This window comes from Papaver somniferum, unplaced genomic scaffold (assembly GCF_003573695.1).
Source record: "Papaver somniferum cultivar HN1 unplaced genomic scaffold, ASM357369v1 unplaced-scaffold_132, whole genome shotgun sequence".
Classification (NCBI taxonomy): domain Eukaryota; kingdom Viridiplantae; phylum Streptophyta; class Magnoliopsida; order Ranunculales; family Papaveraceae; genus Papaver; species Papaver somniferum.
In genome coordinates this window covers 19,810,564-19,882,652 of record NW_020622381.1, presented here as the reverse complement: position 1 = coordinate 19,882,652, position 72,089 = coordinate 19,810,564, and the positions used below count along the sequence as shown (strand labels likewise).

General features: G+C 35.4%; 2 protein-coding genes and 2 long non-coding RNA genes across 4 annotated transcripts; 2 read left to right on the top strand and 2 right to left on the bottom strand.

Annotated features, from left to right (window-relative positions):
- The first annotated feature begins 8,377 nt into the window (after window positions 1-8,377).
- LOC113333334 lies at window positions 8,378-11,498 on the top strand. Its single transcript, XR_003351938.1, has 2 exons — window positions 8,378-8,573; window positions 11,136-11,498. It is a non-coding gene; the product is annotated as an uncharacterized LOC113333334 (long non-coding RNA).
- A 24,221-nt stretch (window positions 11,499-35,719) lies between these two features.
- On the bottom strand, window positions 35,720-37,793 carry LOC113332742. The gene is made up of 2 exons (XR_003351704.1): window positions 37,108-37,793; window positions 35,720-36,528 (listed from the first exon to the last, which is right to left on the bottom strand). It is a non-coding gene; the product is annotated as an uncharacterized LOC113332742 (long non-coding RNA).
- Window positions 37,794-38,553: 760 nt separating this feature from the next.
- Window positions 38,554-40,957, top strand: LOC113332885 (vicilin-like antimicrobial peptides 2-2). Its single transcript, XM_026579386.1, has 6 exons — window positions 38,554-39,031; window positions 39,351-39,526; window positions 39,642-39,722; window positions 39,817-40,086; window positions 40,175-40,487; window positions 40,616-40,957. Exons 1-6 carry the CDS (start codon window positions 38,554-38,556, stop codon window positions 40,798-40,800), a joined length of 1,503 nt encoding a protein of 500 aa, XP_026435171.1. The 3' UTR covers window positions 40,801-40,957.
- LOC113333375 (50S ribosomal protein L24-like) lies at window positions 40,294-43,366 on the bottom strand. The gene is made up of 6 exons (XM_026579886.1): window positions 43,256-43,366; window positions 43,070-43,165; window positions 42,282-42,385; window positions 42,000-42,136; window positions 41,502-41,724; window positions 40,294-40,429 (listed from the first exon to the last, which is right to left on the bottom strand). Exons 1-5 carry the CDS (start codon window positions 43,313-43,315, stop codon window positions 41,642-41,644), a joined length of 480 nt encoding a protein of 159 aa, XP_026435671.1. The 5' UTR covers window positions 43,316-43,366; the 3' UTR covers window positions 40,294-40,429; window positions 41,502-41,641.
- Window positions 43,367-72,089: the final 28,723 nt, after the last annotated feature.

Here is a 72,089-nt window from a genome sequence, read left to right as displayed (position 1 = left end):
CATGGATGAGGAACCCAATGCTGATAATACACATGTATGGTTGTAGACGTTGTTTAATGTCCGTTTTGTATCATAAATTCACCAAAAGGTTGGATTTTTGTATCTAGTTCGGCGCAACAGGGTTAGGTTCGGCAGATATAATGTATGTCGAACCTTGATAAATAAGAACAGTTCGGTTTGTGCGATTGAAATATTTATACGCCGAACTGTCATTCAGTTATTTTCGCGCCAAATAAGCCGATTCTATGTATGACAAGTAGTTCGGCTTTATAAGTCAAACACGAATGAGCCGAACTTTGATCTCGGCTTTCAAATAGTATTGCGGGTTAGGCGAACCTAATCTAAAACCTGTGTGATTTTGTTGTAGATTGTTCCTGAAATGGAAACTACGGAGGATCAACCACCGCCTGTTGATGTCATTCATGAAGATACTAAAGATCACTTCCAAACTGACTTATTAGGTAACATAATTTATGTTTTTATTAATTTTCAAGTATGTTGTATTCAAAATCATTAATAAAACTTGATTTTTGTACCCGTGGATATGTAGACGTGGAAAACTAAAGAAGAAGCTGTTAAATGGGCTGAGGAACATGGTTGGAAAATCAATTGTGTCCTAGTTAAAGGTAGACAAAGCCGAAAGGAGCGGGTTGAGATGATTTGTGAGAGAGGCGGGAAGAAAGTAAGCAAGAAGAAAAAAGGTGCGGTGTATATTGGGAAGACTGAGAAAAAATATAAGACTAAAACAAGGAAGATAAATTGTCCCTTCAAGATCGTCTTCAATTGGAACATAAATGAAAGAGTTTTCGCAATGAATAAAGATATGGATTGCCGTCATAACCAGCCACGTCCAAAGGATTTTCATGGACATTATAGAGCCGGAAGACTCAAAGCTCATGAACATGCGGAGGTAGATAAAATGACACGATCACGTATGCCACCCTCTAAAATTCTTAGCAAGTTGAAGGTGGATGATAAGAATAACAAGACTACGTTGCAAGGTAGGTTGGTGATGCAACAATTATTGTGGTTGGCGCAAAAGAAGAACCATGCTTTCCAAAAGAAATTGGATGAATTTGGCCATGTGACTCACCTTTTTATTGCCCATCCGGAATGCGTAAAGTTGGCGTTATGCTTCCCATAAGTTCTCATATTAGATTGAACTTACAAGACCAATAAGTATGAGATTCCCTTGATGAACGTTGTTGGTCATACGTCAACCAAGTCACCTTTCACCGTTGCTTTTTGTTTTTTTCATGATGAGTTGAAAGAAAGCTATGTTTGGGCATTGGAACAAGTGAAATTAATCTTCCGGGAGGATGCTCTTCCAAAGGTCATGGTAACCGACCAAGAGGCGGCATTGATGTTTGCTATAAGGAAGGTATTTCCGAACGCGCAAAACTTTCTTTGTACCTTTCATGTATGGAATAATGTTAGGAAGAAATGCCAAGGGATAATTCAACCGCTCAAGTTGAAAGAGCTAGAGAAGATTGTTAAATTATCGGATGGAGAACGAGAAGTGAAGAAGAAAGAATTCAAGAAAGCATATGAGGTTAATGAAAGGATGTGGGCATGTTTCTCCAATGAATGGGATGTTTTGACTTGGTCAATCACTGAAGAAGCCTATGAAGAAAATGTTGCAAAACTCATTGCGAATTGGGGCGTCAAATACCCGGAAATCATTATATATTTACGCAAGCAATTCTTGGATACCAACAAACATAGATTTGTTAGTGCGTTTAAAAACCACCACAAGCACTTCGACAACCAAGCTAAAAGTATGGTAGAGTCGGCTCACTATCGTTTGAAGAGGAATCTATTTGGGTGCGTGGACACGTTCGTCACGGTGTTTAACGCAATGGAAGATTATTTCATGAGTGATGTTATAAGAATTAAAACGTTATTCGAAAAAAGTCTAATGATAAGTGGCTCCGGGGACTAACCCATAGGATCTCTCATTTGTGCATTGAACTTATAATGAAGGAAGTGGATTTGATGGACAAAATGGATGCTAACTCCCAAGAAGAGTGTGTTTGTAAAATGAGGTAAATCATGGGACTTCCGTGTCGGCATGATCTACTTGGGTATAAGGATTGTCTTATACCTTTTGAGGATATTGATCCTCATTGGAAACAATTGAGTTGTGATCCTATGCCCGACGAGGACGATGATGTAGATATTTGGGACAACCTTATGGGAAAAGGTTGGCCGAAATGTATCGTGGGATGTTACGACCTCAAAAACAAATCTTATGGCACAACATGATGCCAATCCTCTATCCTCACACCCAGCAAGGTATACAAGAAACGGAAAAGGGGCCACAAAAATGTAGGCCACCATCGAAAGAAACCCGAAAAGAGCAAAGAGCAAAAGTGTATGCTCTTTCCAAAACAAGGGGTCCTACCACAAGGGATCCATCCAGGATCGAGTACCATGATGCAAAGAACGAAGATGAGAAGAAGGCAATAGAGAAGCTAGACAAGATGGATGAAGTGAAACTCTCAAAGAAACGTGGTCGACCGAGTAAGGATAAAGGTGAAACAAGTAACAAAGAAGTTAAGAATAGTGGTTGTCTATGTCCCCCACATTGGAAGGAGACGTCAAGATTAAGGGTAAGATGTTTCCATCTCAACAAAAGGAAACAACAAAGACCACTCTGGTGCCCAAGAAAAAGGAGAAAAAAACCATATATGCGAAAGGGAAAATGAAAGGTCTTAAAAGAGATAGTTTGGGAAAGTATTTGAGACCTTCTAATATGATTTACAAGAACTACTTGGAGAACCTACCCGAAGCCATTCATGAGTTTATCATATCCATGGACGATGTCGAAGAGGATGGAAATTGTGGTTTCCATGTCACTGCGGAACAACTATGACCTTTTAAAGATGGGAACGGTCCGGTTGTCCAAGGGGACGAAGTAAATTATATTCAGCAAATATTGTTACAAACACTACGCCGAAACAAGAACTTCTACAAGTCAATGATGCGAGGCGGAGGAGACCACGGGTCGCACATGAGTTCATTAGTTTTGAACGGCGTTTACATGGGGATGCCGTCATCACAAGTGACCATTGGATGCAAATGCCGATATGTAGGTTTTTAATCGCAGAGACCTTTAACTGTGTTGTTCATTCTTTTCTGAGGGCTGGAAGTTGTTACACCTACGCGCCGCCAACAAAACCTTGCCATGAGAGTGTGAAAGATAGAAGACTTGTTATTGCATTTGTTCAAGGATGCCATTATATCGGTCTTAAGCTTAGACCCGGTTGCCCAATACCTCCACTGTGTAATTTAGCCTTTGGACTCTTTTTAAAGAAAATTACTCGATGGATTGGTGTGCAAATTACGCTACGGAGATGGAGCTTTGGAGAAGTTTGCATCCACCGCTTCCACACGGACTAATATGTCTAACGGATGATGAGGATGAAGATGATGAAGAAGATGTTTTTGAAGATGACGAAGAAGATGTTGTAAGGTTAGGCTCACCCTAGTACTTAATCTAATACATATGGTGGATATATATAATTTTTTTGCATTTTGGTTTCATTGGATACCTAGGTTGATATGAGATTATGAATGCTATATAATGTATCCTAAAGCGCATCTTATGAATTGAATATATTTTGTGGTTTTTTAAATTTTTTGTTGGTGCAAATATTTAAAGAAAGAGAACCGCTAGTGTATGGGTCGGCTAACCCGTAAAAATATATTTGAGCCGATCCTGCCAAGTTTAAACAAAATATTAAACAACTGACATGGTTCGGCTTAATGATGACGATAGTTGTGAGCCGAACTAGCATGATACCCATTTTCGCGACATACAGTAAAATGTTCGGCTGATTAGGGAATAATAGTAATAAGCCGATCCTGTGTGGGCTTCCCAAGTGTCAGGGTTCGGCTTAAAGATGATGCTTTTTGTGCGCCGAACTAGCATGATGCACATTTTCGCAACATACAGAGTAATGTTCGGCTGATTCGTAATATTATATAATAAGTCGATCCTAAGAAGATTTCATAAATGTTATGGTTCGACTTACCTTAAATTTATCTAAACAGCCGAACCATATTAGATGAGCATAAAACTTTTAAAGTATTCAGGTTCGGCTGATTTAGTTTATTACTATTAATAGCCGAACCTCAAACTGAGATTATTAAATTACCTAATTTGTTTGAAATCATAAAATCACCATTACAAATTAACCATTACAAAATCACTAATCATTACAAAATCATTAACCATTACAAGATTCTAATAACCAAAATGAGTTATGAGAAACTTCCTAAGGATGTGGTAGTGATCTTGGTATTTGAAATTTTTTCCTTTCCATTTTCGCCATTCCTCTAGAGCTCGAACAACAATGTCATCATTTGTTTCACCTTTAAGCCGATATTGATTGACAATTCGTACCATAGCTATGAAGTCCCCAACTTTATTTTTAATTGTTTCGATTCGACAAAACAATGATGTCGTATCCCGGTTGTTAGGATTACCTGTTTCATTGGTGAAGGTTTCATGAATTCTGACCAAGTAGTACATACTCATTACACCCTTTACCCGTCGCTCAGCACCCTTCTCCGGATAGTACGTTACGTAATGTTTGCAAAGACACAGATCTTCTTCTAGAGTATACTTAGGACTAGAGGTTGCCATTTTGTGCTTTGTTAATGAGATACCATATGTGGGTATATATATGTTTGATGGATTGTACTATTTGTAACGGCTATTTTTTCAAATATTATTTAAATCTATAAGGTTCGGCTTATATGTCTTTCAAATTACAAGCCGAACCCGACTAAACGTACCAACCCCAACGACTAGTTTTTTTGAATTTGAAAAACATTATAAGGTTCGGCAGACACACAATTTCATTTAAAAGCCGAACCCGTAAATATTTCGACCATCTAGTGTATCTCGGTGCAAAGGTCTCTTATAAATCTCGGAGTTCTTCTTTTCAGCCATCTGTAACATATTCCGAGCTCGTATCTTCTTCCTCCATGGCGTATATCCCAAAGGCTTTGAATTCTAGCTTCCTAAATAAAAAGGAATGAGAAGTTAGTTTAAGCCGAACAGGATTCCTTGGATAATTATCGAGTGCCAACATATTGGTTCGACTCTAAACTAAATTGGAACTTTGTGCCGAACTTATTACTAAGAGAGCTGTCGAATGTCACCAAATTAGTTCGGCTAATAAGCGTTAAACACTTATAAGCCGATCTTTCTACTTTGACAACTTTCTCTTGTCAGAAACGGGTTCGGCTAATACGTATTACATGTTTATAAGCCGAACCTTATACTGTAACTTACGTATCGCAGTGCACTCAAAGCATAACATTTCACTTAAACATAAAAGCATAACATTGTAGTTAAACATCTAAACATTGTACCGAAAACCAAACACATAACATTGTTTTCTTCAAGTAAATAACATTGTGCTAAATTCAAACATTACTTAAAAACCAAACCATAAAAACCTAGTGTACCTCAATTTGAACATAATCATTTATTGAGCACGACCGCATCTTCCACCACCATGACATTTTTTACCACCACTTCCACTCGCACCTTCACCTTTGTTGATTACTCCATCCCAACACATATATTCTTGCTCTTCCACCGTCATCTCCACATTGCAACCAATTTTCTTCTTCATAGTCTTCAACACGTCGTTACCCCCAGCCACCTAATAAAATTTAGTTACAACATATAATCAACAACATACAAAAATATTGAAAAAACCTTTAAAAGTATGCACTCAATATACCATAGTTCGGTAAGACTTCGAAACATCTTCAACCATGCCCTTTGTGTTCTTCCCCGTCTTCGGCTCCACTTCCTTTTGTGTTCGCTTTCCCCTCTTACCATCTACCAAAGCTTAACTTTTCCTATTAATGATTAAGGGATGTGAAATTTGGTTATACCAATCTATATAAGCCGGGTCAACTTCACAAGGAGCTTCACGCAACTCTTCTAAGTCAACCCAACTTAATATGTTCTCTTCCAATTTATCCCAACAAGCAGTGGTAGGATCGGGATCATATTCGGCATTCCATGAACTTTTCGTACTCTTTGTTCCCTTAGAACCCTTGGGAAACAACTTGAACTTTGATTCCTCTAGCACCGAAATCGTTTGGATAAATCCATATTGACGGAGTACTCGACGGGGATCAAACAATGTAAAACCTTCAGGATAAAACAACGGCCCATAGTACATCCCCAATGGCATATCTTCATCCTCAACAACTTCATCATCTTCTTCATCCTTTTTGTATGGTTGAAATACAACTTGTTCAGCAGTCAAAGAGTCTAACTTTTCTCTCAAAGCTATCAAGATTTCCTTTTTATTCCTCTTCTTATTTTCCTTGAAACTCCATTTGGCCGAGGTAGGGAATGTATCTACCCACTTGTCATCTTCCGTGGAAAAATTCAATTCCAGAAAATGGTCATATATCCATACCTAAAGGAACAATATTAAAAAAAAAATCCCAAAACTTATTTATTAGGATCAGTAGTATTGGTTCATGGAGGTTGTCAACTTTGGAAAACAGAAGCAAGTTCGGCTTATGTTCAAAACACAGTTAAAGCCGAACCTAATAAGCAAGTTCGGCTTAGTAAATTAAAACCTAAATAGCCGAACCTCTTGAAAAGTAGGTTCGGCTTAAACAAAAACGATAATTTAAGCCTAGTTTTGTCTTGAAACTGGAACTACAATGTGTAAACTTACTTGAAGCATTGTGAAATAACCTCCAATGTTTGTACTTGTTAACCTAGAGGCAGTTCCAAGTTGCTCGAATAGGAAAGAAAGGGCTGCGGTTCCCTAAGAGTACCTGTGGCATCTTTTCAGATCCCTTAACAATTGAAGGTATTGAGCATTACACTTGTTTCCACTGTTATCGGGAAATATAACACTTCCTAAAGTATACAACAAATAGGCGATAACAGTGCGCCTAGCTGTGACCTCATCCATAACCAAGTCTCCGTTTGAAATTTTCTCTTTTGTGTCTCCAAAATATTTTTTCAAAGCGGTGAACTTGATTTTCTTCAACTTCTTTGTGCTAGAATCCACAAACTTCACCTCTTTAGCAGCGCAGGCAAACTCCAATTCTGTCTTGTCTTTTGGCCAACCAAGAGTTTCCTCAGCCAGTACATACAACTCATCCCAAGTCATTTCATTAAGCACTGAGTTCACATTTTTCCCCTTCATTCTAAGACCACTAATCTTCTGTGCATTATCAGGAGTAATTTACATCTCGCCAAAGGGGAGATGAAATGTATAAGTCTCCGGAAAAAATTTCTCACAAAAGGCTGAGTTTGTAACTGCATCAAATTCCTCTTGTGCATAGAAAATAGCAGACCATAAATCAGAGCCTTGTACTAAAGCCACCACCTCATGAGCCTCTTTGAAAATATCCCAATATGCGGCGCTTTGGTGTCTAAGTACGCGGACTGCATCCCTGTGATCCGGAGTCTCGTAAATTCTTCGCCCATGACTCCTTGTAGCCAATCAACACTCTTCCACCATCTACCGGGAGACCATGGGGCAAACCATCCCTGCGAGGACGTATCACATTATACGGATGAGGAATGTGCTTACCTGTCTCCCTTGATGTAACACTTTCTTTTGTTCTTGTTCTTGTTCTAGTTCTTCTTCTTCTTGACCTTCCTCACCAACATCTTCATCATTGTCATCCTCTTGTTCTACGGGCATAGAGCAAGTCGTGTCAATTACCCTTTTCCCTACATGTAAGTTTTTTGTGCCACCACCTCGAGGTTTGGGAGTTTTTGAGTTAGAAGGAGGCACTTCCATTGTTCTCCTTTTAAGCTTGGCTTTGAATTTTCCCGGATGGGCGCTAAAATGGATAACAAACCTTAATTAGTTTTCCAAATTAAATAAATATGATTCTACTACACAATGTGATAAGTCACCTATAAGTGGACAAGTTTACAGGAAGCTATTGGACATACACAGTGTAAAGTTCGGCACTTAGATATTTATCAATATGAGTCGAACAATGTGTAAAGACCCTCAATCTATTCAACGCTATTTGACTGGTCTAGATGTGATCAAAAGACGTTTTAGCCGCTAATAACTCGATTAGTTTAACACAAACGTTAATTATTAGAAATTCATATAACAAAGATCTAGGTACGAAACTAGTATCATTGAATAGGTATTGAAAAGTTATGCGAAATGGGCTACTCGAACGTGTCATTCGGATGCCGGACAGAAACGATACGAGACTCGGTAGATGGAGTAGAATTAGTCAAGTCATAGTTGACCGTCGCCATAGACCGACCTGTGCTGCCCTTATCAATCGAGTGGGTATATCGGTGAAATTCCTTGGTCTTATCCCCTCAAACCAAATCTAACAAAACCCATTCTTTCTCTTTATTTTTCTTCTTCTTTCTTCTTCTTCTTCTCTGGTTTTATTCTTCTCCTCTCTGTTGATTTCAATCTCAGAGATTTGAGATTCTTCTGTTAGAGAATTTATCGTAGACCTAGTTTACTTGATGATATGAAGAAGGAGGTGATGTTATTGAAGCCGAGTGAGTTCTGGAAACAACAGAGCTTTGGGTAAGTTAAATTAAGGTTTTGTAATTGATCGAAATTTCTTTATGAAATTATTTTCTTTTGATCGACTATAGAGTGGGTTTGTTGATAATTGAGGTGTAGATAAATTTATGAAGTTTAATTTCGATTTCATAAAAAGTTAGGGTTTTTGTTCTTCCCTAGAAATTAGGGTTCTTGTGAATTAGGGTGCTTGGATCAGAATCAGTAGATGAAGAAGATGAATATGATGAGTTAATAGTGACAGTTGAAGAGTGATAGAAGAATAGAGAATTCAGAGAAACTGTTGTTGTTGTGATTGAAGTTACAGGGGAGATGAACCAGATTCTAGGATAGTTAGTAACTGATTGAGAATGAATTTGAGAATGTGTTTCAAGTAGATTTTAAGTATTGTGAGATGTTATTGTTGATGCAGTTATAGAGATAGTGGTGCTGAGTTAGTGAAGCTGATGGTGTTGTGTTTGGAACTGGAATTCTTGTTAGTGGTTTAGAATTATAGTTGCGACAAGAAGACTGTTTCTACTAAACTGGTGCTGCTAGTTGTGTTGGAAGTTGCAGATGGTTGGGTTGTGTTGGTTGAGTTAACTGTATTACAGTTACAGATGGTAGGGGAAGTTGTTAGTTTCTAAATTTGAGTTACCAGACTGCTGACTTGAGAAGAATGGAAATGAAGCTGAGACTCTGGTGGTAATAGGGTGTAACTGTTGTTGATGAAATTCAAGTTGCAGGTGGAGGACATGAATGATCTTTTGGTGTTCTATTAGCAGAAATTAAGCAGGTGTTTAGTATTGCAAGTGTTGATGAATTTCAGATGGGTTTGGAGTTGTGCTTTTGAAGTGCAGATGCTGTTTCAGAGTAATTGATAACGTTGGAGTTTAGGGTATTAGAACTTATAATGGTAATGATGTTTGTATGTTGCGGGGAATAGATTGAGTTGTAATGAAGTGACAAGGGTTATGGTTGCACAAATTGAGTTAAGATGTTAGATGAATGTTAGGCTAAAGAATGGAATTGGTGTTTGGAGTTGCAGGTGATGTTTGGATTAACATAAAATACAGATAGGGATGTAAAGTGAAATGAGTCTTGTTGGCTGGATATGAGTGTATGTTTTTGTCTAAGAGATTGAAATGGATAACAACTGCATGTACAAGTGGGTTATGCCCAGATTATGAAGCTATGTATAGATGTGAAGAATATGTTATCTAGAGCTAGGAATCAGAGTGTAGTGTTTGATGAAAACAAGACTTTGGAGATGGAAGTTAGTTTGTAATTTAGAGAATTGTGTATAGTTATAATGTTGTAAAGACTGTGTGTTTGTATTTGTTTTTGATTGTGCTTTATATTTTATGTTTGTGCAATAGTTTGTGGCATGAGCTTATGGATCAGGCTTGTGTTTGAAACTTGTTAGTCATCCTAGTCAGTTTGTCTGACTGACTCTGTTCTTAGTTGTCTCAGGATCTCTAACTGAGTTGAATCAGTTGACTCATTGAACCTTGACTTGTTAACTTTGACCTGACCCTGACCTTCATCTTGACCTTGACAGGACGTGGACTGTTAGTTTGACCGTTAGTGACCGTCATTTGACTTAGATGGACTAGGCCTTAAGTAAATGGGACGAAATTAGTTGACTTGGGCTTAAATCTAGTTTTCCTACTTTGATGAGTTGGACCACTTGAGGTCTGAATTAGCATTTGATTCATTCTACAAATTTGTAGATATTCATAAGACATATCTAATGAACTATAGAACCAACCTAGTTGAATTAGTAGACCTTTATTTGTACTAAAGGTAGACAATGAAAAGGTGTAGAATCATTAATGGATTTAGAACCGCTAGATAGTTCACTTAGCCTATAACTAGAGTATTGTATGGAAGTGTGTTATGAGCCTTCTATGAGCCTTTTGGCTAATCTTTAGAATGCTTGTGTGATTAATAATTAGTCGTTATTAACAACGATCGATTCAAAGGACGATCCAGTGGATTATGGATCTCAAGGTATGCGAGGCTTGTCATCAAAAGAGGTGGGAATCGATAACGAACTCTCTTGTATTCATTATTGTTTTACAAATATATATACCTTATGAAATGCATGCATATCTTTGTTACTATATGATAGTGTATGCATGTATTATATGTGTGTAATACAAACTAGTTTTCCTTTAGATTTTCGGATGGGATTGGATCTTTAGAAACAACTGATATCTGTGTTTTGGGAGTATTTACTTATTTTCAAAAGTGATTTTTTCCATTGACTGGGAAGTGGTTACAATCTTTACTTATTGTTAGCATGAAAGGGAAAAGGTTTCCTTTTGATTGGTGTGTGATGTGGTTGCCCAAAAGTTATATCTATGCGCTAAAGGAGTGAAAATTGCTGCCAACTAATAAACTATATAGGTGTGTACTCGTGTCACCGAATATTACTTTCCCAATTTCTGTACGGGCAACGCATGTCTCATACATGCATGTTTACTGTTCTTTTAAAATACTTTCAAAATCTATTATATTATGTTTTGGTATTTAGAGAGAATGATGTTGAGAATCTTATATAAGATTGTTGGATTTATGCAGGGATGGTAAAGGGGGCTCTCCACTGTGTAAGCACTTCGATCGGATATAATATTGTTACCATTAGATCTCTTTAGATCTTGATATGTAGAGTGCGCGTAGAATAAGGTACTGGTAAGGTACATATAGTTTATGACTTGAGGACGGAAACCTCATGGGCGCTTTAATGATCATTGAAGAATCTGCAACAGTCATGCCTTGCTACTCCGAAGGAAGACGTCGCTCAACTATTATTTATGTTGTGAATATATGCTGGTTTAATGGTTGGTAGAATTTTATATTTTCAGTACATTTACTATCTTAATATGTTTTATTCTGTTTTCCGTTTTTCTAACGGTTTTCAGTAAAACCCGCATTGTCTTTAAATCATTCTAGTGATTATTTGAAAGTTAGTTGTTATTTCTACGGGACACCACTTTTAGGGATGCTGTGCTCACCCATTCCCACTTTCAGTTTCAGAGACAGATCAAGTTGTGCACGTGGCGATGAAAGCTTTGAGGGTTTGGTTTCGTTAGTTGGTTAGCTTCCGCTATGTTTATTTTGTGTTTATATTCTATTTGTAAACCAACGCACTATTGAATATGTATCATGTGAGAGGAGTTCTTGTATTAATTTCATATAGGGTTTTAGATTCAGGTTAATCTTTGTTTAGAACTTTTACCTTAGTGTTTTGAATAGATGTTTTAGATCGTTAGTGCCTCATTCTATAGTTAATCTCTTGGATTAGTCAGTTGTTAGCTTTGGGGGTGCTACAGACTTGGTATCAGAGCTCACTATTAGATCTTACATGGGCGACAATAGGGTTAGCTAGTGAAAGATAATGAACTAGATTAGTTTAGAACTGGGTTGGGTTTGTGAGATAAATCTTAATCACTAAAAACAACCAAGAACTAAAAGATTTTTGTATTGAATTGATTGATTGATTTTTATAACATGTTGATTGCTTATTCCTTGTTTTGTGTGTATATATCTATGAAGTAAAAATTGTAGGCTTAAACCAATTGTGGTATAAGTTATAAATTTAAATAGATAACTAGAAATTAGTTATTCTCAATTAAATGATACTTAAATAATCTAGCACTGGAGAATAGTGAGGTTTGAAATTCTGGTGTGTTTGTGTTGTCTTTGTTCGTAGGAAACCATCGTCGGGTCTTGCTAACCTGGACAGGCCAACTACAAGCTTGGATTACCATTCATATTAGGAAGACTTACTTCTATTAGTGAACTGATATATCCCAAATTTTATTTAGAAGCTGATAGGATACCTTTTCTCATAATTAGAACATTTTCATCTATCGAAGTAGATATGAAGTTAACTGGTAAGAGTAGCTAAGACAATAGTTCGACCATTAGTATTAATAATAATAAATGACAATAAGATCACTAATACTTATAATAAAAGTAATATCAACACTTATCTAATACTATTGTATTGAACTTTATCTAACTAAAAATCCTATTAGTAAGTATATAATGGCAAAAGTAATAATTAGGATCAAGTAGTTACGCAAAATTATTATTAATTATCTACGGTTAGATTTTGTAAATTAAATAAAATTATAAATACCTTCTTGTGTTTTCAAACCAGATAGTTAATGTAAAACTTATTAGATTAGACCTAAGAACGTGGGGACATACAACGTAAAATAAAAAGACTAGAATTACTAGTAATCTTATACCCAAAATTAACTTTAGTTTAATAACTGATTTAATTGATCATTAAAAATTAAACAAACATACATGAGGAATTAGTAATAATATTTGGATGTTTAGTGCGACAATAGACTTGAAGAAAACAAATTCGTAAATTAATAGGATACTTTACATTAAAGACTATTAGAATACATTATATTTTTATGCAGACTCAAATTGAAATAATATTAAGTTACCAACGCTAATATTTAATAAGATAGGTATAGTATATAGACTCGATATGATTAGGCAAAATCAATTATAGTCATACTTAGAAAATTAAGACTTAGTGTACCAACGGGACTATTAACAAACTAATAACGATAATAATAAAGATATAGAAAATAGTAGCACTGCTGATAATAATATTTCAATAATTTTGTTAATAGCAAATTTATAGTAGATAATAATATTTGGAAAATTTATATATAGTATAACAGTAAGTTAAAATATCAGATATTATAGATTTAAGTGAAAACAAATTTGGATTAGCTATATGAATAAAAATGTATAACAAATATAGAACTACATTAAATTAATAAATTACTAAATATTAACTTATAAATTTTAGCGTGGAGAACTTAGACATACTTATATGTTAGAAATTAATTCAGTATAGTGAGCTTAGAGACAATCTTATTATGAAATAGAAAATTAGTGATTGGAACTTAGAACTACAAATTATAGATTTTAGTTGTAGAAACCCAAATAGGCTTGTGTTTCTTTCCTTGATGTTTTGACTCATTTAAAATGAGTTATTTTCTTTCAATGCGTTTGTAAGTATGGGCAATACTTATATTTGGTTGAGATATAATTTTTCTCTATAAGGTTGGGAGTTTTGCGGAAAAGAAGTGTGCTTCGATTTTCGAGGACGAAAATGATACAAGGTGGGGAGAATGTAAAGACCCTCAAGCTCGTCAACGCTATTTGACTGGTCTAGATGTGATCAAGAGACGTTTTAGATGCTAATAACTCGATTAGTTTAACACGAACGTTAATTAATAGAAATAAATTTAACAACGATATAGGTACGAAACTAGTATCATTGAATAGGTCTCGAAAAGTTATGCGAAATGGGCTACTCGAACGTGTCATTCGGATACCGGACGGAAAAGATACGAGACTCGATAGATGGAGTAGAATTAGTCAAGTCATAGTTGACCGTCACCATAGACCGACCTGGGTTGCCCTTATCAATCGATTGGGTGTATCGGTGAAATTCCTTGGTCTTATCCCCTCAAACCAAATCGAAAAAAATTCATTCTTTCTCTTTTCTTTCTCTTTATTTTTGGTTTTCCCTATTTTCCACCCTCATTTTTCCTATTTCCCATCTCTTCACAATTTTTAAAACTATTTTACTTTTTAAATATGGTTTTTCCTATGTACCATCCATAAAAGTCAAATTATTAGCTATGAATTTATGGCCACAATTATTACCATTTTTATTTGTCTTCTTCTTTAATCTTCCATTTCCAATAAGCAAAATCATTAAAATCATCGATCCCAATTACACACTCTAGGTCAGATTTATATTGATTCATTTAATCTACCTACAGAGGATCATATCTTAAGATAATTTTGCGTCAAAGAAGCACAATAAGGATGACGATTAAGGATTAACAGCCTCTTGGTTACTCACAGACATCATTTACGTGCTTAATTGTAAACAAACAATGCACAGAGGAAGCATATGGGACAAAACCAATCACTTTTTATTTATTAATCATCCAATCAACAATCCTTTGGAGTTAGTTGACCTCATTTAAATCCATCTCATGTTTCCCCGTGAATAAAACCAAGAAAGATTTTTGCAAAGGTGATAACTTCACTAAAGGAACAATGCACTTGCAAAGAGAAAATGTTTATGAAAAATCTTGAAGGTGTTGGTGGATTGTGTAGGCCGTAACTGGGAGGAAGACTCGGTGGTCGATGGTGGAGATGGAGTGCAAGGTTTTTGTGCTTAGATGTAAGGTGATTTGTGTTGGTCTTAAATAAAAAGTCATGAGTTAGTATTTAGGATAAATATGAATTTACGTGGATGGAAAATAGGAAAAGTGAGGATGGGATTTTATATGGATGGGAAATAGGAAAAATGGGGATGGGAAATAGGGAAAACCTTATTTATCTTCTTCTTCTTCTTTCTTCTTCTTCTTCTCTGGTTTTCTTCTTCTCCTCTCTGTTGATTTCAATCTCAGAGATTTGAGATTCTTTTGTTAGAGAATTTATCGTAGACCTAGTTGCTTGACGATATGAAGAAGGAGGTGATGTTATTGAAGCCGAGTGAGTTCTGGAAACAATAGAGCTTTGGGTAAGTTAAATTAGGGTTTTGTAATTGATTGAAATTTCTTTATGAAATTGTTTTCTTTTGATCGACTATAGAGTGGGTTTGCTGATAATTGAGGTGTAGATGAATTTATGAAGTTTAATTTCGATTTCATAGAAAGTTAGGGTTTTTGTTCTTCCCTAAATCAACCAGAAGTTAGGGTTCTTGTGAATTAGGGTGCTTGGATCGGAATTAGTAGATGAAGAAGATGAATATGATGAGTTAATAGTGACAGTTGAAGAGTGATAGAAGAATAGAGAATTCAGAGAAACTGTTGTTGTTGTGATTGAAGTTACAGGGGAGATGAACCAGATTCTAGGATAGTTAGTAACTGATTGAGAATGAATTTGAGAATGTGTCGCAAGTAGATTTTAAGTACTGTGAGATGTTATTGTTGATGCAGTTATAGAGATAGTGGTGTTGAGTTAGTGAAGCTGATGGTGTTGTGTTTGGAACTGGAATTGTTGTTAGTGGTTTAGAATTATAGTTGCGACAAGAAGACTGTTTCTACTAAACTGGTGCTGCTAGTTGTGTTGGAAGTTGCAGATGGCTGGGTTGTGTTGGTTGAGTTAACTGTATTACAGTTACAGATGGCAAGGGAAGTTGTTAGTTTCTAAATTTGAGTTACCAGACTGCTGACTTGAGAAGAATGGAAATGAAGCTGAGACTCTGGTGGTAATAGGGTGTAACTGTTGTTGATGAAATTCAAGTTGCAGGTGGAGGACATGAATGATCTTTTGGTGTTCTATTAGCAGAAATTAAGCAGGTGTTTAGTATTGCAAGTGTTGATGAATTTCAGATGGGTTTGGAGTTGTGCTTTTGAAGTGAAGATGTTGTTTCAGAGTAATTGATGACGTTGGAGTTTAGGGTATTAGAACTTATAATGGTAATGATATTTGTATGTTGTGGGGAATAGATTGGGTTGTAATGAAGTGACAAGGGTTATGGTTGCACAAATTGAGTTAAGATGTTAGATGAATGTTAGGCTAAAGAATGGAATTGGTGTTTGGAGTTGTAGGTGATGTTTGGATTAACATAAAATACAGATGGGGCTGTAAAGTGAAATGAGTCTTGTTGGCTGGATATGAGTGTATGTTTTTGTCTAAGAGATTGAAATGGATAACAACTGCATGTACAAGTGGGTTATGCCCAGATTATGAAGCTATGTATAGATGTGAAGAATATGTTATCTAGAGCTAGGAATCAGAGTGTAGTGTTTGATGAAAACAAGACTTTGGAGATGGAAGTTAGTTTGTAATTTAGAGAATTGTGTAAAGTTAGAATGTTGTAAAGATTGTGTGTTTGTATTTGTGTTTGATTGTGCTTTATATTTTATGTTTGTGCAATAGTTTGTGGCATGAGCTTATGGCTCAGGCTTGTGTTTGAAACCTGTTAGTCATCCTAGTCAGTTTGGCTGACTGACTCTGTTCTTAATTGTCTCAGGATCTCTAACTGAGTTGAATCAATTGACTCATTGAACCTTGACTTGTTGACTTTGACCTGACCCTGACCTTGAGCTTGACCTTGACAGGACGTGAACTGTTAGTTTGACCGTCAGTTGACTTAGATGGACCAGGCCTTAAGTAAATGGGCCGAAATTAGTTGACTTGGGCTTAAATCTAGTTTTCCTACTTTGATGAGTTGGACCACTTGAGGTCTGAATTAGCATTTGATTCCTTCTACAAAGTTGTATATATTCATAAGACATATCAAATGAACTATAGAACCAACCTAGTTGAATTAGTAGACCTTTATCTGTACTAAAGGTAGACAATGAAAAGGTGTAGAATCATTTATGGGCTTAGAACCGCTAGATAGTTCACTTAGCCTATAACTAGAGTATTGTATGGAAGTGTGTTATGAGCCTTGTATGAGCCTTTTGGCTAATATTTAGAATGCTTGTGTGATTAACAGTTAGTCGTTATTAACAACGGTCGATTCAAAGGACGAACCAGTGGATTATGGATCTCAAGGTATGTGAGGCTTGTCATCAAAAGAGGTGGGAATTGATAACGAACTCTCTTGTATTCATTATTGTTTTACAAATCTATACCTTATGAAATGCATGCATATCTTTGTTACTATATGATAGTGTATGCATGTATTATATGTGTGTAATACAAACTAGTTTTCCTTTACATTTTGGGATGGGATTGGATCTTTAGAAACAACTGATATCTGTGTTTTGGGAGTATTTACTTATTTTCAAAAGTGATTTTTTCCATTGACTGGGAAGTGGTTACAATCTTTACTTATTGTTAGCATGAAAGGGAAAAGGTTTCCTTTTTATAGTTGTGTGATGTGGTTGCACAAAACTTATATCTATATTTATGCGCTAAAGGAGTGAAAAAAATTTCCAACTAATAAACTATCTAGGTGTGTACTCGTGTCACCGAATATTACTTTCCCTATTTCTGTACGGGCAACGCATGTCTCATAGATGCATGTTTACTGTTCTTTTAAAATACCTTCAAAAGCTATTATATTATATTTTGGTATTTAGAGAATGATGTTGAGAATCTTATATTAGATTGTTGGATTTACGCGGGGGCGGTAAAGGGGGCTCTCCACTGTGTAAGCACTTCGATCGGATATAATGTTATTACCATTAGATCTCTTTAGATACTTGATATGTAGAGTGCGTGTAGAATAAGGTACTGGTAAGATACATATAGTTTATGACTTGAGGACGGAAACCTCATGGGCGCTTTAATGATCATTGAAAAATCCGCAACAGTCATGCCTTGATACTCCGAAGGAAGACGTCGCTCAACTATTATTTATGTTGTGAATGTGTGTCGGTTTAATGGTTGGTAGAACTTTATATTTTCAGTACAATTTACTATCTTAATATGTTTTATTCTGTTTTCCGTTTTTCTAACGGTTTTCAGTAAAACCCGCATTGTCTTTAAATCATTCTAGTGATTACTTGAAAGTTAGTTGTTATTTCTACGGGGCACCCATTTTAGAGATGATGTGCTCACCCATTCCCACTTTCAGTTTCAGAGACAGATCAAGTTGTGCACGTGGCGATGAAAGCTTTGAGGGGTTGGTTTCGTTAGTTGGTTAGCTTCCGCTATGTTTATTTTGTGTTTATATTCTATTTGTAAACCAACGCACTATTGAATATGTATCATCTGAGAGGTGTTCTTGTATTAATTTCAGAGAGGGTTTTAGATTCGGGTTAATCTTTGTTTAGAACTTTTCTCTTAGTGTTTTAAATAGATGTTTTAGATCGTTAGTGCCTCATTTTATAGTTAATCTGTTGGATTAGTCAGCTGCTAGCTTAGGGGGCGCTACACAATGTGCCCAACAGAGTAAGATGGATTATTAGCCATACACAGAGTGAAGTTCGGCACATTCGATATGTATCAAAATGAGCCGAACAATGTGTTCAACAGTGTTATCCATGGTCATAGCAAAGTTCGGCACATTCGATATTTATCACAATGAGCCGAACAATGTACCCAACAGTGTTAGATCGGTTATCAAATAATGGTATTCAAGTTCGGCTGATTAGAAAAAAAAAATATTATAATCCGAACTTAGAGGTTCGGCTCATTCAATATTCAAAACATAACAAGTTTTCAGCCGAACTGTTCTTCGTCTGTTGAAAAAAATTAAGTTCGGCTGCTAAATTTCAGCCGAAAACTACTCTGGAACTACCAAAACCTAGACGAACCATCGATTACATGTCATAAATCAACGAAATACGCAAAAACAAGCAATGGGTTTGTGGGAAATACCTTTCTAAGTGCAATTTTAAGGAATCAGAGTCTATTTCTCGCTCTCCAACACCAATCGATCCACTATCCTCTTCATCTCCATCTTTTCTAAAAACCCTAGATTGAGATGCTACAAAAGCAACACCAGGATTCGGCATCGTATTTCTAGGGCATCGCTTAACACGAGGTGTCATGTATGTGTTTAATCGAGAACTTAATCGAACAAAGAAATTTTAAGAATTATCAGAAATTTTGGTGAAGAAGATGAGAAGAAGAGGGAGAGAGAAGGGTTTTTGGTTTTTAAAACTTTTTTTTAAGTAACCGTTTTATGATTAATGAGTGAGTTAATTAGTGGATAATGGTTAATTAGTGGGACGGTAGTTAATTAGGGGATGGGTTAATTAGTGGGAAAGTTTTAGGATTAGAATTTAATTAACTGGAAGGGTAGTAATGTAATTTAAATTATGTAAGGGTATTACAGTAACTTTAGCACCACTAGGACACCCCTTACCATTTTTCATTGGATGGAATATCAAGTCTGTATGCCCCAAAATTATCATGTATGCCCCAAATGATGGTTCATTCTTTGATGTGCAAGTTTATTTGTGGGCTCTTATATTATCAATATCATAAGGAAGCTTATTGCCTTCGATAGCCCACATATGGAAAGAGAAAAATGCCAGTGTCTTCAAAAAGCAGAGCATTTCTACTGATGATGTGAGTTGGTTGATTTGGTTGATCGTCCAGGATGTGATACTTAACTAGCTTAGTTGTTCATAAGATTGTTGTAGATGATAGTCCTTGGTCTAGGAGTTCCTGGAATGTTCCTTCTCATTCCATCATCGTAAAGTGGAACTTAAATGTACATGGCTAAGACTTGATGGTGATATTATGATGGTAAATATTGATGGGTCTTTGAGGGATACCATGGGGATATGACCGGTCGGTCAAGCGGTCTAGTAATGAAGCGCAATATTGGCGTGTTATTTGAAACTTGGCATTGATCAGAAATGCATAGTGCATTCAAATTTGCAGGCTAGGCTAAGGCATGAGCCAAGTAGGGTTTAGACATGGACAAAGACGCAGGATTACATTAATAGGTGGCAAAAGAGTTTGTCACATAGCATGTGTGCATGAGGCATGCAGGGATGCAATCAAGACTTTCATAAGCACACTTGCATCATTTGGGGAGTGATGCACAACAATGATAGCATTACTTTGGCTGGGACAAGTTATCATAGTGCAGCAAGGATAGAGACATGTGCCAGGCACAGGGCCTTGACGGTTAAGAGTTGGTTGCACAGAGTTGGTGTTTGCTTTATGCTTTCTAAGGCTAGGAACTGCCTCTATGGATTTATGTTAGGAGTTAGGCAAGTTGACATGGTTTTCCAACTTCTAGTAAAGCAAATCTGTAATTGTTAGTCAGTTATTTGTATATAGATTTTGTAAGGCTATAAAATCCTGATCTTATGAAGGTTTGGGTGTCCGGAACAAGTAGAGTTTGTGTAACCTTAAGTGTGCAGTAATAATAAGGCTTCATCCAAGATTATAGCTAAGTTTTGTAGGTGCATTTGTCCCTTTGTTTGGTTTACTGTTTTACGCATCAAGTAGAGTGTGTATGCCGATTTGGTAGCTTGAGTGATTGTGAGCAGAACCTTTGTTTAGTATGGGCTGAATCAAGTTTTAGTCAAGAAAAAGTGAAATTGGCTAAGTGTGAATAGGTTGAGACTGTGTTGTGGAGCGTAGTGCCATTGTTAAGGTTGACTGTTGCATTTAGATAGTTTGAACCTGTGATAATTAGGGTATCAGAGCCCTGGTTAAGGTCTCTCTGTTCACGTTGGAATATAGAAGGCTAGTTGAAGTTGTTGTTGTTCTTGAATACGATTGTGAATTGTATTTGAAGTGAAGGATCCACACTAAGAGTACAAAGCCTAGAAAGGATGGGACGCAGATCAGGTCAAAGGTTAGCATTAGAGGTATGTGAACCCTACACCCAAAAATCATTACTTGATGATCAGACACAGAGGATTTCCTCGAAACAACTTGATAAGGGTGAAACGATTTGTTCTACATATCATAATTTCACTAGGGCACCGGGTACGCTGCAAGTGCTGATGAGATATAACACGATACTAGCAAGGCTCAGCATGATGTGGATATGGTCCAACATCGGAACATTAGTCGCTTACTAGGGAGTAAGGCACACACCAAGAAAAAAATGTCTATGAACTGATGTACATTGATGTGAATATCAATGGAGAGTGGGTATTAGCGATGGTTGATACCACTGCCATGGTTTTTAAAAGTGTATGCTTCGCTTGAAAAAAAATCAGAAACGCTCTAGAGCGCACCTGTGAAGCGTTCTGCCTATGAAGCGTGTAGTCAATGATTTTGACCAAAGTAGGAAGCGCAAAATGGTAAAACTTCAATAAATAATGTTCTAAAAAATTAAAAAGGATAGTGGGATTCAAACCTACCACCTCATGTGTGGTATGTGAATGCTCAAGCAATGTTTTACATGGTTATTTAGTATAATATTTGACTATATTTTATATTTATAAATATTTTCATACCTATTTATAGTATATCAAATATTATACTTTACGATTTACCGCCAACCATGAAGCGCCGCTTCACGCTTCAACCTACGCATCGCTTCTCAAAAATAGAAAACGAGTCATGCCCCGCTTCACGCTTTCAATACCTTGACCACTGATACTAAGTCCTCTATTCATCCAGACGCTGGCTTAGCATTGAAATTAACAGTCACTAGCGCGGCTAGTACCATCAAGGATGTTAACTCAGAACCACAAACCAGTCGAGGGAAAGTTCGCAATATAGATGTTCAAATTGGAAAATTAAAAGGAAAACTAGTTTTGCTAGTGATAGTCATGGATGATTATTACCTTATATTGGGCATGTATATTTTTTTTTTGTGCGGCGAAGGCATCACCACTTCCTTATAAAGATGGGATATTGATTCAACACTCTCAATACACATGCTTTGTCCTTAGGGTGAGACAAAATGATGATCCAGACAAGACACTTAAGCCATGTTTATCTGCGATTCAGGTGAAAGAATGTTTATTTAAATGCTTAACTACTTTCCTAGACTTGTTGGTTGAGATCAAACCAGGAAAGGCAGTAGAAGTTGGAGGTGGGATAGCCGAGGTCTTAGAAGATTTTGCAGACACGATGCCTGCATAACTGCCTAAGACGCTACCGCCACGGCGTAGGATCGATCATATGATTGAGTTGGTACTAGGGGTAAGGCTATTGGCATGTGATTCACAGGTTAATGATGATGAATTAGTTGTTACAACCCTTGGGGTCTTTCTTCGAATATGACTCATTCGGCACTTCTATTCGAGTTAGATCGATACCAGTTAAGTTTTAAGAACTACATAATCTTCTTCTAACCGAAGAGATTATTATTCAAGGAAAGGACAACTTTACTCAATCTGATGATGTTTCTAAAGTTCTTTTCTCTCAAGAACTCAACACTTATTTTACTGATAGTTGTAATTTCTTTGGTCATGGTTTTAATCCTACCTTTTCGCCTCAGTACAAATCAAACTATTCTTCACTAGACAGATTTGTTTGTTAAATATATAATAAGCTTAGTCATTCTGCTAATGAATGATATTGTCAATGAACAACGTATGCATTTTTCCATATAAGGTTCTCAAATTCTTCATAATCACGCTTTTCACCTCAATAAAATTCTTCACATACATACTGCTTCCCATTACCCCATATTTGTGCACAATTTTTTGATGGATAATAACTACTCTCAAATCTTTTATTCTGAAACTTCAATTGATGTTTAGCACTGCCGACTTTGATCGGCACCCATCTTTTTCTTCTTATAATAAGCTATGCAAAGATCTGAGTTTGCATGAAGTTGATTTTAAATCTTTATTTTGAAAAGGTTTTCAATGAACTATGAGTTATAAGCAATCCTTCAAACTATCTACATCTATTTCTACTCAACCCCTTGAGCTATTACATATGTATGTATGGGGTCCTGCACCAATATCTTCTTTCTATGGTTATAAATATTATGTTATCATTGTAGATGTTTACAAATTTATGTCGGATTTATCCATTCTCCTCTGTGTTTGATATTAGAGCTATTTTCATTCATTTTAACTCGCATGTGTAGAGAAAACTCTTGCATATTCAATTCAATCGATTCGTACTGACGATGGTGCTGACTTCATTCATAAAGAATTGGGTATTTTTCTTGATAAATCAGGAACTACTTATGAGTTCTCTCGTCAAGAACAAAATGTTGTAGCAACTTCCATGCACTTATATCTTATTGCAATCATAAAATGCCTCCTTCTTCGATTTAGAATGTCTGACTCTTATTAGTTTGAAGCACACTCTAGAGCCAATTATATTATCAACAGATTACCATCAGTGTCAATTGGTTTCTTATTTCCATTTCAGAAAACTTTCAACGATGTTCCAGATTATAACTTCCAACAACTGTAACTATTCATGTTGCTTCTAATACACCATCCATTCCCCGTTGTTCTCCTGCGGCTCGACCTCCATCTTACAGTATATCTACAAGATTCAATGATGGTATATGTAAGTCTCGGGATATTTTTGTTACTACAGTGCTAAAGAATAGATCCAGGCTCTCTTTGTGGCTTCTTTTTTTGGATTTTTTTCGTGACAAGCTGAAGGTACAGCTCTACCCCCATCATCTGGCGGGACGATGATAGAGATATACTATCTATGTGTCATGTGTTTTATCTACATTATTTATCGGTGTTCTTTACATTGGTCGATTATTATTCATAAGTTGGGCTCATAAATTTGTCCTTATATTGTAACCATTCATTTAAAGTTAATGAATAACTTTACATATCTTCTAATAATCTGCCACCTTTGCTTCTAAAGTTTGCAGTGATATGTGTAAGTTAACTAAATCAGTCTGTTACCGAAACTTATCGTTTTCAAGATAGTTTAGAATTATCATTTTCATTGTTTAGAAGGAAAGGCTTATTAGCAGGCTCATCCCCTAAAATTCGAAATTCTAGTCCATTCATCCCTATTTTGTCGTCCAATCTAATGCCCCAAAAGAAAGGCACGGTGGGACTTTCTTGTGGAAGGATGAGGGGTGTAATAGCCTTACAGTTTCACTTACACTCTTTGTGCATTATGTCCTTGCGTCTTAATATTTTCTCATTGGTCCAGGTTTAAGATGGTCATCGACACAAGGTATCAGGTAGTCCACCTCTCTTTTTATTTATTTCTCTCTTTCGACTTGTAATAAATAAATGTGTCATTCTCTATTTTAGAAACATATATGTTTCTTTCAATATAACATGTTGTTCATTAGTAATATGGTATCATGCAGGTTTAGCTTCTGCACAGAATCATCATTAATGGTGATCATTTCTTATTTTATTCAAGTTTTATTTTATATTACGTCTTTTTCTTTTTGTAGTTGCAGGAAATCTTACACTACACCCCTCATATGATTTCATTGTTGATCAACTCATTTTTAGGTTTACACTCTTAATTTTATTGATAAATCTTTGGATGTTCTTACAAGAAAGATAAAGAAATCAAGAATGATCTCTTCTCTAGAATTTCTCTCTCCTATTTACTTGTTTCTTACTTAGAAAGATCTCTCTCCCTCTCTTTACAACTCGAACGACTATTTATAAGAAAATACATAGTGGATGACAGCTAATTTGTCCTTTATTTTCGGATATGATTTGCGATATTCTCGCAACCTTACAATTGTTAATTTCGCAAACTCTCTAATATTCACAGGATTATCACATCTTTCTCGTGATCTTAGATGACGTCATTTATTCTATCATTTCTGAAACTGTTCTGCGACGCTGTTATGCTGTGCCATTGATAATTTCGCCGAAACATTATCATTGCGAGATTCTGATCCTACATCTTGCCTCTTCTCATATCTTCTCTGCAAAGTATGGAATGATATGAGAAATGCCGCAGCTGCTCATCTTTTCATATTCTGTATTTATCACACGTATTCTTTCGTCCATTTGTTTCTTGACACGTCTTCTGTAACCGCAACTTTTCAACCGCTCACGTCTCTTCGTCTTAATGGTGTTTATTTCTTCGATTAAAAAAAAGTTTCCTTTATATATTCATCTTACTCTTCTTTTTATTTTTCTTTCTACTTTCTCTTCTATTTTTATTCTCTCGTCTCTGCAATTTTGTTATTCTTCTGCAAGTTCTGCTGTTGTAACTTCTTCTTCCTTCAATCCTTTTACTTTACATACATTCCCATACTCTATATTAAAACATGGCTCCAAGTGGTCATAGATATGAGAAGAATTTACAAGATTTCCAAAAAGATCTTGTTGATAAAGGTTTCACACTCTCCACCATTCCTGGTGAGAATGCCAAATAAATTCTTTCTGTCAAGCTTTTCTCTGATCAATATTGTGATGATCAATCAATCATAATTTCGCTAGGTCAGATTCTCGCAGGTCTCCCCATTCCTCTTTATAACCCAGATCTTCCTTTATTTTATGAAATTCTCGCTCATTCGGGATTTTCGCGAGCCATCTTCCAACTGAGTGGGGACTGCATCCGTCTGATGCTAGAGTTCGCTAATCGTGGTGCTGGTAAAGGATCTCTATACTCCAAAGAACTTAGATATCCTAAGTTCGCAAACCTAGAGATAGTTGCTGAGAAGTATACAGTGGTGAATTTCTTTGAGAACTATGAACTTATCTCCATGAAGAAAGAGAATACTCGCTGGGGTATTCGTTTAAAAAGGAAAGATAATATTGATGAATCAAAAGTTTTCATGCAAGATATTGACTGGCATTCTGGTAAAAACACAACTCCTCGCCAATCTAAAGATGATAAATGGTGCGTTTTTCCTCTAATGCTAAAGGGACCCTACATTGCTGGGTCAAATATTCTTTCTGCGAATCTCGCTGCTTATCAACCTTGGATTTTCTCTTGGCCCGAAAAGGAGAAAGAGGTATGTTTTTCCCCTTTAAATCATTTTATATTTCTTTATTGATTTTTTTCTATTTTGTTCTCTAACTCTTGCGACATTTCGCAGATCCAAAAACTGAAAGATAGTTATAACAGGACTGGGAAATCTAGTATTCTGTTAGCTCTTCGCTCATACACAGATGAGGTAAGAAATTTTTTCTTATGATTTTAAATAGTACTGTTACTTCCATGCTTCTATTTCTTATTCTTATCTGTGTGTGAAGATTATTGCTGAAGTAGAAGAATCTGCTGATGCTGCGAAGATTGGTGATAAAGGTAAAGGTGCTCTTCGCAGAGAAAAATCAACTGGTCCTCCTCCAAAGAAAAGGAAAGTTTGTTCTTCTTCCCCTTCAACTATTCCTCCTCATGAAAATTATGAAAGTGATAAGGGTGATAAGGACAACGATGATATTGTTGCAAGTGAAGATTCTCCACCTGAATCTTCTATGGCTAAGTTATCTGGCCTCTTTTCTGATTCTCTACACGGAATGGGAGATATCCAATTCGCAGATACCTGCAAAGTTCTTGCTACTCTTTGCGATGTTCCTTTACTGGATGGTGATATCTCTCTTCGTGGAGTTTCCAGATCAGTGACTCCCGATTTTTTGCATTCTCTCAATAGTCTGGTATATCTTTATCCTTTTACTTCTTCCTTGTTATAATTCAAAATTTATTTCTATATTAATATTTTTTATATTTTTTCGTAGGCTGGAAAAGCTTCTTTTGTTGTTGCCTCAGATCTAGAGAGAAGACGTGAAAATCTTGAAAAGAAGAATCTTCAATTTCGCAAAAAGAATGAAGAATTGGAAGCTGAAGTTAAAGTTCTTCGCGAGAAGAATAGACAATTGGAAATTGATTCTTCCTCATATAAAAACAAAATTTCTAGTCTTCAGCAAGCTAATAATCATCTTTACGTTATGTTACTTTTCTCTTGTCTCTTTATTCATTCATCCTGTTGTTTTATCTTATTTACATGATCCTTTTTGCAGACATTTATGGTCTTTCTGATGAAGCTACTCTTCTTCGCTCATTTCCTAATGCCTTGGACAATGATACCCTTCTTGAACGTCTTAACAATTTCTTAAATAACTTCTCAAATGATAGAATTTCATCTCTTTCTCTAAATGAACTTAGATCTAAATTTCGCCTCATAGAAATTAATCATAGATCCAGTTTAGGCTTAGCCAACAGATTTAAGCGTCTCCTTATTGATTCCAAAGAGAAAACCAATGAGTTAAGAACCAAAATTAGCGGTCTCATAGATGATAAAGATCGTATCTCTGATCAAGGTGCGAAGGATTTGGCGAAATTTCAAGAGGCTCTCCTTGAAGTTCAACTTGAGCGAGATGAAGCTAACCGCAAGAATATTGAACTCTGTGAAAGGAAAAATCAAATTCGTTCTCGTCTTCTCATAAGTAGTGAGGATGAATTTATTTGGGCTGCAAAAATTTTAGATGATGCTAGAAAAGATTTAGGCGTAAATGTTAGTCTCTAAGCTGAACATACAGCCTTGATTAGAGATATGATTTCTGACAGAGAAGGTTGCTAATTACTCTTCTATACTAATCTTTTGCTTCTTATGAATTTTCATCAAGTTAATAATTGATTGTCTTTTGTTCGCAGATTCTGAAACTAAATATCGTGAAAAGATTGGAGAACTTGAAGCTGAAAAGGATGAACTCGCAAAGAATCTTTCTTATCGCAACGACAAGTATTCTAGATTAAAGAATCAAATCAAGATCACTGTTGCGAATTTTAAGAATGACGCTATGCATTTTCGCAACCAAACCATCCAAATAGTTTGTGATGATCATAATATCCCACATTCTGATTATCCTTGTCTTTTAGAAGAAATCCCACAGAATACTCCCAGTTTGATTATCTCTGATAGCGAAGCTGACGATGAAGAATCTGATAGTGATGGAAGCTCTGATGGTGATGAAGATTCTGATGCAGATGAAGAAGGAAACAAATCTGATGAAGATAATGAAGGATTAACCAAGAAATATTCTTTACTTCTTTCTTTGATTCTTTGTAATACTTGTACATTTATTTCTTCTTTCTGTATATTTGTGTTTCTTTCATTTTGACCTGCATAAATTAAAACAATTCTTCTTTGCAATACATTTAATTAATATAATCATTATCCCTGCTTCTAGCGCCATTATGTAGTTGCAGGAAATCCTACACTACACCCCTCATATGATTTCATTGTTGATCAACTCATTTTTAGGTTTACACTCTTAATTTTATTGATAAATCTGTGGATGTTCTTACAAGAAAGATAAAGAAATTAAGAATGATCTCTGCTCTGGACTTTCTCTCTCCTATTTACTTGTTTCTTACTTAAAAAGATCTCTCTCCCTCTCTTTACAACTCGAACGACTATTTATAAGAAAATACATAGTGGATGACAGCTAATCTGTCCTTTATTTTCGGATATGATTTGTGATATTCTCGCAACCTTACAATTGTTAATTTCGCAAACTCTCTAATCTTCGCAGGATTATCACATCCTTCTCGTGATCTTAGATGACGTCATTTATTCTATCATTTCTGAAACTGTTCTGCGACGTTGTTATGCTGTGTCATTGATAATTTCGCTGAAACATTATCATTGCGAGATTCTGATCCTACACTTTTGTTTGATCAAATTTTTTAAATAGATCCTCTATTTCTTTCTTCAATTTCATTAAGAATCTTTATGAATCATGAATTTCTCATATCATTCATATCAAGCTAAGGGAAGATAATTATCACCGCTTAATTGGGGGCCCGAAAAATAATTAAGGGCCTCATACTACAGGACAAAAAAGGTCATCAAAACCTAATTGGGGTACCTCTTATCCAAAAAAAAAATTAATGGCTAAACTGCCCCTAAATGATTAGTGTTAATAATTAGTGTAGTTAGATTAAGTGCTCTAAGTGGTTGATCCATAGATACTATGCCAGAACTCAGAGAAAGAGTCGTCAGGGTCGAGGGATGTATACCCCAACGACTCCGGAAAATCGTCAATTAATTAACGACTCAAACCTGTAACTTTTTGAGGTTATGAAAAATCGTCATGGTACTATGATAAATCCTGACGACTCTAACAAGGGTCATCATCCAAAAATTTTACACGTAAACGACTCTCAAATTCCAAATGACGACTCCATGTTAACTAGTAACGACCCTCAAATATGACGACTCTCTAAAACTTAATTTGACGACTCTATGATAAACTTTCTCTGTTTATAGTGCCGGTGGAGGAAAGCATTAGCTTTAGATGAATTTGATAACACCAACAATATTTGATAATAATCCTTTACTAGAACCATCTCCTGTCCACATTTTATTAGTATTCTATTCACTCATTCGTGTGTATATCAACACTGCTTAAGTGCTTATCAGTTATCACAGCTTTTCAAGCACCAACTCAATCTATCTTTAAACACTCTCTAGAAATTCTACTCTTCTCACAAAATCAACAAAAAGGGTTACTAAAAACAATCTGAGAAGATGCCTTGTATTGCTTTTGGGGTAGTTCGTAAAGGATGAATAATTTTTAAGAATCGTTAGTTTTTGGAAAGGGGTCGTCATATGTTTCTATATTACTGTAACGACTCTAATCTAGAGAAGAAAAATAATATTAGAATTAGGGTCGTTATCTCCCTCCTCACATATCCTAACGAGTTTTCATAGTCTCTATATGCATATGAAAAATCGTTAGGTTTTAGAATTTTAGGGTTGACGACCCTTTAACTGCAACTGATTTTTTTCTTTTCTTTGTGTCGTTAATTTAAGAGAAGATAGTTGAGGGAGAGGGAGAGGAGAGGAGAAAGGACTCCAGTTTTCTTGTTAAAAGATGGAAATGAAATGGAGACTTAAGGTTTAGGGTGAATAGTTATTATTAGTTAAGGGCAAAATAGTATTTTCATTACATTTTAGAATCCCCTAAAATAAATGGAGTGGGTATAAATTTGGTGAGGCCCCTGATTATTTATTGAGGCCACCAATTAAGCGGTGATAATTATCTTACCTGGAAACATTTAATTCTTCCACTTCTAAAACAAAAAATTCAAAGTTCTTGATTTTCATGATGGTTTCCTTCCATGTCCCATAATTATCTTACTAGAGGAATTAAAATAATATTGTTGTTAATCCTGGTTATACTGCTCAGAATGTTGATGATATAACTTTGACTCTTTGGCCACAATCGTTTATTTCTAATACTATCGTTGCTTATGTTGTTGGTGTTGAATCTTTTCAAGAGTTGTTGAAGAGTATTGAATCAAGATTTGCAAAAAGTTCTTCAACTTACTCGATTCAGCTTCTTCTCAAACTTCAATCACCAAAACTTGATCAGGTACTATTTTTATCTATTGGATTGAAATCGAGAAAATCTGATGAACTATTGGTGTTGGATTTAAAATAGTTGATAATAAGTTAGTTGTTAGTATTCCCAAGGGTCTTGGTTCTGATTACAGTTATTTGTTTACCTTAATTAGAATTTGTAAACCTTTTTTTCTTCTAACAAAAGAAAAAAATTGCACAATCTTTTACTCAGTGTAAAAATAGTTGTTAATTCTAAGCAGAAAGATCTCTTATCTGAAGCTATTAGTAAGGCTTTTGGCAATACTAGATAAACTTATGCACAATCTAGAGTTATAGGGTCGTGCATATTTACAGTATTCTTTCACTCAACAATTTATAGGATCTTATCAACCTATTTCTAGAGGATACTATCAGTTTTAGATTTATATTGTCCCAAAGTTTTCACCAACTCTTGGTTCTAAGCAGCAACCTACATCTTTTCCTACTTTTTTTTTATATAATATATATGTCAGATATGCAATAAGGTTGGAAACACTTACTTAGCCTATGAAAATGTTATTATTCCTCATAGTAAGTGCGATTCTTGTTACTGCAAATATTATGGGGAAAATCCCTGGTATGTTAAAACTGGTGCAAACAATCGTATTACTTCTGATGAATCTGAGTTGCAAATTGCTTCTCCTTATGATGTTTCTAAGGTGATTCAATTAGCTAATGGTAAAGGTATGGCAATCACCCATACTGGTTTTGATTGTAATTACAATAAATGTGCATCAGTTTTGATTCAATTGGTTTTTGTGTTAGAAATCTTTCATCTGGAAATATCATTTTTCAAGAGCTACATAATGATAGATTAAATCCTCTTTAGTTTTTATATCTTTTGCAGAATAATGCTTTGTCAAGTAGTACAACATCAGCCTCTACACGGTATAGAAAATTAGATCATCCCTCATTTTGGGTCTCAAAAAGAGTGTCATTTACTAACTTTGTCATATGTTTGTTATATCTCCTTTATCTTGCAATAAATGTTAGTTGGGTACATATATTTCATATAATGTTTTTTACTTTGTCATATCAAAGAGCAAATTCTTCACTGGAATTGCTTCACGTGGACTCATGGGGTCCTAGTCCCATAATATTTACTAGTGGATTCAAATGCCATGTGATTATAGTGGATGATTTTTCAAAATTTTGTTGGATTTATATGTTGCACAAAAAAATTGAATTTAGAGTTATCTTCTTTCATTTCAAAACTTTCGCTGAAAGTTAATTGCATTGTTATATTATTACAATCAGAACTAAAGGTGGTAGAAAAAAACCTTAAATAATGAACTTGATATTTTTCATCAGCTCACAACATTTACCATGAAATTTCATGCCCACACACCCTGAAAAAAATGGGTTAGTTGAGTCCAAACACAGGAGCTTAGTGTTAGAACATTTCTCATTCAGTCTGAATTATCAAAAAATTTCTGGGTGGACTCTTTTCAATCAATAAATTATGTGATTAATAGACTTCCTCTTAGAAGTCTAGGATTCATTTTCCCATATGAAAAGTTAAGGTCCCTAATTACAACTTTCCTTTTGGGTCTTGTTTCACATGGTTAATACCATATACTTCACAAATCACATCCAAGGAGTATTCACTTGTATATGTAGCTTTTTCCATGAAGGTTACAAGTGCTTGGATTCAAAGAATGGTATGTTGTATGTCTCTAGACATGTTGTGTTTAATGAAGCACACTATCCATTAAAAGTTCTTACATTCACCACTTTTGATGATACTTTTACTGCACAGGTATCTGCTGACAAGCCAATTATATCTTCATTTGTTACTAATATCTGACAGTATTTCAAATGCACAAGTTTTTCTGACAAGTAAATCGTGTTTATATATTCCACTGCATCTGAAATACTCTCCATTGCACCAATATATTCTAACACTTTGCCAATTCCTTCTTCTGAAGTTTCTGATACATCTAAAAAAAATTCCTCTTGTTTAACTGCTCCTACTATTCCTAATATTCATGTTTCTACTTCACATAGCATGATCGCCAAGAGAAAATAAGGTATTTTTAAACCTAAAATTTATTCTACTAAACATGTCTTATCTACCATTCCACCTCCTACGCCAACTTGCTTCTCCAAGCTGCATAAACATCATAATGGAGATATTCTAAGGTTCTAGAGTATAATACTTTGCGAAATGCAGGAACTTGTTCTTTAATGCCTCCCTTTTGTTTATATAATTGTGTTGGTATTTAAAGTAAAGTAGAATGTTGATGTAACCATTAATAGATACAAGTCCATACTGGTTTCTAAGGGTTTTCATCAGCAATAGGGTATTGGCTATTTTGAAACTTTTAGCAATGTGGACAAACCAATTACAATTAGACTGGTTCTTTCATTAGCAGTGAATTTTGGTAGGAATGTCAGGCAGGTAGATGTGTCAACAATGTATTCTTGCATGGTGGCTAAACCAACTACAATTAGATTGGTTCTTTCAGACAGTCGTATATGTGTGATTTTTTTCATCTCAAGGGACACATGAATTTTCTTCTCAGGCAGCACATAATCATCCTCTTGGTGAATATTCTTCTCAGGCAGCACATAATCATCCTCTTGGGTAAATTTTTGGTTCAATCGATTGAACATCGGCCTCTCAGTGTGTCACAATTGCTCTTTCACGATCCAAAAACACTCTTTCACTTAATCTCTCACTCGGTTTGAAAGTAAAATAGTGTTTTTTGCACCGTGGAAGAGCAATAATAACACACTGACATGCTGATGTTCAGTCGTTGCAACCAAAAATTCACCCAATAAGTTGATCATGTTCCGTTTGGAATGAGAAAGTTCACAAGTGGTTAATGATCAGCCTCTTGGTTGTGATTTTTGGTCTTGGGTGTCATATTTTTGGCCGTGTCACTTGAACGGCATATGTTCAGCATCTTAGTCTCCACTGTGACACGTTCCTTCATATGAAAAAGTGTATGAAAGACTTTGGCTGAATGATGAGTGTTCTCATTCCATAGTAGCACCTAATTTCGTTTTTTCTTTTTTCTTTTTTTAATTTATCAAACTCCTTGACTTTGAATGAGCGTTCTCATTCCATATACCTTTCTCTAAGCCATGTAATGTTCATGTTTCTCATTCATCTCAACTGTCAAAGCATGATGGTACTAGTTATTCTGATCTTTGTGATCATATAGCTCATTAGTCGGAGCTTAGTCAATACTTGACGTAGACAAAGCCTGAAATTGGATATTTGTACTCTCATAGATATACACTTTACAGATGCTAAGAATTCTTAGATACACTATAGGTACTCCTCATCATGTTTGATATTCTTCAAAATTTTGTTGGTAATTCATGAGTTTAGAGATGTTGATTGGGCATGCAGGCTCTATCGACACTAAAAGGTCTTTGCACCTTTTCTTTTATATTAACCCTATTTGATGGTGTAGAGACAAAATGGAGTTGCTAGGAGCTCCATTGAGGCAGAGAACAAGAATATGGCTAACACTGTTGCTGGGCTTGTTTGGGTCTGTCAATTACTCAAGGATGTTCATCTTTTTCTAGCTATACTCCACCTATTATCTCATGTGATAGCATCATTGCTATCTCACTCTCTTCAAATCATGTTTTTCTCAACAAAATGAAGCCTTTGGTTGTTGATTACTAATTTTTCAAGGAATTAGCATGAAACATATAATCGCATGTTACATATTTGTCAACTGTTGATCAGGCAACTGCTATTTAAAAGGACTTCTTGGTTCCATATTTGCTTTTCTTAAAAACAAGTCGAATGTTACTTCTCTTGCAAGAAACTTGTGTTTGATGGTAATAGCATTATACAATTTCGCTTACACCTTTTATACACTCTGTCTATGTGATTAGTTTTTCCTTAGGCCAAGCACAATGGTAAGCCATTTCCCTTAGTTATCCCCTGTTTGTAGGGAAATTCATCCACTATATGGTCTCCCGTGTAGCTTAAGTGTGGGGATATCCTTAAAAGTGGATCACATCTGATCCCGCTTGTAGAGAAGGAAAATCACATGGATACTCAGTTTCCGTGTAAAAATCTACTGAGTTTCGGTATGATTTTCAACGGACATTGAATATTTGTTTCTGGTTTTCACAGTTTTACCCTAAAAATTCTCTTTTTCACTATTTTGATTTACTAAAACTCTTTTTTTTTTACCTATTATATCTCTTTTTTTTCTCTTAATTATCTTTTAACCTATCCAAATATTCCATGGTAAAAAAATTTAGAGAGGAAAAAAATGGAAACTGAGCGTTTTGTACTATTTACACGGAAACTCGGTTCCCGTGTAGTGTAGTTAAGACATGACATAACACCATAGTGAGGTTTTCTTGAGAAATTTTCCCTTAGCTTTAAATAAGCTGTAGCTAAGAGATAAGGATGACAATTGTGCTTGTCTCTATGGGTCCAGGTATAAGTGTATCATTGACACAGAATGTCAAGTAATCCTCCTTTCTGTTTGTTTCTTTATTTCTACGTTTAATAAATAAATGTATCATTCTCTACTTCTGTAACAGATTCATTCCTTTTGATACAAACATTACATTCAATACTATATAAGGTGAGGGTTGAATTGAGAGAAACTTAGGCGCATGCTAAAAAAAAAAAAAAAATTATTGTCAGGTCCACAATTAATTTTAGGTACGGTGACACCCAAAATTATCAAAAATTACTCAGAATCAATACATAACTCGTTACGCATACTATTTTTTCAAGGATAACTCTTTATGCATATTATTTTTCAGAGGTATAATTGACAACGCAACTTGGACATAACATATCTAAAAAACCGCGCGTTGAAATTTTACAAATTTTATATCGTTGGAAATATTTTAAAGAGAGCTACGCAACGAGTACAAACAACAATATCAAATTTTTGTTTTTCACGAAAAAATCGGAGGTGATCATCATTTTAGGCAAAATTTTCGAAAATTTGATACATAACCATTATGCAGCTACCAAAAGAGATGCATAACACATTCTGCAGACGCATAACGAATTATGCAACCATTTTCTCGACTGCATAATAAATTATGCATCTGCATAACAAAGTTATGCATCTATAACAAGTTATGTAGCCATTGTTTTGGTTGATTTTAGTGCGTAAATAAAAAATTGATGCATAAATGCATTATGCATCCATATTTACGGTTGCATATCAGGTTATGCATCTGTTTTCTCGATGCATAAAAGATTGTGCAACAATTTTCTCAATGCAGAATGCATTATGCAGCCATATTTTCGGATGTATAACAGGTTATGCATCCATTTTCACGACTGCATAACATGTTATGTAGACATTATTGTAGGCGCGTGACAAGTTATGCAACCTTATTTTTGTTGGTTTCAATACTAACAAAAAAATAGCTGCATAACGTGTTATGCAACCGTTTTCTGGACTGCATAACAAGTAATACAACAAATTTTGTAGATGCATAATAGGTTATGCCTCCATTTTCACAACTGCATAACATGTTATGCAACATAAAATTATTCTTTCCCAAAGGTTAATAGACAAGGTCAATAGGATTTACATTAGCTTTATATGAAACAGATTCAAATATGGACTGACACATGAATTCTAAGATTCATAATGTTTAATACACTTCCTCCCAATGGATGACCGTATTGCAGCTTATAAGCCTACTGTCAGTGTGTGGCCATTCCAGTTCCAAGATAGAGATGCTTTCAACAAATCTCGACCAACAACCAATCTCAAAGCCTAAAACCAATTCGATTCACACAAATCTTAAACCCCGTCATCCAAGAAGAGCAAACTCCTCTTAAAAACGGAAATGAACACCATGACGCAATTTATTCACTATGAAGTCACCACAACACGAAGCTCATCGTGAGACAAAACCAGTCATTGACGCAAGCATGGCCCAATGGCAGATGAACCCATCACCACAATAATGAAGATGTATCTTGGCGTCCAGATGGAGAGCTCATAACAACCAAATACTTGGTATTAGTACTTATTCTCAAAGCATAAATTAATAGAACAAAACATGAAGCCTGGACCAGAGGTGAGCAAAAGTTGAACATAGCATGCACGTCGCAGAACTATGAGACAAGTATCTTCGGACCAGTCTCAATGATGGAGACGCCTAACCAATTCATCGCCTTAATAACTACTCACCTCAGAGTAAGCATGATAACCACCGGCGTATGGACGGAGGGACTAGAAGTTACAATAAGTAGTTTGCTTAACCAATACTACAGTTGTAAAGGCGTAAAGCTCAGTTAAACAAGTGAAGACAGGTCCGCATCAATCTGGGAATGAACTGAAATGTGTTCATTGGCCACAAAAAACAAAAGCTGCTATGAATCTTAAAATTATTGGTGCACAGATTGATTAATGAAATAAATTGAAAGAATAAGTAGCAACAAAATTTAGCATGTCTATAGACACTAAAACACTGACAAGGAAGATTAAGGTTTTCTATCATTTTACTAAACCATGTGTGTTTAGAGAGGAGCTCATAGACCATATCCTCTTTTACAGAAGCTCATCAGAAATGACGCAAAAAATGAAGCAAGCAATTTCACTCGCAGTTTAAGTAAAGAACGTTCAAGACTGATCACCAATGCAATTCTTCACTTGGTGTAGTTTAATTTGACCTGAGGTTATATCAAGCAACCAAGATATGTATGTATTCTTAAATTGTATAATAATTAACAACATTTATAAGTGGAAGTAATCTGAAATGAAAATTTAGAATAGTAAACAATGTTCAGAAAGAAGTTTGTCTACCAACTGAAATGCATATGCTTCGAAGTGATTTTATTATATTAAGATCAGCATAAACTACCCTGAATCAAAGATTGAATAATCCATGAAATATGTTTCGAACTAAAATTACCTGAAATCCCCATATCTAGTATCCAATTTCCATTACAAAATCCTCCTTTCTCTTTAGAGATTCAACACGTTCTGATCTCTGTATTACGAAATCACACTCCAACTCCATTAACCTAGAATAACCCAGAAAACCCTACCTTCAAAATTCCTTGAAATTCTTCAAGTTCTCTCTTCCTCTCGGAATTGACGATCAAGAAAAATCAATCGAAAACGAGTTGGGAGATATTCTAATTGAACGAATTGAGAGAAATTTTAGTGAAACGATGAAACAAGAAAAAGAAAATGATGAAAGATCTCGATCTCTCTGTTGCAGAGAGAAAATTTAATTGAAGAGTCACTTTCCAAATATCTCATCTCTCTCTCTAAGGACTGCGTATCTCCGACATTAGAAAGAAAATCCACAAAACTTAATTTCTTAAAAAGGGGTCTCCTAATAATTTTTCACGGAGGAATGGGTGCGAGAATGAAGTTTTTATCGGTGGGTTTGACAATGTAAAAAAAACTGAGAAATGGGTGTGGTAGTAGTTCTCACTTGAATTTACGACTACTCTCAACTCCTCAATGAGACAACGAAGAATTCTTATATTTTAGGCCACATATGATTTTCAGAGTTTTAACAAAAAAAATCTTCTCCAATGGAAACTTTAAAGATAAATGTGAGGATGATGTGCCAGGTAGTTATTCTCACATCCTCTAATCCATCCTCTGGTTTTAGAGGTTTCCTTAGAGGATGTGAACATCCTAGTCATCAAAATCATAGGTTAAGGAGTTAAATATTTAGGTTTCAAATCAATGGTTTAAAATGTTTTCAACTAATATATTTGATTTATGGTTGGAGATGGATTTTTTTTCACATCCTTAAATTAGAGAAATTTTATTCTCACGTTCATTAAAAAACTAGTACACATAGGATGCACACCAAGTTACCATTGGAGATGCTCTTACCGGGCATTTCTCCCGAAAAAATACCCAGTGAGAGAGTGGAGGGGCCAATATCAGCCCATTATCTGATAAAACGGTTGTGCTCCCATCATTGAATTCTCACTCTAGATTTCTCTTAGAAGAGCGCAGAATTGTTCAATAAAGAAAACAAAACGAGTGAAACTACTTTCCGCCACATCGATTGATCATCTGTTCAAATGTTGGTGATATCCTGCAGCATTTTGGCCATCGTTTTCTTTTTACCTCATCTCATCGTTAATATCACCATCTTGGCGCTTAGCAATTCAATTTTGTTGTTTTCTGCGCATCAATATCCATATTCCATGCTGATAGAGTGTCTACACGAAAGCATACTGCATGTTTTGACACTTAATTTGCTCAGCTTACACTCGTCAAATCTGCATGCAAACATCCCCACCAAACTTTCAACATGTATATTTGAACTCGGCCCTTTATCGCTGTATAAATTCTCAATGCCCTCATTCAAGCAGCAGCAACAACAACCATGGCGATGATGAAAATCAAAAGCTATACTTTGATTCTCTTCTCATTAATCTCTATATTTCTTCTATCTGCAACTCTTTCTTTGTGTCATCATGATCATAATTTAAGGCAATGTAGAGAGCGTTGTGAACAAAAACAAAAATACCAACAACAGCGTTGCCTTAGAGATTGTCAAGAAAAGTATGGAGGAACAGGATGGGAATCAACAGAAGAAGAAACAGAAAGAAGTCATGAACATAACAAACGTTGGGAAGAAGAGCAACAACAACAGAATAATCCTTATTTCTTCGAAGAAGAAAGTTTTAAGGAATGGTTTAGAACACAAGATGGGTATTTCAGTGTTTCACAAAAGTTTTCTGAAAAATCAAAGCTACTTCGAGCGTTTGATAATTATCGTTTATCATTCTTTGAAGCTAATCCTCATACTTTCTTAGTCCCTAGCCACATTGATGCTGAATATATCTTTTATGTTGTGAAAGGTTTGTGACGTTTGTCCATGACTCCTATGGTTGATAGTTAGGTCTTTAATACCTCATTTAATTTATACTTTTTTTGTTTCAAGAGTTGCATAATCATCTTTGAGTCAGTGATAATCATCTTTCTCTTGGATCTGAGTCGCATAAACTTTGCCCTTGTCATGCATATTACATCCTATTTTGCCTACTCTTCATTAAGTTAGAATTTCAGATCTCAGTTAACAGCAACGTAGCTTAAGCTTTTAAGGGTTAAACTGCACTAGATTGAATCTTCTTGGATATCTGATGTTAAATTTTGACTCTGAAATCTAAATATCTATAGGGAAAGGAACAATAAGTTTGGTGAATCAAGAAAGTAGAGAGACATACAATCTCGAACGTGGAGACGTATTGAGGGTTCCAGCAGGGACCATACTCAACGTAATAAATAGGGACAATGAACAGAAGCTTCAGTTTGCTGAATTTGCTCAATCCATCTCCATTCCAAGCAAACCCAGGGTAATCCTTCAATCTTCATTTCCATGCTTATCTTTTATGGTTCCTGATATCTGGTAAAAATTTGGTAATAGGCTTTCTGCTTCAGCCATTCATTATGTTTTTTGCCTGTTTGCAGGATTACATTGGAATGGGAGGGCAGAATCCAGAATCATTTTTCAATAGCTTTAGTGGTGAAGTACTTGAAGCTGCTTTCAATGTATGTTTTGTTCACAATTTCTATGTCAAATGTAGGGTTTATTAGTTAATGCATCACATGAAAATGATACACATGTTTTTGAATTTGTTTGAAGACACCAAGGGATCAATTAAAGAGGTTGTTTGGACAACAAAAGAAAGGAATGATGTTCCAAGCATCAGAAGAACAAATTAAGGCAATCAGTAAACACGCATCAGAGAGTCACCAGAAGAGGAAAGGAAAATCATCAAGAGGACCCTTTAACCTATTGCAGAAGTCTCCTTTACATTCTAACGAACATGGAAAGCTATTTCAAATAGATGGAAATGACTACAATCAACTTCAAGATCTCGATATGTCCGTTACCTTCAAAAACATCACCAAGGTAATATCTTTTTTCACGAAACCATAACTTCTAACTGATGCTCATTATAATTGTGACTAATAATATAGTGGATACGTTAACATTATAGGGTGGAATGATGGCACCATTTTACAATTCAAAATCAAGTAGATTTGTGATGATAGTCAAGGGTCATGGTTACTTTGAAATGGCTTGTCCACATCTCTCTGAAACCCAACAAAGAGGACAGAGGACGCAAGCACAGGAAGAAACAGAGCAAGAAGACGTACATTACCAAAGGATCAGTGCACAACTTCGCCCAAAAACAGCATTTATAATCCCGGCAGGTCATCCTACCACCATTGTTGCATCCAAAAACGAAAACCTACAGATGGTTGTATTTGGAGTCAATGTCCGTGACAATCAGAAAAACTTCCTTGCAGGTAATTAGTATTAAAAGTAACCCATTTGATTAACTTATTAGCGACAAATAGATTTACTAGTTGTTCTAATTCGAACTTACAGTAAAAGAATTGTTTGTAAAATTACTTTCACTTGAATATTGTTGAAGGGAGGGAGAACGTTATGAACCAGATGAGTAGAGAGGCTAAGGAATTAGGGTTCAACATGCAAGCAAAAGAGGTGGAAGAAATCTTTAACAACCAGAAAGAATCTTTCTTTCTACCAGGGCCTCAGCAACAGCAACAAAAACATGATGTTCCTTTGAACTCCATCTATGATTTTCCTGCCTTCTAATTAGCACTACTAGTGTATGCATGTGTGTGAAAGAGAGAGAGAGAATGTAACTATATGTATCCATGTATGTGAACTAAATCTGAGAAGCCGTGTATGTAAGATAATGAACAAGAGGCTGTTCGTCATCTAAATAAATAAGTCTGGAGTATCTTTTAGGTTCTACACTTCTATATGTACCAAGAATTTTGAGTTGCATGCATCAGATTTGGTTTTTAATTAAAGCCAACTGGTTTGTCAAAGATATTTCTACACATTAAGATGTTTACCATATGACAGCTAGTGGCATTTCAAAAAGCTTACACACTTTAGTAGAGGATAATCAAGCCAGTGGCGGTAGAGGATATTCATGCCAAAGTTGAGAAGAAAAGAAAAAGGAAGCCAAAGTTGAGAAAAAAAGAAAAAGGAAGCACACCACATTAACACAGAAAGGTTTAAAAAAAATAATAAATAAAAACATTAACAAAAAAAGCACACCTCACTAAACACAAAAAGGTCCAGATCTATAAATTCACAGAGCAGAGCTAAAAAAAAATGCAAGTCACAGATGACAGTAAAATCCGAACGTATAAAACTGGCAGTAAACCTTGTAGCTAATATTTGTATTTGAGAACACAAAAGGAAAGGTCATTCAAAGATCAACTCAAGCCCCTAATCAGTCTATAAACACACAGCAGTAGATATTCAGCTTGGATATGGCTTACCTCTTCTTCAACAGTTATGAATTATTGACTTCAACAGCTAATGGAGATTGATCTTCTGTTCTCCAAAATCATCACAGTGTGGCTTATCCGTCAAAAATCTTTATGTGCTCTTCATCGGGATGAAGAAATGAATGAACACTCTAAAGGCTAGGCATCCCCCTGCCAGTCTTCGCATCATAAGTTTTTTCCAGAACTTGTTCCATTGGTGTATCTTTCGCACCGGCTGCAAAAGAAATCTAGACCATTAACATCAAAACCTTCCGACTCCCAGATAAAGATGATGTGAAGAGGTGATATAACTAATATTTTTCTCCTATTTTACTGGAGTTTTTGTGAAGATGTAAAATGAAACCAGATTCGTGCTAAACTGAGTAATTAATGGATTCTTGGGTGAAGCAACTTATAAGCACAACTACATCCAAAAGGAGAATATTAACAGATGCTGCAGAGTAAACCTAAGTATACATTTCTAAAGATGAAAGTGACAACGGTAAGTACCAATTGTGGGTCTAGGGGTGGTCCTTATCTTTAGGATCTCCGGACGAGGAATAATGGAGCCAGAAGCTCCTATACCTCGAGACACTCTTACTTTTGTACCATCTTCTAAGTATTTGACTCCAACCTTACAAGGCTTCCTGCACCAGTAACATAAACCAATCAGAATTTTATCCGAAATTGAAAAGGCACAGAGGAAAACTAAAGCTGAAACTAAAACATAAATTCAGTGCTCATAATAATCGGTAAGATGCAGGTAAATGCTCTGCAGTATCGGCATCTTACCCTGTAACAGGATCGACAACTTGGACATTCGAAACATGAAGAGGAGCTTCAACAGTAAAAATTCCACCTTCATGACCTTGACCTTGCTTGATATGTTTCTTTACCTGTAGTAGACAAAAGATAAATAGTACTGAGTACTCATTTTCTCCATAGTAGTGTGGAAGAAGACCATAAAACAGCCTACATTGCTGAGGAAAACAAATAGGTGAGTTGAATTTGCATAATCAGGAATTGCATGGACATTCGTATAACACAAATATTGAGGCACGAACCATGTGTGCATAATAAGAATCGGTGAACCCAGTGAAGGAAGAAAGCGAGACACAACCAAATAAGTTGTAAATGGATACAATTAGCACCTATTATGAGGGATTAGATCCAATAAAAAAAATCTGTGTTCACCTTCATATAAAACAACAAACCTGACAGCTGCATACACAAAGAATTAAATAGCAGTGTAGTTTATGTGACACGATAAGTTCCACGCAAATCTGGACCACTCTAAATTGGGTATCTAAATGTGTCAAAACAACAAGATTCAAGTGTTGATGTGATGGTAAAAATGTACTAAGATACTGTACTCTCATTCAGTAACACAACAAAGAATTTCTTTCCAATGTGACATACATTTTCCCCTACAAGGCCACCAGCTCCACCGTCATTTTTTTTTTTTGTGCAAGAACTCCACTGTCAAGCTAAACCTATATCATCATGACATCACATACTTCAAAACTAACAGAAAATCTGAACTGACGAGCACCTCAGAAATTAAGAAGAAATATTTTCACCAGATTCTTCCCTTCCACAATAACACGATTCTGAGTGCGGACAACACGCTTGACGACTCCAGTCTCACCCTTATCTTTGCCCCTAATAATCATCACCTGTGTAGAGGTGTTAAAAGATGAGAAGAGCAAAGGAGAAACAAGTAATTGAAGAGGACAATGAACCTAGGATAATCAGTGTGTTGTTACATTGTCGCCTCTGAGACCCTTCCAGTTTTGTACAAGCTTCTGCGCTGCTTTCCAACCCATCTCAGCTCTTGGATAAGAGATCAATCAAAACTACTCTTTAATCACCTCACAGGTTCTAGCACCAAAAACATAAAATTTAGTCCTGCTCCTCCCAATATTACATGTTATAGAAAAGACTAATAAAGGGAATAAACATCTAAAGTGTTCCATTTCTCTAGATTTGAATTTAGGGTTTTATGCGTTTTACATCCAGATGATTAAGCAATCAATTAGATTACTAAGATTCAAATACGTGGACGAGAATATGATTTGCACATTCCATAAAGAAAAAGAAAAAAGTTTTGCACAGTGTCAAAGAGACATGCCTGGAAGCCCGATTGCTAGATTTTTCAAGAAAAAATGCAGCAGGGGTTTAAGGAATTTGATGTATTTGTTGGTGGGACCCCATGCGAGAGTGATATGGGGGATCCTAAGGACTAAAATGTAATTTTAAAATGAGTCTAAATGCGTGCACCACTGCACCCTATGAAATTCAAAATACATTTAAGATCACTGATTGCAGGGATTAACGTTTAGTCCCATTTTTTTTGCTAGGCTTTAGACTCTCCAGTCTAGCTCTATCAAGCACCCGGAGATCCAAATTTACGTAATTTAAAACAAGTTACTCCTTTCACGAACGTCGAACGGTTCAGTTTAAGATGTTTTTCTTTTATGTCAAAAATACCCCACAACTAAATGATTTTCTTTTTCAGTTTCTTCGTTTTCTACACTGAAAGAGCTCCCCATTTACTGCGTTTGAAGATGACGTCACATCTAATTCCATTTTTTCCCAATTTATCTTCTATCATCGATTTCGATCTCTGTCAACTCTCCATCAACTGCTGGTGAAGATGATTGTTGTCAGAATCATCTCGTTTTTGTTTTTTTAATTTATCTCGTATCATCGATCTCCTTTGCATCCTCTACGATAAAGAATATATCACTCACGTAAATAAACCTAAACGTTTCGTCCTCATATCTCTGATTTTTTTTTCCGATTTTTCCTTTTTTTTAAAAAAAAAAAACTTGGAAGTTTTTGGTTAGGATCAACCGGAATAGGAGATGGTATCGGAGATAAAGAAATCAGCAAGAGTATCACAAAGAAATTTGTTTACTAAAGATGGATTTTTGAACCAATTGAAGTTCAAAAGAGTCTTTGGATTTTTTTCCCCCGGTGCGGCTACGATGTGGTCGAGCCACATACTTGAAGTATGTGACGCATATTTATATGATGACACGCTTTATAAAGTGTATTTTCTTTCTCCAAAACAGTTTTAACTTCCTACTTTTTCTCGAAAAAGTAAAGCAATTACGAGGATTTAGAGGGGGCAGGTTTTTAATTTGAGTACATGTCAAAAAATTAAGAGGGGTCACACACAAAATGTATGTGGCCCGACCACATCTTAATCAGATGTTTTTTTCCCAGTGAGATTCGATTTTTATATCTTAATTCTTAGCACTTCATATCCTTGAATTATTTGAAAAAACTGCCATCATATCTTTTCAATATATTGATATGATCTCAATATTGATTTATTTACATAATCGAATGATTAACGGACAAAAAGAATTTAAAAAATAATAATCTGAGTTATGGTTTGCAATCCACGTTAGACATCCACAAGTTAGTACACCTTAGGCGCATTCTTTCTCAAAATAATACTTTGCTTTTTAATCTTCATCACATATTTTCCTTGCTTTGAATTTTGATTCTAGGGAGAAACAGTTGCTTGCGTCGTATGTATTTAATTGTAAAATATGGGATCCTTCCAAGGATACATATCTTTCTTCAAATTCTTCCGCTTATGATCTACAAAGGAAAACTGTTTGTACAGCTGCATTGAGGTAGCGTCTTGAATAATCTGGTCATCCATGTATAGTTGTTGCAAGTGGTACCTAGGGAATCACTCTGCAAGTCTTGACAGGCTTACAACGAGTATCAAGACCATTGTTCATATATCTCTTTGGGGATTTCTACCCAAAGTATTTTCTCTCAAGAATTTGATCTTTCCTTGTGCTGTTGCAAGTAGGATCTAGAGGAGAAGGTGGACTGATGCGAGAATTTTCATAGATAGACAAATCTCTATTGATTCTGTTAATGATATTGTCTTAAGATCTTCTCATTCTAAGGATTTCAATATCATATACATCAGCCTGATTATCAGAATAAATTGTAGTATTTTTCGGAACCCACTTCTAATTAACTTTCTTGGCAGAAATTGTCTCCTTCCTTTTTTTTTCTGGAAATTTTCAGTAGGTAAAATGTGAACCGAGATTGTTTCGACATGAGTGGGGTAGAACCTTTTTCCAGAAGTGATCATCAACTCTATTGACTAGGAAACTTGAGTTTATATTATCCTTTTGGGGTATGATCTATCTTTCTACTGAGGAATAATCTTTCAGTATTTTAAAACAAAATGCTTCTTTCAACACTCTTACAAGAGTATCTTGAAGTAACATAACTTTATTGTTAAGTGATTGAAAGCTATATTTCTTCTGATATTTTGCACGGAAATGGTTCAAAGTTCCTTTTGAATTAGATTTCGTTTGATCATTAGTAGCAGTAAAATAAGGTTTTTCATTCTCTTCCGACTTGATGTTCTTAGGCAGATAACCTTCATCATGATCGATTTCAGATGTGATCAAACAAGACTTGTTATCACGATCTGTAAAAGTCGAGCAAGGACTTTTGGTTTCTTCATCAGAAGAAATTATAACAGATTCATTAGTCAGAGTCTTAGAATGAAATCTTCGTTCTTGAATTAGTGTTTTATCAAGAATTTATACATCCATATTCTCTTTGGAAAGAGTATCAAGTTCTATGTCTTTATCTCTGACTTTTTGTCCGAGAAGATTAGATTTTGTCTTTAATATCAGTTTTTCAGAAGACAGACGTCTAATAGGCTTTAGAAGTTTTACCAACTCTTTTTCAGCATCTCCTTTGACATCAGAGTCAGACATAACAAATATGTTATTGATCATCTTAGTTCCTAGATCATGAGTCAAGGATGTAGCAACATTTTCAACTTTTGAGTATTCGCAATCTTGCAATACTCTAACTAAATTAGTTATTTGATTTTAATCTTATAGGTTGGATCACACCAAACACATATTGGTAGATCTTTTCATGTTTTCCTGCTCTGATACCAATTGAAATGACAAGGGTATCCAAGTACACTGCAATCTTTTCGTTTCAACCTATAAGTCAGATACTAAGTGTGATCGTCTATGGACAAAGTCGAGACAATACGACAACAAGGTATTCACTTTACAATAGTTACGGTACAAGACCGATTGATTATAGGATCAATATCAAGTGATTAGGATTATTAATTTTAATTATAATAAAAAGTTATAATTGCGGAAACTAAAATTAAATCACACAATAAGATTTTCTTAACGAGGAAACCGCAAAGGCAGAAAACCCCCGGGACCTAGTCCAGTTTTGAATATTCTCATAATTCAGTCGTTATACAAAGAACAAAGCCAACTTCGTATAGTTGAGACCAAGTAATCTACACATAGTTACTTAGTTCGCTCAATATCCATGTGTCTACGACCGTCTGGTCACGCATGTGAATCCCAAGAAAGAACTAGTTAAGTGATAAGTACGGATACTAATATGAAAATGGTGTATTGTATTTTTAGAAATTACTTAGCTTAAACAGAAAGCAGGGTTAACTTTATTCTTAAGCTAGTAGTTTTGTAGAATGTTCAACCTTGAGTTTAGTAAGTTGCATGGAGGGTGAAAGGGGATCAGGAAGCGACTTTGGAAGTCCTCTTTAGGGATCAAAATGTCTGAAAGTATTTTTACTTCTTAGTAGAGAAAATGATATTTAGATTTAGATTTCGGCGTTAAGTTAATATTTATTCGAAAGTTATGGAGAAAAGTTTACCAGAATTTTCTTGAAATTTTTTATTGGAATCTGAGGATTGAATTCTAGTTCGTGCTAATAAATTTCGATTTGTGATACCTTTTGTGAGTAATTACAAGTTTGAAAAAGCGAGGGTCTAACAACCACACCCAATATTTCGCTTAGCAATCTGTATGGACAACTCCAATATAATCCCAAGAGAATCAACTAGACAGTCAGACTCAATCAATGGAAATATATCCAAGAGTTTGTATCTCGATTTCTCAATTCAATCCGCAATCAAACAAATAGGAATTTGCGAGCCCAGTTGAATAAGAGAAATAACTTGGAAGGTATCACAAACCAATATCCAAGTGTCAATCAATTCAATCAACAACCCAAAGGCCGGATTCAAGAACTGATTGAACTTAACGCACAACCTGTGATATTTTTATTATATAACAAAATATAATGCGAAAAAGAAACAACACAGACACCAGAATTTTGTTAACGAGGAACCCGCAAATGCAGAAAAACCCCGGGACCTAGTCCAAATTTGAACACCACTCTGTATTAAGCCGCTACAGACACTAGCCTACTGCAAGTCAACTTCGGACTGAAATGTAGTTGAGCCCTAATCAATCTCACACTGATCAAGGTACAGTCGCGTACCTTACGCCTCTTGAACCACGTCTGATTCTGCGCACTTGATTCCCTTAGCTGATCTCACCCACAACTAAGAGTTGCTACGACCCAAAGTCGAAGACTTGATAAACCAATCTGTCTCCCACATAAAAGTTTATTCTGATAGATAAATCTGTCTCCCACAGAAATACCTACGAGTTTTTGTTCCGTCTTTTGATAAATCAAGGTGAACATGAACCAATTGATATATCGGGATTATATTCCTGAAGAACATCCTAGAAATATCAATCACCTCACAATAATATTAATTGTATGGTAGCGAAACAAGATATTGTGGAATCACAAACGATGAGACGAAAATGTTTGTAAGTACTTTTTATCTTGCCTATCAGAGAATCAATCTCGAGAAAATCTTAGAGAAGATAGTACTCAATACGATAGAACACGGCAAGATCAGAACACGCAACTACAGAGAAAATAGTTGGGTCTGGCTTCACAATCCCAATGAAGTCTTCAAGTCGTTAACCTACATGGTTTCGTGAAAAACCTAAGGTTAAAGGAGAATCAACTCTAGTCACAACTAGTATCACATAGGAGGTGTGGGGATTAGGTTTCCCAGTTGCTAGAGTTTTCTTTATATAGTCTTCAAAATCAGTGTTTACAATCAATGCTACCTTGGTAACAAAGCATTCAATATTCACCGTTAGATGAAAACCTGATTAGACTCAAGCTAATATCTTTCAACCGTTATATCAAACTTAGCTTTTTACACACAAATGAAAAGTGACTTCATTTAGATATGAGTAACCGTACCTAAACGTGTGCACCTTGTTGGTTCAACAATAGTTAGCCGAAGTTAGACATATGATCACTTTCATATTAACCTTATTCATCTTAATCACAACTAGTTCAAATGACTCGAATGAAACTAGTTATAGAGTTGTTCAATTGTTTATACTATCATAGAAGTATACAAGACACAATTGAAGCAAAATCGATTTTGATTCACTCGAATCAAGTCATGAACATTATAGCCACGGTTTGCAACGATTGCAGTCCTTATTATATAAATGTATTAGTTCATGAACAAACTGATTCTAGAACTTAACCCACTCAAGTATGCAAACGGGTACGCATACTTAAGTAGCCGGACTTGGACTGTGTCCGACAGTATACGAACGGGTACGCATATTATCACACATCCAAAACAACAGTTGAATTAGTATGCGTACGGGTACGCATACAACAATTACCGGACTTCAACTGAATTCTCCATTACGCGTACGGGTACGCATACCAAGTCTCCCGGACTTTACCTGACCTTCCCGGTACGCATACGGGTATGCATACTATACCGGTCTTTGATCAACATATATGCAAGTACGCATACTATGTCTAAAATCCAATTATGGTTAAGTGTTCTAAACTCTATTTCAATCATTGAAACTTTCTTAGAGGATGACAATAGTTGTTTTCACTAACTATTAGCATCAAAGCGATTTTCAAGTTATTGAAATAATCAATACGAAACATTCCGAGTCTACATCAAATGACTGTATCACATAAATAATGTAAGATGTTACCAGGCGATTTTCTACTTTATCTTTTGACTTTCGTCAAGAATATAAGATGAACTTGGTTAAAGCGAAAGCTTACCAACACATATTTCGAGAAATATGTAAGCGAGTTAAACTCAGCTCAAAATATCAAATGTGTATAATCAAATACTATATAGTAATACGAATATTGTCTCAAGAAGGGAGATAGAGTAGAGATAGACTTTCTGAGTGATATATGAGTTTCAATCTCCCCATACGTTTTGTTGATGAAGTCCCACAAGCTCTCCTTAGTAGTTCTTCGTCTTCAATCGATGAACGCCGTGAAGTTTAAAGCTCAACTACACAATCTATCATAGTCCGAGACATTAGTATAAGTAGACTAGAAATCAAGACTTATAGTTTTGATCACTAAACTTGACAAACAAGCTTGAGATATCAACGCTTGCGAGTTCGACCGAGCAGTGCTCTAACAAAGTTGTTTGGTTGGTTCACCGCCTATACTTGTAGATTTCAAATCACAGAGTTACTAGTTGATTGCAGAACCTTGATTTTTAATATTGATAATGAGTTCATCATATAGTATTCTTTGGTTATGTATTGATATTTTAAACGAAGTTTAGTTGTCCGGTTGGAAATCGGGTAGTGATAGTCTTCTCAACAGACTGGGACGAGCAGTAACAAACATCTGGTAGGGGATTCTCATGCGTAGGTCGGGAATTGGTTGTAGGCGTATGGTTACTGCTGAAGCATGATAACTTCGAGGCTATTATATTTTATATAAAAACTACACTAGACCGAAGTTGTATGGTATGCGAGAGTGTAGCGGTTTAATTCGATGAGTACCCAATACTGGACTAGGACCCGGATTTTTTTCGCTTGCAGCTTTCCTCATTAATAAAATCTTTGATATCATTACTTTACTTTTCTTTATACATCATAAGTTTCAATATTTAAAGTTCAAGCAAGTGTACATTAATTGTCCATGTCTATTTTAAGGTCTTCTGTTTCTCCATAAGAACCATTCAACGAGTGTTTGGAATAGAAAGTTAACATGTTAGTGTTTATGTAACTCCATTAATGGACAAGAAAATCGAGGATGTTATTTTACTTTTCTCCTATATTCATTTAAACTCTTAACTTACTAATTATGTACCTTTTACTAATAATATGAAGGTGGAGAATGCTTTTCGACCCACATATGTTGGCTGCGGTCCTAGATCTGATCATTGTGCACCTCCATGGTTTGAGAAAACTAAATTTATATTGGGTTGAGATTGCTTGGCGTTGATATGTCTTTCACGATTAAAAAAAATTGATTTTTTTTGACTCACATCTCCTGGTCATGGTCTTGGTGTTGGTCATAGTTTAATTACCTCTTATTAATAAGATCATTGAATATGTATTCCCTAGTCATTTCCCGAGTTTTGGCTGTTGCTCACCAAGATAATTACCTTCGGTGCATAATTCATTATTAGTAAACACATTCATTAATTTTTAAGGTCTTTACTAGCCAAACTAGTTTTATGTTTTAATATGAAAATGTAATAGTCTATAGTGTTAAAGCACTGCTCGGTTGAACCCACCAACCGTTGGTATGTCAAATTTAGTTCCAAAAGTTGAGTTGCTTGAGTCAATTACTAAAGTCAAGTTCGTTAGGTTAGACTAGGAATGTATAAATACTAAGACATGTTAAGGTTACTCATAAAGATATGAAAATGTATCGAAGATAGCGAAGACATCATCCTTCCTTTCTAGGTTAGTAAAAACATACTTGATTTACTCCATTTTTGTTTTTGTTCTTTCAAGTATTTTTTCATTGAAAACATAACGTACGAAATTATATTTATTACAATGACTTTAGTATTGAGTACTTGGACATTATATTATGATCAAAGTATCCAAAGCAATGATATACAATAGTTGTTTTAACAACTTAAGTATATGGAGTTTCAAAATATAGTTTATCTATGGATTTCATGTTCTCGATACTATACTAATTGATAACTTGTTATTATTTAGTGTGTTTAACTTTCGGATGAATCCATACCTTGGTAATTATGTTAGAGTGAAATTTCGGAAACATAGTTTGAGGAAGTAGACTTGAGAAACTTGTTCATTGTTGAAAGCGGGATTCAGGAACAATCTCAGGACTGACCGTAGGACTAATCCTTGGATATGACCGATCCATTATGTCAAGGATTGTTTCAGGACCGATCCTGACTATGTCTGATTCCTTTTAGCATTTTGAATTTTTCGTTTTTTCAAAGGTTTCTGCAGACATCGAGATGCACACGAGTTAGATTGGGAATTTTTATAAGTGTCGACATGATATTTGAACATGTATTAAATTCTGATATCTTATTGTTCAAGTACATTCTTTTGATACTCAAGGCAAGATCCTGAAATATCGATTTTCAATACCAAATATAGCATCGAATTATATCCTTACCAATCACAGATGTTTGCACACCTCTAATTTTTATATTAGTTGTAGGATCAGAATCTCGCAGCAATAATGCCTCAGCGAAATTATTAACAACATAACACGACAGTGTCGCAGAACAACTTCAGAAACGACATAATAAACGACATCAGCCAAATCATGAGAAAAGTGTGACGATCCTGCGAAAATAAGGAAATTTGCGAGATTGATATTTATAAGGTTGCGAGAATGTCGCAAGTCATATCCGAAAATAAAGGACAGATTAGCTGTCATCCACTACGTAATTCCCTATAAATAGCCATTCAGTTGTAAAGAAAAAAGAGAGATCTTTTTGAGTGAGAAGCAAGTAAATAGGAGAGAGAAAATAGAGCAGTGGTTATTCTTGATTCCTTTATCTTTTCTTGTAAGATTGTTCAAAGATTCATCAATAAAATTAAGATTGTTAATCCAAAAATGAGTTGAATGTTAATGAAATCTTGTGAGGGGTGTAGTGTAGGATTTCCTGCAACTACATAATGGCGCTAGAAACAGGGACGAAGATTGAAGATCACCCTAGAAAAGTTGAAGATTAATATTCTGATTTGTGGGAAATTAGAATAACTGGTGAAGAATTTTACGGAATCTCTTACAATTCATTAGTATTGAAGAAATGGCTAGAAGAGGAATATATCGAACAACCAACAACGCTAGAAGAAGAAGTAAAAGACTTGCTGGAAGGGAGAGAAGTGAAAGGAGAATCTACTAGAATAAGAAATGATGGAGAAAATCAAATTCAACAACCAGTTCAACAAACACCGGTACAAAATAGAACTATGGATTATGATAGAGTGAGCATACATACTTGGCGATCAAATTCAGCAGAGAAGAAGAAAAAACAAACGAGATAATAGACAAACAGAGGGAGGACAAGAAATAGTTGAAGGAATAATTCATGAGATGAGGAAATTGGAGCGTAGAGATGTTGAGACGAAGAATGCATGAAGAAAGAAGAGCTGAGACAGAAGACGTGCAAATCTAACAAGGCAAAATCACGAATTGAGGATGGAAAATATGAGACTACAGAGTAGAAGATCAAGAAGTACTACAAGATCTATTCAAGATCGACTAGAAGAGAGATGAGGCGAAACTCATCCACAGTTAATTGGAAATAATATTCGAGAAGAAATACAAATCCTAATGAAGAACATCGCGAAGATAGAGAAAGGACTGATGATCGTTACGTTCCACAAAATGAAACTTTTGATGATAGGCAAAATGATAGAAATCAGAGAATGGACAACGTCAGGGACGAAATAATCAAGATGGCGAAGGGAATCGAGAGGAAGGAAGGAGAATTTTACATGAGAGAGAACTCAAAGAAATCAACAAACGATTGAAGAAGAAATTGAAAGACACTATGCTGAACAAGCACGTTTAACTTGCGAACGTGAAAGATTGAGAGCGGAAATGGAAGAACAAGAGCTTCAGGAGGCAATTCGCCAGAACAATCATGACAATCGAGAAAGAAGGCGTACACAAAACCGGAATAACGGTAATCTCAATGAAGAGTATGATAGAGTACAGAGGAGGGCTGAAAGACAACGAATGGAATTGATAAGAAATGAACAAAATCATGGAGGGGAAAATGAGAGACATCATCATATACGAATTCAAGATAGAGATGAGGAAGAGAATCGCAGGAGAAGACGAGATGAGGATGATGAAGAAGAAATGCAAAATTTCGCGAGAGAAGAAAGACATGAACGCAGAAGAAGGGAGGCGAAATTAAAAAGACCAATGGATCAAAATTCAGGCGTAAATGAACAAATCTTAAAAGAATTGGAAGAAATGAGAGGAATGCTAAATAATAGAGGAGAAGTAGGCAGAAGACAATTAGATGAAGCTATAGAAGAAGTGCGAAAACTCCATTTACAAGAGAAGTACAACTAGGAGGAATACCTCCGAAATGCAATTTCCCGCATTAACCAACATTTTGATGGAACAACTTGTGCAATTCAACACATTAAAGCCTATGTGAGGTGCATGTTGCAAGTGGGAAAATCATGATGCCGTATTGTGCAAGTATTTTGCATCCAGTCTAACAGGAGAGGCGTTAAAATGGTTCGAAGGTCTACCAAAAAATACAATAAACTTTCAATCATTTGCAGACCACATTCTTGGGGGCATATATAAGTAACAATTCTTCGCGACCTGGTATTGAAGATGTGTTTGGATTAAAACAAAGGATTGGCGAAAGTTTGAAGCACCTAACTAAAAGGTGGAGGACTATGTGTAGTGAATGGATGGCCGTGTGGATGAGAGATATCTTATCTTATCATTTATCAATGCTATGTTCGCAACCAATCTATTGTATATCCAAATTTTCAGAGTCAAGAATACAATCACAAACTGAACTGCGAGAACTTCAGGAAGAGTATATTGCTCTAGAGGAAAGGCAAAATGAAATGGAATCATACCCAGTTGCGAACACCAATTCACAAGCAGCGAATGCAAGCTTATTACCTAAACTAATAAACACAGTGGCGAGCACTTCGCAAGTACAACAAGAAAAGGTTACGGGCAACAACAATCAACAGAAACTGGTGGCTATGGGAAGCCGAGATCAAGAGGAGTATGAAAGAGAAAGAAATTTCTACAATCGTGGTGGAAATAATAAGATTCAAAGACTTGATCAGCCGCAAGAAACTTATGGAGGTCAAAGACAAAATTATAATAGAGGACAAGGAGGTCACAAAGTAGTATGGGAAGAAATCAAGATGCCACCTCTGAATGCAAGTGTGGAAAAATATGGGAAGCTATAATTTTGATGGAGAATATACCAACACCATGGAACATGGGAACGGAACCACCTCAAAGCCGCAGAAGTCATGAGTTCTGTTCTTATCATCATTTTCACGGACATACTACAAATGATTGCAGAAATATAAAGAGAATTATTCTGAGAATGATAGATCAAGGAAAACTAAACCACTTTCTGGTAGGCACCCACAATCTCAACCATTACTACCACCACCACCAGAGCATCACAGAGTAAACACGGTGAAAGAGAAGGAAACGTTCTTCGTAGAAGTTGGTGCAAAAGCAAAGAATCTATTCTGTCACTCTATCGTACATTCATACAAGACAATTGAAGATTTTCATGACAATGTTTTGAGTAGAGTGTTCGCAAGAGACGACATGATGGAAGAGAAATTATGAACATTGCGAAAATCTCGCCACTAGAGGAATGGCAGAAAGCAGACTATTTCTTTTACCGCAGAAGAAGTCCCTGAAGGTGAGAATACATGACAATCCATTGGTGGTAAAATTAGAAATTAATCCAAAACCGAAAGAAGATGAAGATGATGAAGCTGAAGACTCATGGGCAATTAATAGGATTCTAATCGATACGGAAGCTCTGTGAACATTATTCTATCATACTTATAAAACCATGGGAGGAGAGATGATGATCTTATACCATCAACATATAAGATATATGGTTTTAATGGTACTGCCAACAAGCCTAAAGGGGAGGTTACTATGCGAATTCCATTGAAGGGAATATCTTCTGAAATCCTGTTTGTGTGTTGACGTAGAGTCACCCTACAATGCATTAATTGGTCGACCTTGGCTACATGGGATTCTAGGTGTAGCTTCAACTTTCCACCAGTGCATCAAATTCCCTCACCCCAGCGGTGTAGGAATCATAAAAGGAGATTGGGTTGAAGGAAAGAAATGTTACGAAACTGAGGTAGAATCCTGCGAAGGAAGAGCAAACAAGAAGGAAAGTTGGCGACGCAAAATCAAAGAGACACAAAGAAGTGAGAGATTGATGGTGGATGCAATCGAACGAAAAGAAGAAGAAATGTTGTGAAACTAATGCTAGCTCAGAATAAGAAATGGTGAACATACCACTACCAAGGAAGCAGTAGCAGAAAATAACAAAGAAGCAGAGAATGGCAAAGGTAAAAAATAAGAAGTGTATGAATGATTGATTTGTTGCGACACTCTCGCAACAAATAAAATTCTCAAAATACATTTTACTGAATGATAAAAATGAGATTGAGAAGTGCAAATACGATGTGATGATGTGCGAGAATCTCGCAGAGATAATGAATTCTACAAAAGACAATCAGAGAACAATGACAAAAGAGAAAGGGGCGAACCTTTATGGCGTACACCCTAGTTCGCGAATACAATTTCGCAAGAGGCAAATGTAAGACCTAAAGTACGTCATATAAGGGGGTACCTGTTGCATGGCTCAGGGAAAGGCTACACCGCCCCGGAACCTGAGTCATGGAGATTTGGGGTCAATAAAGCCCATCCGGGAGAGGCACCTTGGATTCTCACTTAAGCATATGACTTAGGTTGGGCGACTAAGGTAATAAGGACTCTCCCAAGGAGTGCAATCTGACCAAGGCGCCGAGGTACACGGTTGAGTCAAGAGTGCCAGGGGCGTCTGGAGCGTACCTTGCCATTCTTGACAAGTCTTGGCTTATACTGCACTCGGCCCGAAGAAAACCCCACTTAGGGTGCAGTCTCGTAACCATAACCCTATAGGTAAAAGGGATAAGAGGCTGCGAAAACAACTGGTTGTTGTTAAGACCGGATGGGAGGAGCCAACCTTGTATGGTAGAGGTACGCCTCCTTGAAGGGGCAACCAGGGGGAGATAAGGGCGGCACCCTCCATTAGGGAGCTGATAAGTGTCTTAAGACGCAAATGTCATGAGGCTTTTTACTCGCAAGGGTATTAAGGCTTGTCATATTTGTGCGACAATCCTGAAGAGGCAATAATACTAAAGAAAAGATAAGACGAGATCAATGGGTTTTCGCATGAAAGTGCGAAGACGTCCTGCGATTTCGTCGCAAGACGACAATGTCATGGGGCTTTATTTTCGCAAGAAATTTAGGCCTGTCATATTGTCGCAACATCCTGAGAGGCAATAATACAAAGAAAAAGTTAAGGCAAGATCAATGGGTTTTTGCATGAAATGCAAGGACGTCCTGCGATTTTGTCGCAATGACAAGAGGTGGCATAATAAGACCTTTAACTAGGAAGGCAAAATAAGACCACACAGGAATGAGTTTTGAAAAGAATCAAAATTCACTTCGCATATGATTGCGAAATTATACATAAACAACTGCGAAGTTGAGGCACAAAAAAAAAAATCTGCAAAATCTCTCATTTGGATACAAATAACAGAGGCAAGTATGGGAATGAATGAAATTAGAAAATGTTATTTGTCTCCACATGATAGATTTACGCAAAAATTCAAAAATTAATGATTATGTTGATTAACCGTATTGCAAGGAAGAATTGTTTTAATGAATGCAGGTCGAAATGAAAGAAACTCATATATTAAGGAATATGGGGAACCAAAAGAATTCGCAAATATACAAAAAGAAGGAATAAATGTACAAGTATTACAGAAGATCAAAGAAAGAAACAAAGACTACTTCTTAGTTGATCCTTCATCATCTTCATCAGACTTGTTCTCTTCTTCGTCTGCATCAGAACCTTTATCTCCATCAGAACCTTCATCACCATCAGATTCTTCATCATCAGCTTCGCTATCAGAGATGTCAGACTAGGAATGTTCTTTGGGATCTCCTCCAAGAGACAAGGATAATCAGAGTGAGGAATACTATGGTCATCAAACCATTTGAATAGTTTGATTGCGAAAATGCAGAGCGTCGTTCTTAAAGTTCGCAACAGTGATCTTGATTTGATTCTTTAATCTAGAATATTTGTCGTTGCGAGAAGAAAGATTCTTTGCGAGTTCCTCTTTTTCAGCTTCAAGTTCCTCAACTCTTTGGCGATATCTACTTTCAGATCCTGCGAAGCATATAGCAATTAATCAGTAACTTGATAAAAACTCGTGAAAAACCAAAGATTAATAAAGGAAAACAGTTAATGACCTTCTCTCTCAGAAATCATATCTCTAATCAAGGTTGTATGCTCAACTTGGAGACTAACATTTACACCTAAATCTTTTCTGGCGTTATCCAAGATTGTCGCGGCCCAAGCGAACTCATCATCACTATTTATGAGAAGACGAGAACGAACTTGGTTTTCTCTCTCGCTAAGCACAACATTTTGACGATTGGCTTCATCTCGTTCAAGTTGAACCTCAAGAAGAGTCTCTTGGAATTTCGCCAAAGCCTTAACACCTTGATCAGAGATACGATCTTTATCATCTATAAGTTTGCTAATCTTGGTTCTTAATTCATTGATCTTCTCTTTAGAATTGAGATAAAAACGTTTAAATTGGTTGGCTAAACCTAAACTAGATCTATGATCAATCTCTAAGAGGCGAAATTTGGATTTAAGTTCATTCAAAGGCAGAGATGAAATTTTATCATTAGAGAAACTATTCAAAGATTTATTAAGATGTTCAAGAAGAGTGTCATTATCTAGGCATCGGGAAATGAACGAAGAAGAATGGCTTCATCAGAAAGACCATAAATGTCTGCAAAAAGGATTAATCAAATAAGATAAGACAATAGGATGAATGAATGAAGAAAGGAAAGGAAAAAATTGCATACCATAGAGCTGATCATTAGCTTTTTGAAGAGTATAAATTTTGTTCCTTTGCGAAGAAGTGTCGGTTTCCAGTTGTTTGTTCTTCTCGCGAAGACCTTTAACTTCAGCTTCTAATTGTTCGTTCTTCTCACGAAGACCTTAGCTTCAGTTTCCAGTTCTTCATTCTTCGTACGAAATTGAAGATTCTTCTTTTCAAGAATTTCGCGTCTCCTCTCCAAATCTGAGGCAACAGCGAAAGAAGCTTTTCCAGCCTGCGAGAAAATACAAAAATAATTAAAATAAAAAGAAATTTTGAGTCACAATAATGAAGAAGTAAAAAGACGAAGGCATACCAAACTATTGAGGAATTTAGGAAGCTAGGAGTCACTGATCTGGAGACTCCACGAAGAGAACTATCACCATCAAAGGAGTATCGCAAATAGTTGCGAGAGCTTTGCATATACTGGCGAGGCAATTATCTCCCATCCCTTGCCAAGAATCAGAGAAGATACCAGATAACTGTGCCATAGAGGATTCAGGTGGAGAATCTTTATTCGCAGAGTCGTCATCATCATCTTTGTTGTCTTCATCATCTTCAGAACCATCAGGGAAATGAACATCTGAAGGAGGAGGAGAATTCCCTCTCTTTCTTTTCTTTGAAGAGGATGCAGATGATTTTCCTTTGCGAAGAATATCTTTACCCTTATCACCAGCCGTCGCAGCTTGGTGGTTCTTCTACTTCAGCAATAACCTTCACACACAAATGAAGATAAGAAATAGAGGCAACAATATATTGTTTAAAATCATAAAAGAATATTTCTTACCTCATCTGTGTATGAGCGAAGAGCTAGCAAGGTTGGCTTTCCCAGTCTCTGCGGTAGCTATCTTTCAGTTTCTGGATCTGTAGAATGTCGCAAGAATCAGCGAACAAAAGAGTAAAGATAAATAAAGAAACATAAAGTGGGCGAAATTGGAAGAAATATACCTCTTTCACTTTATCAGGCCAAGAGAATACCCAGGGTCGATAAGCGGTGAGATTCGCAGGAATGACATTAAACCAGCAATAAGGGTCCTTTCAGCATCAAGGGGAAGACACCATTTATCATCTTTGGATTGGCGAGGGGTTTTATTTATTCCAGAGTGCCAATCAATGTCATGCATGAGCATTTTATCTTCAGCAATAACATCCTTCCTTTTCAAGCGAATACCAGCGAGTATTCTTTCTTCATGGATATTAATTCATAATTTTCGAAGAAATTCGCTACTGTATACTTCTCAGCGACTATCTAGATCTACGAATTTAGGATCCCTAAGTTCTTTGGATAAAGAGATCCTTTACCAGCACCACGGTTAGCGAACTCCAGCATCAGACGGATGCAATCCCCACTCAATTGGAAGATAGCTCGCGAAAATCCCGAGTGAGCGAGAATTCATAGAACAGAGGAATATCTGGGTCATAAAGAGGAATGGGGAGACCTGCGAGAATTTGACCCAGCGAAACTATGATTGATTGATCATCACAATGTTGATCAGAGAAAAGTTTGATAGAAAGAATTGACTTGGCACTTTCACCAGGAATGGTAGAAAGTGTGAAACCTTTCTCGGCAAGATGTTTTTGAACATCCTTTAAGGTTTTCTCGTGTTTTTGACCACTTGGAGGCATATCTAAATACAGAGTATGGGAATGGACGAAGAATTAAGAAGATTGAAGAAGGAAGATAGAAGGAAAATTACAGCAGAGGAATTTACGGAGAAAATGATGAACTTGCAGAGAAGATGAAAAAGAGAGTAAAAAAGAAGAAAAGGGAGAGTAAGAAGAGTATATATAGAGGAGATTTTCGAGAAGATAAACACAATTAATGCTAAAAGACGTGAGCGGTCGAAAAGCAGCGGTTACAGAAGACGTGTCAAGAAACAGATGGTAGAAAAGATACGTGTGATAAATGCAGAATATGAAGTGATGGATAGCTGCGGCATTTCTCACATTGTTCTCTACTTCGCAGAGAAGATATGATAAGAGGTAAGATGTAGGATCAGAATCTCGCAGCAATAATGCCTCAGCGAAATTATTAACAACATAACACGACAGTGTCGCAGAACAACTTCAGAAACGACATAATAAACGACATCAGCCAAATCATGAGAAAAGTGTGACGATCATGCGAAAATAAGGAAATTTGCGAGATTGATATTTATAAGGTTGCGAGAATGTCGCAAGTCATATCCGAAAATAAAGGACAGATTAGTTGTCATCCACTACGTAATTCCCTATAAATAGCCGTTCAAATTTAAAGGAAATAGGGAGATCTTTTCTGAGTGAGAAGCAAGTAAATAGGAGAGAGAAAATCTAGAGCAGTGGTTATTCTTGATTCCTTTATCTTTTCTTGTAATATTATTCAAAGATTCATCAATAAAATTAAGATTGTTAATCCAAAAATGAGTTGAATGTTAATGAAATCTTATGAGGGGTGTAGTGTAGGATTTCCTGCAACTACATTAGTCAAGTGCATGGATGTGTATTAGATAATCTTAGTTATGAGTTGGAATAAAGTTAGTATTTTCTAATTTCAGAAATAAACATATATTGAAAATCTTAAGGATTTTTGAAATTGGTAGATCTTGTTTCCAAAAAATCCTTGGTCATAACTCTATAAATAGGGAGTCTTGTACCTGACAAAATCATCCCTTGAACACACATCTACAGTGTGGGAAAGCCAAACTGAAAGAGATAGGAGTAATCTAATTAGGTGAAACATCTTGTGTTGGCTTTCTTTTAAGGCTTTTTATGGATCAAGAAGCCTCTAGTTTTACCGTTGGTGGAAGCTAAATTCTTATTAGTTTTTATTGTTTATTGCTTGTTATGAACTAACGGTATGGTTATGCTTAATAGATCAAACTTGTTTATTCTATGGTTCTTCTCTCTAGATATAATACCACTCAAGTTTTTCTGAATATTTGACTGTCAAAGATCTAGGTGATTCTATATATGTGGGATAAGACTATTGGTCAATAGTGGAATCAAATTTTTTACAATAGTTACTTTAAAGATTAAAAGTTAAAGATTAAAGACTTGAAGACTTTTCCTTTTGGTTCTTGATCTTTTTGTTACTTCTTGCAAACTTAATTCTATGGCTTGTGAAACTTATGGCTCGTAGACGATCGAACAAACTGTATAGTTGCATTTAGTTTTTTGGATAGATTGTGTTCATCAAGATTGGTTATTTCGATAATCATTGTCTTAGTTTGATCTTTTGATTGAATGAGTTTATTGATATCAACGAAAAATACTTAAATTCTTCTTTATCATTGATCTAAAGATTGATTCAGGTGATCAATAAGTGAGTTGGTTACTGAAACAGATTTAGTAATTTGTTGTTTTCGGATACGATCCAAATGAGTTGGGTGTAAAAGTATTCACAGCGGTGAAGCAACCCAGAATAGTGAACTCTGTCTTGAGATTTGTGTATGTTAACTGGATTGGTTATAGGTGCAGGGATGCTGAAGAAATTGACTAACTAATAAGTGTTTACTTGGTATCAACTATACGAAGTTGTGGTAGTCAATTCGTTTAGCGGATTAATTATGAGAGTATACAAAACTGAACTAGGTCTAGGGATTTTTATGCCATGTAGTTTTCCTCGTTAACAAAATCTTGTGTTTTGTTTTATTTTTAGTTCCGCATTATAATTATTGTTATCGTTATAATAAAGTAAATACACTTGTAAGTTAATCATCTTTATAAAGATCTCATAGTTAGTTCGATCTGAACTTTGACTATTACCAAGAACACCTTGTTAAAATAATTTTCTGGTCATTATTGTTTTGATAAGATTATACAATGTGTGTCTGCATAAGTTGATATCGAAAAGATTATGGTATACTTGATACCCTTGTCATTTCATATAAATAATAAAATGGTATTCTCAACATAAGGTAATCAGTACAGGTACCCATAGGTGAATACATTGAGCTATCAACTTTCTTCACTAATGATATATCACTTGAAGTTGCAAAATTGAAGTCATTAACATGTTGATCAAAACATCTAGCAGGGTAAAGTTAAACATGGACTGTAATTGATACTATATTGTTTTTCAACAAAATTAATGTTGGATGTAAACTGAAAAATATATTTTAGTTTAGATCACAGTGAGAAAATATTATTGAATATTTAACTCTCTTTTTTTTTGTGTCTTTGAAAAATGCAACCTTATAACAGCTACTGGCTTGGCCAAACTATATCATTGTAATATGTTTTTTTTGGAAATTATACTCTATATGTGTATTTAAAATCCCAAAGAGCAACCGTAAGAGACGGCAAGCCCAAACTCATGTAATAGAATACTCTATAATTTATACTCCCTCCGTCCAAATTTACTTGCTTAATTTGGATTTTGCAAAAACTTGAAAGAAATTCAAATTACTTCCACATACACCATCGATCTTTCAAATTGTTTGTTCAATATACTAGTTTTCATATCATAGTTTTTGTTTCTTTCTTGATAATTAGAAAATTTTAATAGGAAATATACTAATTTTTTGGTACAAATTTGTTAAAAATAACACAATTTAGGAAACTAAAGTTGGACGGAGGGAGTATAATTTAGCCATGTTAATCTTCGTGTAGCACTCACCCTTATAAATAAAAAATTAAAGCCTTAAAGTCAAGGGTCAAACCATAATGGATGAAATCTTACTTATATTTTCATACTCTTCTTATTACTTAGATCTTGTTAGTTCATGTATTGTTATGCTTTAGTTTGTTGTTTAGTTAATAACAACTAATATAATATAGGGGGCTCGACTTAGACTTTTCTACGAAAACAAAACTACAAAGAAACCGTATCGCTTTTATACTCTTCTTACTACTTAGATATTGTTAATTCATATATTGTTATGCTTTAGTGTGTTGTTTAGTTAATAACATCCAACATAAGGGGTTCGACTTAGACTTTTCTACGAAAGCAAAACCACAACGAAATTGTATCATAAGATTTAATCCACCAGGGAAGAACTGATTTAGGAGATTTATGTTTGAACACAAACGAATTGTGATATGTTCCATCTGAGACGTGAAATTAAGTTGTACACTATTCATAGTTCAAATAGTAGAACTATCATATGGTATATTTTTCTTGATAGTTATTGTTAGTCCTCAATGTGTCGAAAAATAATGCGAACCCACAAGAGGATTCTTCGGAGACAATACCACTTGTATAAAACCAAAAAAGACTTCATCAACTAGTAAGTTTCTTCATGAAAGCATTACAAATTACTGCATTCAAGATATTCATCCATCAAAACTGAAAAGTCTATACTCAAGGGTTTACAAGCTAAGATTTGTTTAGAGTACTTACTAGGAGGGTCGTCATCATAAAAGAAGCATTTACTGGACTTATCAAGTTTATTCTTTTCCTTCTTCAGGGTGTAGTACCGCTAGGTTTTCCTTGTCAAAGTTTTAACAATGACTTATCAAGGATTTAACGATGCAATCCAGCGAATTTGTAATTGTTTACATACTTGCGCAATTTCAATTTTTTTCTCTTTTAAGTTTGGTTGGTATATTCCAAAGATAGAGGAAGTGTTATAAACCAAGGTTATTTCGAAAATACAGTAAAACCTCTATATTAAAATAACATGGGACCATAAATTTATTCTTATATAAAAGTAATTTTTACAAAGATTTTTATTTGTACATATAATTTATTCCTTTATATAAGAATTATTCATACATAGAGTTTATTCCTTTGTATTCCTGTATATAATAAGACTAGGTATCACCCGGGCCTTACGGCCCGGGCTCAACCTCTCATTTCGGTATTATGCCAATTATTCGTGGTTATTTGTATAAGTTTTTCTAACTTAATTTGATGATAGTCAAGATGAATAAGTGTATATTAAATTTTCTATGTACAACGGTTCTAATAGGAGTGCCCCTTCAAGGGTACACCTCCATCAGAAAGGATGCGAGCCTACATATGTTCCTTTGACAACACTGTTATAGTAAATCAATACAATAGGTAATTAGGATCTGGATAGTTTGGAATATAAAATAGATATTATTTTCTTTGAATCTCGTTGTTGGTTATTTTTTAGCTATTTCATCCAATCACCCCAAGAATACCATATAGTCTGCAACTATGTAGATAATCAAGTACATTTAAGCATCAGAAAAGGAAACACAAAAACATAGGAAAGATGGATTAGATGACAATTCAATTACAACAACTAAAAGGGATTACATGACGACTCAATTACAACAACTAACCAACCGTAAAAACCAAAATCCTGCAAAATAAACGAAGTAAAACTGGGAACAAAGAGGATCTCAAATTGATAAGTTACTCTTCTTTGTACTAACACACTACAACCCAAAAATCTGCTGGAGTGTAAGAGACCTCACTAACAAAATGGGCACCTGATGCGGGCATTACTAATACGAAATTTACTATCTTGGTAGATTCTATTATCTCAGCTTTAACACAAAACAATAAACCTTTCAAAAGCATGTAGTACAAAACGATAAACAACTTGTTCTATAAGGGAGGTTTAAATTATAATTAAAATTATATTTCACAGCTTAGCTTCATAAGTAAGTTTACATTTGGTGTCAGGAACTTTCATTTTGGCTCACTTAGTTCGTCTCTTCAAGTTTGTATCCCGTTGTTGTTGGAGTTTCTCTATCTTCAGTGCCACCTGCATGTGAATACAATTTTATGTTGTCTAGTGTCGTTAGAATCTACTAATACCACTTGTTTGTTTAAGAATGTTACTTGAATATAAATTGTTGAACAATTCTTTAATTATATATAAAAGATTTTGTCACCATTTTCAAACTTTGACGTGATGTTATTGAAACAATTTTGGTAAGTAGCTTTCAACATTATTTATGGTGTTCTTTTATGTGCATGAGCAATATCGATAATTGTATTTGTAATGTCAAGTCTCAAAGAAATACAAATTGAGCAAGTAAAAATAGTTTACACTCGATTAGTCAAGAAATCATAATGCATCATGTATTCCTACTTCTGAGAAACCGACTTCTAATCATGGCCATGTATATGAAAAACTTAAAATAATTTCTGATATTTCAAGTAAAAGAAAACTTTGATTCCAACTGATTTCTAAGGCAACGTCCTTGCACTCACTCGTTTTCGTTGACTTGGAAGCGCCTAAGTTCGACCCCTCCATAATTCGAACCAAAATATTGGACATATGATATCTTTCTGAACTCGTTGATATATATATATGCATAGATCTGTGTTGAATTTTCCTAATCCTCGCTTATTTTGTAATCGAATACGTTGCGGCATTGTGATCTCTGCTTATAAATCGAACCTGATCTTGAGGAAGATTTCTGAGAGCAGAAATAGCTTCTAAAATAGTGTTCTCAGCCAACCATGAAGAAATCTTGTTTTTGTTGATTAAAGAATCTTCCAGAATCTTACAGTCTGTTACAAATGCTATGTTGGACAATAAATTTCCTTCTGACCAATTTACCACCTTTAGAAGAGCTTTTGCTTCTGCATGGAGAGCTGAAAAATCCCATTTTGAGCCCACCGAAATATGCATGAAAGATTCTTGGTCTACTGAGTATAGAATGTAAGCATACCTCATTGATAAGTTCTCTTTTTTATAGGAAGCGTCTACGAATATTATCCAATCAGTCTTTATATTGGACCAAGTGGGTTTAAGCTTCTTCACTTTGCGACTGCAATGAGATACTTTGTTCTTGATATTCAGGGAGATGTTAAAATTCTTAATTTTATCTACTAATGTTGTCGGATTTGGAGTTGTATTACCAAAGACCACTTCGCATCTACATTTCCAAATGAACCATAAGATTGTTGTAATTTTTTCACTATCACCAAAGACCACTTCGCATCTACTCCAATTCAGATAAACTCCAATCTTTTTTCCACCTCGCATCTCCTTTTATTTTCCCCTTCAGTATTTATTAGATCTTGGAATTTTTTCGGTAACAGTTCTTTTTTGTCGCTTGGTCTTGGAGTTTATCTAAATTGGGAATCCAATTGTCTTACCAAATCTTTGCGTTGGCTCCATTTTTCACTTGCCAAACGAAATTATCCTTAATAATGTTTAGGCCTTTCTGTATACTTGTCCAGATCCAGGAAATTTCATAGTTTCTTGTAGGCTTCATGGGATTAGCGTTTTGAAAATATTTTGCTTCCATTAATTTCACCCATAATTGATCTTTCTCTGTCATTAGCCTACTCGCCAACTTCGTTAAGAGAGCTATATATATTGAATTTATGGGTTTTTTGATACCCAGACCCCCTTGAGATTTTGGCTTGCACATGTTAGTCCAAGCATTGAGATAAGATTCTTTTTGTTTTTATTTTCTCATCTTTATTCCACCAGAAATCTAGAAATTTCTATTTAATTGATCTAGAGTTTCTTAGGAAGGACTAAAACTTGCATCTGGTAAGTTGGATAAGCTTGGAGGATGGACTGAATTAAAACTGTTCTACCCTAATAGGTGATACAACTTGAATATAAGGTAATTAAGAGGGGACTCCAGGGAATCAAATCAAACATTTAAATCAATAAGGAAGCAAAAAGAAGTATATGATAAAACACCATGCTTAGTGAATTCTCATCCGACTAACGTACATGATATGGTTTGAATCGCTAGATTTAAAGCTATCCATTGGATTTTAAACAATGATTTGGAGTGTATGATTAATGTCTTCAATTAGCTCTCATTGACCGACCAACATGAACTACTTAGTTTATGTGGAGTTGACTGTTTGACTGGGAATCCGAATACGGCATTCAATATTTTTTAGACGTGGTATAACTGTGTTAACGGTCGTTTGAATCAAGAAAAATATAACCCTTTCCTCTTTTTAAGATGTTGGGTTAGATGTTGTCATAGTTGTAATTGAGACTTACACTAAAACAGTGAGAAAGGAAAAAAAACTACCTTTTAGTATTTCTTTTTCCTCTTGAACATAAAGAACTAAAACAATTGGTTGTGGAGGTAAAGCATTGCATATTATGTGTTGAAACTTCAAAGTAATGACTACATCTTATAGCATTATGAGAATTTCTAATGAATTATAAGACATCAAAGTTTATCCATTTTTGTAACTCTCCAGTGTTTGATTTCTTAACTGCATTCTTAAAAATTTGAATGCCAAGCCTTCATTCATCAAATCGAGTATCTTCTTTAGGACGGCTTCTGCATTAGAATGACAGATAATTAAATAGATTTTATTCCTAAAGGGAAGCACATTTGAACAAATGTATATTTACAGAGCCAGAGATAAAACAGAGTTCCAGGATCCTATTCAAAATGAAGAAAAAAAATCTCATTAACAACCACACCTATAGACATGAATATCCACCTGGTATAGGTTGCATATAATTCCTCTTTGGCTTTGCACATGATCTTTACATATATATAAGTTGAAGGTATAGAAGAATACCTGAATAACTGCTGATTGGAGGTCAAAAGCAGCAAAATGTCAAGCTCATCAAAGGCCTACTCCATGTACCATCCCGGAGCCTTTTGCATTTCCTAAAGGCACTTGTCTGCATCCTTGAAGATGGTGTATCCAGTGGCTCCAAAGTAAACTAACTAATTACACTATCGAATTACATGAACGAATTTTTTTTAGAAAACTATATTAAGCATGTATTATACATCAAAAGAAAGTTAGACCCCTAGTCTAGTAGAACTTATGATGTAATTACTAATACTCAACACGATTTAGGATGGTAGGTCACATGCTTAAGGATGTTTCACAACCAACCAAGAAAAGTATGTTAGTACAGAAGAAGATGATGATACTTATATTACTACCCAAACAACAATAATTATCAAGTTTTTACTGGTTCCAATAGATTTGTATTGGCTCTAGATACAACTTATTAGAAGTAGTTGTATCCACATCCATCCACAAATTGAGCATTGAAAGATTGCAAATTGTGGGTCCCAAGCCCTTCAATTTTCATGGGTTAGCAGTGTGATTGATAATTTATTCACTAATCTACATTATAACCAACCCAAATAATCCATACTTTAGCCACTACAAAGATTAAAGCAGTTGAATAGTATCCCCAAACTCCATGTCAAAATTAAATACAAAAATATGAAATAAATTCAGTGGAATGAAGTATAACTCAGATTTATTTATTGTAAAACCAACAATAAACGAAGAAATACAACCAAAAGATATTTTTCACAATTTCACCAAAGAAAAAGAAAAAAAAACAATTGTTTCAGCACAATGTACACATGGTATGGCAATGGATTAACAAATGAAAGAATCCAAAAAAAAATGTGTATTAAGGGGAGAAAAGTACCTCGTATTAAGGGATATTCTTCATTGTCAATGACGAAGTAAGCTTTGTTTTCTCTGTTGTTCAATCATACATGTAGTTCATAAACTCCACAATGTTATGGCTTTGATGCGGTCGTGTTTTTACAACATGATATCATCATATGCATCTCCATATAGTGGCAGTGGGTAACCATTTTCTCAAGAAGTAGCATATCTCGGCCGAATGAGCTTTTCCATGAAGTTGTTCCGTTCATCCATAGAATCAAGCAATTATAGACACCACATTAGTGACAACAATACCAACTACAAAAAATTTAAACAATATCCATAGTAAGTCGCATTTTCCAAGTTATCTTGATGATATTTCAAACCTAGGAAGACTTTATGCAAGTACTATATGAAGAATACACCATCCTCATTCTCCAGCCGAAGGTCACACTTAGTATACACCGACAATAGATAAAAATTAAAATAAAGGCGAAAAAGTTTTGTATATCTAGTAGACAAAATCTAGGAAGTAACGGATAATTAAATCAGTGATGACTACCTTTTGTTTCATTATACTAATGATCCTAATCATCCAGTTAAAATATTGTAGGTCACCATATGTACATATATAGTTGAGAAAATATCATCTTCAACAACTGCTACATGTAGGCAATTGGACAAACTCTTATAGTTGACAAAATATCATCTTCAACAACTGCTACATGTAGGAAATTGGACAAACTCTCCAGTTTCATGTTTTGACAATATCCAAACTATGTAAATTGCACTCAAATGCAATACTGAGAATCTGCTGCACTATATTGTTGTGTCTTTTTCCATGTTAAACTATCCTTTCTGCGACAAATTATCACCTCCAATGAGCAGAACAATATTTTCATTGTCATCCATTTCCTCTTTTACCTGCCGTTTTGCAGCGCTACATAAGGCATGCCGACTTTGTCTATCATTACCTAAATTGGCAATAGAGTCAGATAATAACCCTTTTATGTATTGGTTAAAGGGAACAAATATAGTTCATAAACTACAACCCAAAACATATATAAATAGCTCAAAAGTGTGTTTACAATGGTGAAAGAGAAGAATAATAGAAACAGAAAACTGCAACGTTTATAAGTGTTGCGAATTAACTGTTACGATGAATAACACTGAAGCAAGAACGACAGTTTTATTTTGTAGCAGATTTCGCGACTGTCTTTTGCGGGCTTTTGTTCTTCAGCTGCTTCTTCACCAGCAGCAGCAGGGAGGTTTCCTGCAACTTATTTTCTTCGAACTATGGCTCTCTAAACTCGACCCCAAACTCTGTGTAGCCCTTTTCTTATTCCAAAGCAACTTATTTATATGCCCATCATCCCAAATGTCTTATATTAACTCCTCCCAAATCTTCACAGTTAAGAGAATATCTTCGGGATATTTTTCTTTTATTCTCACGAGAATAATTTCCTGTTTCATCTTCATCTCGTATCTACAACAATTCAACTGACCTTATTTACATCCCTCACGCTCCAACATGCTGCCAACACGTCGGTTAACTTCACTTCAGCCACGTGATCGACCTGATTTCCCAATTCCTGAGAATATCTTCTTAATATTTACTTCCCTGTTTAGCTCATCACGCGTCTTGCTGCTATTTACTCAATTCAATCACATTCCAAGTAGTATCCCGAGTCTTCCAAACGCGTGCACTGTATGTCTCATACACACAGCAATTCATTATATCCCGTGAAAAAATCATGCTTCCCTATTTTGTATCTCCAGATTATCCAACCAATTATAACCGAAAAGAAGACCCATACCATGCATGTTACACTCAACTGAGTCATCCCAGACAAATTCGGCCTTTTAGTCTCACTAAAACTCAACCGATTATCGAACCCTAATTCTGTTCGTAAGCTGCACCTTTTCCCGCCAAATTTCAATATTTGAAATGTTGAAGATGACCGCCCCTTAACCAATTCCGGTGTCCCTTTAGCTGTTAGGTTGTCCCTTAGTAATTAGAACGCCCCTTAGCAATTTCTGGGGTTACTTTTAGCGAATTCCATGGATGTTTTTAACAAGTTTTCTGGGGCGTTTTTAACACATTCCGAGGGTGCTTCTAACGCATTTTTGGGGTGCCTTTAGTAATTTTCTCCGGAGGTCCAAATAACAACTTTTCGAGTCAATTTCTCCATAAGAATTTATTTCTCCAAAAACACCTACAAATACATAAAATAGCAAAATAAGCACAAAACCGAATACTAACATTACTTAGAATTGAGAACAAAATAGACAAATAAATGTGTCTATCAAATACCCCCAAACTTATTATTTGCTAATCCCGAGCAAATCTAGTCTACAAAATAAAAATCCTAACTCACTGTCGCAGGCATTGCGATTGCACTTAGCGTGTGCAACAAGCCTATAAACCCCTAGGTGGCCCTAGCGGTCGAGTTATAGTCTCGGGAGGGTTTACAAGAGGTGTACCCACAAAACCTTAACTCCTAATTGGTCACAAATATCCAAAGAGCTATGAGGACAAACATATTCTCAACCTATCACCAAGTAACTAGAATACCAAAGAAATTAAAGGTATCCGCTATAAAGCTGAATATAGAAAAGGGGAGACACATCTGATATACTGCTAGATAAAGAGATATCCGCTACACAACTAGATAAACATTATGAGATGCATCCGCTTTACAGTTGAATAAGATTAGGAGAGAGATAAAGATGAGAGGAACATCTGCTACACAGATGGACAAATTACGTGTAATGAGTTGAACCAGTGTTGGAAATATCTTGCGCCAGATGGAAAGCGGTCTAACAAAGCAACCAATATGCATCTCTCTTTGACTCTCTCATAGTTCTCATTAGAAACAACGTCTTCTTCGGCTTCAACTGTTGATGATAAACTCTTGAACTTCGTAGAACCTTGACAATTAACTCTTCTCTTCGATTTCTTGCTTGAAACTTCCTTATAGATTTCTAATTCCCTATGGCCTTATTGAACAAAATGAACAACACAATTTAAATTTACATATTTTTTTATTTTTTTTTATCTTTTTCTTTTTTTTTTTTTTTTTTTTTTTTTTTTTTTTTTTTTTTTTTTTTTTTTTTTTTTTTTTTTCATTTTCATTTTCATCTTTTTTATTTTGTTTTTTTTTAAACACAATAATAACAAGACTAATATTTACATGGCCATGAGTGAAGGACTTTAACACTTGGATCTTCGCAATTTGTAATATCTTCACTAGTCCAAAAGGGGCTATAAATAACGATTAGAAACCGTTATAAAACATGGTTTATCACAGTTTTCATCCGTCATTCGAACCGTTATATATTTGATGTGACTCTTTATAAATGACAAATAGATAACGTTATTAAATATGACGTACAAAAGTTATGACGTAAAGTCACATATAAAAACTATCATTAAGTATGACGGTAATCTTATGTAAAATACAATAACAGTTAATGCATGTCATAAGAAAATATTT

Coding starts and splice junctions, on each gene's coding strand:
- LOC113332885 (XM_026579386.1), top strand. CDS start 38,554: ATGGCGATGATGAAAATCAAAAGCTATACTTTGATTCTCTTCTCATTA. Junction 39,032..39,350: donor TATCTTTTATGTTGTGAAAG/GTTTGTGACGTT, acceptor AAATATCTATAG/GGAAAGGAACAATAAGTTTG. Junction 39,527..39,641: donor CCATTCCAAGCAAACCCAGG/GTAATCCTTCAA, acceptor GCCTGTTTGCAG/GATTACATTGGAATGGGAGG.
- LOC113333375 (XM_026579886.1), bottom strand. CDS start 43,315: ATGGGTTGGAAAGCAGCGCAGAAGCTTGTACAAAACTGGAAGGGTCTC. Junction 43,166..43,255: donor AGGGTCTCAGAGGCGACAAT/GTAACAACACAC, acceptor ACCTCTACACAG/GTGATGATTATTAGGGGCAA. Junction 41,725..41,999: donor CACCCCTAGACCCACAATTG/GTACTTACCGTT, acceptor TTTCTTTTGCAG/CCGGTGCGAAAGATACACCA.